Source organism: Sapajus apella, unplaced genomic scaffold, assembly GCF_009761245.1.
Source record: "Sapajus apella isolate SASKATOON/1434 unplaced genomic scaffold, GSC_monkey_1.0 scaffold2, whole genome shotgun sequence".
NCBI lineage: Eukaryota > Metazoa > Chordata > Mammalia > Primates > Cebidae > Sapajus > Sapajus apella.
Genome location: NW_022436942.1, coordinates 9,128,010 through 9,200,098, shown reverse-complemented (window position 1 = coordinate 9,200,098; position 72,089 = coordinate 9,128,010). Strand labels below are relative to the sequence as shown.

General features: G+C 40.8%; 4 long non-coding RNA genes across 4 annotated transcripts; 2 read left to right on the top strand and 2 right to left on the bottom strand.

Annotated features, from left to right (window-relative positions):
• Positions 1 to 40,103: 40,103 nt before the first annotated feature.
• LOC116558271 lies at positions 40,104 to 44,480 on the bottom strand. The gene is made up of 3 exons (XR_004271928.1): positions 44,467 to 44,480; positions 41,624 to 41,629; positions 40,104 to 40,242 (listed from the first exon to the last, which is right to left on the bottom strand). It is a non-coding gene; the product is annotated as an uncharacterized LOC116558271 (long non-coding RNA).
• Positions 44,481 to 45,861: 1,381 nt separating this feature from the next.
• Positions 45,862 to 50,955, bottom strand: LOC116558263. Its single transcript, XR_004271924.1, has 3 exons — positions 50,866 to 50,955; positions 47,925 to 48,077; positions 45,862 to 46,018 (listed from the first exon to the last, which is right to left on the bottom strand). It is a non-coding gene; the product is annotated as an uncharacterized LOC116558263 (long non-coding RNA).
• A 58-nt stretch (positions 50,956 to 51,013) lies between these two features.
• LOC116558267 lies at positions 51,014 to 51,604 on the top strand. The gene is made up of 2 exons (XR_004271926.1): positions 51,014 to 51,104; positions 51,188 to 51,604. It is a non-coding gene; the product is annotated as an uncharacterized LOC116558267 (long non-coding RNA).
• A 5,042-nt stretch (positions 51,605 to 56,646) lies between these two features.
• Positions 56,647 to 58,782, top strand: LOC116558258. Its single transcript, XR_004271922.1, has 2 exons — positions 56,647 to 57,050; positions 57,718 to 58,782. It is a non-coding gene; the product is annotated as an uncharacterized LOC116558258 (long non-coding RNA).
• Positions 58,783 to 72,089: the final 13,307 nt, after the last annotated feature.

The following is a 72,089-nucleotide window of genomic DNA, read 5'->3' as shown; positions in this document are numbered from 1 at the left end:
ATTTTGGAAATTGGGAAAGTGGAGAAAAGAATGTATATTTATTCATAGGACTTACGTAGTTTACCTATAAGAAATTTTCTATATTTCCCTTCCAAACAAGATTATATGCCTGCTATATCCCACCATGATTTATAAGTGGGAGGTTTGAAGCGTAGAGACTCACATGGGATGGGAGCTTTCCTGGGGCTCATGAGGAGGAAGGCATCACACAATCATCAAATCAGATGAAAATTCCTGAAGGCCCTGACCTTTAGTGAATTCTAGTTCTAGTATCCATGGCTGCCTCCTCCTTGAGTTGCAGGAGTCCAGTGGCTGCAATCCTGGGATGCGCAGTGTTCTGTGGTCTCACTGAAGGGCTTCTCTGAAGAAGACAAGTTGAAGTGGCTCCCAAGAATGAACCCCAGCTAATGGGACTCTTGCATTTGAAGCATGACAGACAGATATAGTTTGTCATTCCCTCGAAGACAATTCCTTTGTCTTTCTGAGATCCTAGGCTTTTCCAGCCTCCCTGTGGCTAGTATGATTTTGATCTTGTAACTACATTCTGGCCAAGGAGATGTAAGCAGAAATGTTTCACAGCTTCTAAACACCTTTCCTAAGAGAAAAACCATGTCCTTTTTCTTTCCCCACTTTGTGAACGGGAACATGGACCATTCCAGTGATGGCAAAGAGGGAAGTGGAAGGCTGAGTCTAGACTCTTGAGGACCTTTTAAGAATGTCGTAACAGCTGTTGTCGGCTTCTCACACCTACTGGTTTCATTTAGGTAAGATAGGAATGCATGCCTATCTTGTTTAGACCACTGTTACTTTGAATTTTCTGTTCCTTGCAGCTAAACTAGGTAGACAACAGAATTTCATTTCATTGTTGTTGTGCAGGCCAAGATTTTTAATACACCAGTGACAATACAGAAATATGGACACATGATAGGCAAATGGGAGAGTATGGGGTTTGATCGTAGTCCAATTCCTGGGATCCTAAAGCAGTTTCCCGATCCACGTCAGTGAGTGTCCTGGGGTCACTCGCAAGTCTCCTTTAGGGCCAGGCTGCTCCTGGTAGCAGTAAAAAAAAAAAAATTGTAATAAAGGATAACATGTCAGCAATTCCTTAAATATCCTTTGTTTGAAGCCAATTAAGAGCTGGTAGAATTCGTAATGAGTTCTGCCCTTCGGGATAGTTATTTCTGAAAAGAGAGTTGAGAATTAAACAGATATTCCAAGTAGATATCCTTCAAAGAGGTTAGGGAATGCAGGGAAAAAATCCAAGATACTCTCATGATCAAAGAACTGTTATTCAAAATTGATAAAAAGAGAAGACAGGAAGAGTGTAGACCCTACTATTCAGATAAAACAAACTCAACAGAGATTGTTGCAAATATGGCGAAACCCCAGCTCACTGCAATTTTTGCTTTTTCTTGTGTCCTAGAACTTCTTTTATGCTGATTATAGCAAGAATGGTTCCACATTAGTTCCTCTCCTGAGTTGTTTGCTTGCTATTGGAACTCTCAGTCATAATTCACATCTCATCATTAACTGGGACCCTCCCTTTTTCCTTTGCTTCGGTTAGCACAGGGGGTGACAAACTATGGCTCGCAGGCCTGTCACAGTCTGTGGGATAAGAATGGTATTTATATTTTTAAATGGTTCAAATAGTTTAAAAAAGAATTAACATTTTGTATCACAAAAGTTAAATGAAGCTAACATTTCAGAGGGTATAAATAAAATTTTATTTGAACACAACCTCGCCAGTTCATTTACACATGCCTATGGCTGCCTTCATACTTTCTAGCGGCAAAGTTAAATACTGTAGTTGTAACATAACCTGCTAGGCCTGAAAAGCCCAAAATAGTTATTATTGGCACCTTACAGAGAAAGTTTGCCAACCTCAGATCTAGCAAGATGTGACACCTTAGTTTTGGAATTCAGAAGTTGAATTCTGGAATTTGAGAGCTGAAAGACTATTTAGAATGTCTCTTGACAACATCCCTGACACATACCTGGCCAGAGTCAGCAGGCTTATTTTTATACAGCTGTTCTGTTCTTAGAAATATTTACTTAAAAGGGAATCCTCTCATGTTCATTTATTTGGTCCTAGTTCTACTCTCAGCATGGCCAAGGGCTGGGAAATAATAGGTGCTTTGAACTATTTATTTGTGGAGCATGGTTGCTCACACCTGTAGTCCAGGCACTTTGAGAGCCAGGGTGGGAGAATTGCTTAAGGCCAGGACTTCAAGAGTAGCCTGGCTAATGCATTGAGACCTCATCTCTACAAAAAAATTAAAAAATTAGCTAGGCGTGGTGGTGCTTGCCTGCAGTCCTAGCTACTTGAGAGTCAGGCTGAGGTAGGAGGATCGCTAAAGCGCAGGAGGTCAAGGCTGCAATGAGCTGTGATTGTACCATTGTACTCTAGCCTGGGTGACAGAGCAAGACCCTGTCTCCAAACAAAAAAAAAAAAAAAAAAAAAAAAAAAAAAGAAAAAGAGTTGAATGTTAACTTAGCACTTAGTATATGACAGAATTACTCTAAGAGCTTTCCAAGTAACTCACAGAACATTATGAAGTAGAAGAACATTTTACAGGGAAAGATGCTGAGGCACAGAGAAAATTAAATTTTCCAAGCACACACATCCTGTAAGAGGCACAGCTGTGAGTAAAACTTAGTCTGGCTCTGGATCCGGGTTCTCTGCTGCTCTATTTACCAAAGAATTAATGAATCAACATTTGATTGTTGTATTCTATGTGTCGGTCTTTCAAATATGTGGAGACGGCTACTAAAGTCCTAAGAAAAAGATTTACGGTTCCTTCAAAATCTCAAGCCATATAATGCTGCAATATGAGAAGCAAAGGGAGAGTCTTGCTTCACTTTGTTTTCTCTAATTGTTCTCATTTCTAGGTACCACCAGGATAGTAAATGGTTTGAAAACCGTTTTGTATAAAGAGAAGTAGAAGAATCTAGGGACATTTAGCCTGGAGAAGAGAACTCTTGTTAAGAAAATAGCTGGAGCAAATCTGGGCTTTCCGTGACATTCATGAAATCCAGACCAAAAAAGAACATTTTCCCAGTGTCTGTCTCTTAAGAACAAAGGAGCTTACTTCACCAAAGCTTCCAGGAAAGCTTTGGTGCTAGGGTCTTTCAAGAAGCAAATGTTAAGATGGACTGACATGTGCTGGGATTTTATTGGGGAAAATGAATGTGTGAATGGAAATAAGCAGGGAGCTGGGATGGCTGCAAGAACGTCAGGCACTGATGGAAATGCAAGTGGAGGAAAGGGACAGAAAGGCCCAGTGGAAGTGCCTTATACTGCCCAGTCGAAGCAAATCTTAGGGGAATCCTTTACTCCAAATCAGCTGACAAAGGAGTTGTGTCTCCCAGAAACAAGTCTGTCTTAGTATTCCTTAGGATTCACAAACCTGGGGACAGATTCCAAAGTGCAGCAGCTGGGGCCTTTGGTCAGTTATGCGGCTATAGAAGGAGGTGTTCCAGGTGCGTTCTCATGACTGCTGTTTCCCTCCTCACATATCATTGGTTCACTATTAAATCAGTTCTTGTCTCAGGGGATTAATGACCTCATTGGCTGAGGCCTGGCCAGGGGGCTGGAATCTCCCATAGGCCCATTAAGTCTAGCGTCTGGACCAGTTCCCCTGAAGCATGTGGGTTGTGGGGAGGAGGGGCTGATGTCTAAATAAGAATCTGGATATATTTAGGAAGGGAAAGGGGAAATCACATCTATGATACTGAAATTTGAATCCCTATGTATCTGAGGGCAAACTGTGTGTTTATCTGCAACACAACACCTCTTAAAATCTATGGTGGCTACAGGCTTTAAAAGTTGTGGTTTTGGGGAGCAAGAGGATGGGGATCAAATTCTAAGCCACTGAAAATCACCCTGTTATCTAAGCCATGTGCGTTGCCAAGCCTGGTTTTGAAAGGCTTCATAAATTGTGAGCTGGCATGTTGCAGTAGAAATATAACCATCAGAATAACTAATAATGTTAGAGCACTAATTATGTGCCTGATGCCATATTTTATATCGATTCTCACACTAAATGCCTGTGACACCTAGTGGATAAGCATCCTTTCTAGTTCCAGATTATCTAGGAGGACACTGAAGTCTTAGGGGGTTAAAGAACTTTCCTGAGAATACAGTGAAGATAACTGGCTGATTGTCTGATTGCAAAGTTATAACTTCTCCTGCCCCCCCTCAAAATTCTTCCTCTATTCTTCCTCCAGCTTGTTTCAACCATGCTTGTAAACAGTAAGTGTGCTTTTCAGGAGCTGTCCTCTTCCAGGTGAGAGTGGGAGAGTTTTGTGCTCTCTCGGGCACTGTATTAGTGGCATTCTACCAACATGGGCTTGTGATGGCTATTGAAGGCGCTTGAGACTGGTGCAGTGCCAATGGGAAGGGCAGGCTACCCTCAATGTCCAGGAATTGTAGGTAGCCAAATACAGTGCAGCGCTTTGGAATTACAGCACTTGGTTGGACTTGTAAAGGGAGCTGTTTTCCTTGTCCATTTTGGTCGCTTAGCTATGTGTTAATACACACCAAGATCATGTGGAGCTGATGTGGCACTTTAGGAACCAAAAGAAAGACAGACAAGGACCATAATAACAAGGGCCATGCAGAGAATTCTACTGGTCATCTCAGTGACAACTCATATGATTACAGTAATCTTTACTATGGGTGTGCCCTGCTTTAGGGAATATAAATTCACAACAGATAAGTGAAGGGGTGATTATTCACTTTAAAAAGGCATAATGAATTTACAGAAGGATTCACCGTTTAAGAGTCTTTTAAATATCAATGGAATGCAAGTTAAAAGCAATTTATTATATTTATCATGTAATGTGTTTTCAAGAGTACAACCATTGGGTTAAGGGCTGTTTACATAATTATATTTCAAAGAAATATAATTCAGATAGCTTCCTCAAGATCAAATTTTAACATTTTCATACATCTATACATCAAGATATATTCATTAGGGTTCTGTGAGGTGCAAGGCACTACACTTTAATGTATTGACTCAGTAGTTCTCTGGTGGGGCCCCCAGGTTCTGCATTCCTAATAAGTCCTCAGACCACACTTTGAGTAGCAAGGGCTTCTAGAGAATCAGCTTCCATGGCTACCCATGGTCACTGGGTGTTGCAGTCTCTGCAGCTGGAGTGAATCCCTATCATAGTAAATGTTCCAGTCTCTAAGACCTGAGTGAGAGCACCTGGTTGGCCAAGCCAAGGCCGCACACCTGCACTTTATTTCTTGGAGAGTAGAAGTTTGATGTCTGCTTTCTTCCACTTCTGTAGTGGAAGGCAGGCCCTGCTTCCCAGCATGATGTACCATAGAAAAAATTCCCTAAACCGAGGAAGGAAGTTCAGATGCTGAGAGTCTAAAAAGATGATAAATGTCCACTACATGAACTATGTGAGTTTATATGTAAAATGTCAGTTATTTAGCTCACCTTTGCATGATCCATTGTGCAGATGTGGAAGTCTCAGGAGCCTGGTTAGCCACATGGTTGTAGCCTCAGACTCTTCCCCTCCAACCTCAAATGGAAGCAATGGCTCTCCTTTGTCACTTGCCATGATCACATGCCCCCCCCTTCTTATCTGGCATGTAAAACACTCCACATTCCAATTTTCATTTGCTTTATTATTTTTCATTTAACTGCAATCTTTTCTTGTGTCAGGGAGTTTTTTTCTGGATTTAGTTTGTGAGAGTTGATGAACTCCCCTGGTATTCATCCTATGTTAGGATTTACAGGGATAGTTCTCCAATATTAAAAAAATAAAGGTAAATCCAATGCTACAGTTAAGAAGAATGAGAAATGTCAAAGTTTACACCTGTTTGTTCCCCTTTTAGGATCACTATCTCCATCTAAACTGTAAGTTGACTTTTATTAAAATGTAACATTTACCTTCCCAAAGTGAATTTGTCTTCCTACAATAAGAATAGGAAAATATCACAATTTACTGCAAAAAATAGCAAATACAGAAAAAAGCCAAGTAATTTTTAATAAAAACCATAATTTTAAAATAATGCCTTTCTTAAGTATACAGTGCTGTAATAGAGGCCAAAAAATTGGCATGAGAATTCAAATAAAATCTAATATCCTATGAGAAGAAGATATTGGACAAAGATTCTTGTCAAAGCACTGCAATATAGGTTTTGATTTACACATATGGTCATTACTGGTCACTGGGGGGCAGGAATCATAAACAGACATTTCTTGCCTGGGAAGTGAAGATAGTAGGTTTTGATTTTGTTAAGTTAGACAGAAAGAAGGGTACTCAGGACAGTCAGTTGGTTGAATTTCTCTACTTTTTAATCAGGTGTAGATATAGCCCATCAATAAAGAGTCCAACTGCTGGAGTGGCCACGAATTGTGGGAGGCTAGATACATAGGCCTAGATGAAGCATGACACCACAGGGTAGGCAGAGAAGCCTTTCTGTCTTTTCCCTAGACAAACAGGAAATGTTTAGCTCACCTAATTTAAAACTAACTGTGGGTAATTTCAACATTTGCTTCATAAATACAGCCAGTTGGAAATGCTTTGGACTGGAGGTCCCAGAACCTGATTTTAATTTTGGTTCTGAGCTGGGCGTGGTGGCTCACACCTGTAATCCAGGCACTTTGGGAGGCTCAGGCAGGTGGATCATTTGAGCTCAGGAGTTCAAGACCAGCCTGGGCAACATGGTGAAACCCCGTGTCTACAAAATACACAAAAATTAGCTAGGCATGGTGACACATGTCTGTAGTCCCAGCTACTTGGGAGGCTGAGATGGGAGGGTGGCTTGAGCCAGGGAGGCAGAGATTGTAGTGAGCCATGATCATGCCACTGCACTCCAGCCTGGGCAACAGAGCCAGACCCTGTCTCAAAAAATAAAAATAAAGTAAATTTTGATTCTGAGACTCTTCCTTCATCTGAAAAGGAGAGGGTCAGCGTAAATGATTATAAGAATTTTTCCTCTAAGATTGTGTGAGTGTGAGTCTAATGACTAAAATGATTTATATCTGTAACATGCTCTGTTAAGAGAGACACAGGATTAGGAAAGGACTTTAACTGGAGATGGAAAATGTTAAGATGTCAGAAGTACTTGGAGAAACATGGGAAATATGGAAAGGTAGGTAGGTAATAAAAGGAACCTTAGTCAAAAATAACCTCTTATAGCTTCTCCTGTTCCTTGGGGCTGTGGAGTGAGGGACATATTTTGACACAGTCATTAGCTGATTCAGTGTTGTTTTCTGCCCTAATGCCTGTTTCTCAAGAAGCAGATTTTCTGGTCATCGGTGGAAGTAGCCAAAGCACCATCCTCCACCAGCAAGGGTAAATCAGATCTAATATTGCAGATTCTCAGTCCTTGATTTTGAAGATTGTCCTCTTAAATAAAGGACACACAATCACTGTTCATGAACCTATGAAATGTGATTCAGAACCAGAGAAGCTGTAAGAATCGGGAACTAAACATTAGTCACTGCCATGAAGCATCTAAATGAAGGTGTCTGGTTTTTGTTTTTCTACAAAATATTTTTCAGTGTGCTGAAAAAAGAAAAAGGGGAGTCTGGCTTTCAAGAAAATAATTGTCTTAAAATTCTCTGCTAGGTGAGAGTTACACTGATCTGGATGGATTTACTTACTGCTTTTCGTTTTTCTCTTGTGGCTTGAACCATCCAGTAGAACAAGCAGAAAGGAATTTTATTCTGCTTTGACACTGAAAACAGTAGCTCTGCACGATGGCACAACACTTTCTACAAGCCTACAGTGTGTTCAAGTATTTCATATACGTTATTTAGCACTCACAATAACTGTGAGATTGGTGTAATGGCCCCCATTTTGATGTGAATATATTATAGCAACTCTGAGATGTATGTCAGTGTTCCCTGGGGATCCCACTCAGGTCTCCTCACTTCAAGTCAGATATATTTTGAACTGCTACTCAGCTTCCGGACTCTTCTGGAAGGCAGCTTGGCTGTGAAAAGGGAATGGACTTGGCTCAAGAGCAAGTCAAGACACCAGCCAGGTAAAGACTAAAAACACTGAGGCTAGCCCAGCCCCAAGGCATCAGTGTATATAGGGACCATTAATTGTACAGTGTCTGCTGGGACAATGATGGGCACATCACAGCCTAGGGGGCTGAACTTGCCTCTCTCTCTGGAAGGCAGGCTATATGGAAGTATTGTCCAAAAGAATGAATCTTCCTAAACATAAGAAATTGAAATGCTAATTTTGAATAGGTCTCTTTGCCTTATTTTCTGAAAATGAATTTTGATTTAACTAATCAGATTGATCCGATAACTTAGGTAAATTTCTCAATCTTATTTCAGGGTTAACTTTTGAGGACTGGAATATGATGGTAAATGACCACATGCCCTGATAAATCTTGAGCTTACCAACATAAAAAGGAAATTGCATAAGCTTGTGTAATGTATCAGAATTACCAAAAGAAAACTGGCATGCAAACCAACAATTTTCTATTAGCTTGAATTGTTTGCTACATAGGAAAGTCAGTTCAGCACAAATCTTCATATTCTAAAAAAGATTTTACTTCACATAGGTAGTTTTACATGTTATCAAGAAATGGCAGACTCCCTTTCTAATAGATTAAAGGTGTCAAAGTGTTTATAATTGAACAGATCTAGGACTAGCAGAATTTGCTTTCTCAACTGTAAAATATTTCAGACCATAGATAAGACTCAGGCTTAAGATAAAAGTAGTATCTACAAATAGGTTAAAAAATTTAAAACTTGAAGGAAAAAAAAAACCAACCAACTTTTAATTCTAAATTATTAAAAACAAACCTCAACCATGGCATATCACTGCAGTAGATATATTATTAATTATGATAGATGTTGGTGTCTCTCCATTTTTAGACATGTTACGATGTCATTCCACTTATGCATCATACTCTTATCTAGAACAGGAAGAAGGACACAACGAGAATCACAGATGCAGAGCTACATGTATTTGCATAGAAAAATGTCCAAAAGTATCATTGACTAGAAAAGCCAGGTTCTAGGACATTATATACAGTCACATTTACATGTACGTGTTCATAGAAGTCTCCAAGGCAAAATGTAAATCTTTAAGACAAGACTTTGTCTTCAGCAAAGTATAAATAAGTGGTGGCTATCTTCAGAGAAGGGGATTTGAAATGATTTCTACTGTCGTCTTGTGCTTTTCTGCACTATTTGAATTTTTATATGGAGCATACATCACATTTTACACTTAGAAGAAAGAAATAAAGCTAGACAGCATCAAAAAAGCAGAGTAATAATTATTAGCAGTAGTGGCAGCAGCTGACTTGAAAAAGTAAAAATCTTAACAGAATATAAAAAATTTGTAAAGGCACTTCAATTTGGTGGTCTTGTGTTTTAATTATTTCTACCACTTGAGTGGTGTGTATAAATATAGGCTCTAAATGGAATTCCACCAAAATATTAAGATAAGCAAAGTATAAAGATGAAATTTCAGCCAAACATCTGAAACCTTAGTCTAAATAATACCAAATGTTTATCTGTTTTCTATCATGTACAAAAAGTGCATAAATGATGAAGTTTTCATTCGTCATGCAGACATTGTTAGAATTATCGAGCTACAGCCCAGAGAGAAGGGAAGGAGGCAAGGGCATTTAATTTTACTCCAGCTTTTTAAGAAGTAACAGGGTCAGTGACATCTCAAACACAAAGGACGTTTAAATGCGCAGGACATCATCAGATGTATGTTTCAGACCTAGTAAAAAAATTCAAACAGTGTTTTATTGTTAGAAATAGAAGATTATGCAATGTTCAAATATCAGTTTGATGCTCAAGAGATACAGGGATATAGGAAAAAACCAAACTGTTGTTTCCTGCTCTCTACTCTGGACTCTCGCAGTCACTCAACACTTCTGACACCAGGTGTGTGGGTGTTTTTCTCATATACCAACCAAAGCAATTCTGCAAGGAATTCTGTGGACACCTACTGGGTATGTTCTAATTCAATCTAATTATGAGACTATCTACCTAGAGATAGCATCGGATAGCACAGGTTGATGGCTCAGTCCCACAAGATTACCCCCCTCTTCAGATGCCAGTCACGAGCAAGTTGTGACCTGTGCTTCTGACCCATGGCACCTCCTTGGGTTTGATTAATTTGCTGGAGCAGCTCACAGAACTAAGAAAAATGCTTAACTTATGGTTACTGGTTTATTGATATAGAATATAATATAGGGCACAGATGAACAGCCAGATGGAAGAGATGCGTGGGGTAAGATTTGGGGGAAGAGGTGGGAGCTTCCATGCCTTCCCCATATGCACCACCCTTGGGGAACCTCCATGTGTTCAGCTATTTGGAAGCTCTCTGAGCCCTGTCCTTTGGGATTTTTATGGAGACTTCATATGTAGACATGATAGATTACCATCATTGGCCACTGCAGATCCACTCAACCTTCAGCACCTTTCTCCTCCCCAAAGGTTGGAGAGTGGGTTGAAAGTCCTGACCCTCTCATTCTGCTTTGGTCTTTTCAGTGGGCAGGCTCATCCTGATGCTACCTAGGGGCTGGCTGGCAGCTACTGGTCAACTCATTAGCATACAGGGACACTATTATCATTCTGAAAATCCTACAGATTCTAGGAGTTGTGTGCCAGGAAACCGGGAGGAAGACCAAAGATACATGTCTTACTAGAAAGCACAGTGTTCTCAAGAGGTTTAAGATTTAAATGGTTATCTTTCACTATATTCAGAAATTTGGTTTGCAGGAGTTTAATGTTATAAAGATTAGCAGACAACTAGAGAGAACTAGATTTTGGATTAAGCAGGAACAACTCTGCTCCCTGCCGATTTATTATTCTCTGCCATGAACGAGCATTGGCATTAGAAAGCTAAACCACAGAACACATACAGAATATTAGTATTCAGTAAATAATCATGATTGCAGTCACCAAGTGCAGACAGTCTGCAGTGGGAGTGTTCCCGGTCTCCTTTAAAATACTGCAGCTGTTACATTAATGGGTAAGGATCCAGGGTAATATCAAGGAACAAAGATTGTTGAGTTTGATTAGTTCCAGTGGATGTCATCTTCAAAATGCGACTAATTTGATAATACCAGAGCATTTCTGAGGGAAGAAGGAAAACAAGGATAATGTTATGTAAATACGTACATTATTTTCATCTCTTTGGATGAAACCATTGACAGAAACCGTTCTAGAAACAAAATGAAGCAAGGAAGTGAGAAATGAGTGAAGCAGCCCTTTCTGTCTGTAGATAATTGCATGGTGGGCTGACAGCTCTGGGCCAGAGGCTGGAGAGTTGGCCCTAAGCAGGCTGGCTTCCCCCTAGTAATTGTCATACTAGCTCTCATTTACGGCCTGTTTCATATATTCCAGGGCCTTTCCTAGCTGTTTCACATGGATCATATAATTTAATCTTCACTGCCGTCCTGCAGAGTAAGCACTATTATCACTGCCATTTTACAGATATGATAATTGAAGCTTGGGAAAGTTAGGTAAACTCTCAAGATCACACAGCAAGGAGTGGAGCTGGCATTTTGACTCAGGCCTACAGCCTCCTCAACCACTATGTTCTATTGTTTCTAAAAGCTTGCTAGGTAAGAAGGACCTTATTATTTATAATCCACCGGGGGCCTTATCGTCTAGTTTAAAATCTGATTTCTTTTAGGAAAATTGAGCATCTTTTTTTTTTTTTTTCCTAAGTTGATGCCTTAGAAACAATCACTGTCAAGCCAAGAGCATTTTTATGCTGTTGTGTTTGAAATACCCTCCTTCCAGCTGTCTCGCTTCCCACCTCCTCTAGTTCTTAAAGCCAGTGTACAGAAGAATTAAATGCCTACCTAATTTGAAAACAAGAGGGAAAGGATAGTCCTGGAAATGCTTAGAACTAAAATCTGGGTTTTGAAGCTACTGGCTATATTCTTGTCTTACTCAGTCTAGTGACTTGAAGATGTACAGTGGACTTTAAATGTTCCTGGAGACTTGAATCACTATTAAAGCCTAACTCATCCTTGGTTCAAACACTTTTATAAAATAGGAACAAAGGTTACTCAGGTGGTAAATAAATGGTAATCCATTCCAGCAATTAAGTCAAGCTTGATTATCTCTAGTAACCTAAAGAAAAATTAATAAGAGAGTGTGTATCCAATTTTCCTGTTCCCATTGAGGAAAATAAGGTGATTTCATTTAGACATTTTTATCCTCTTTCTACTTTTTAGTAAAAATTTATTTATTCTCATTTTTTTGGAAGATGAATTCTTTTCGAAAACATTGACTTCTTTTATCGCTTCTGGTTGTCTATTGCTTTTGTCCATTGTCTGTTGTTATAACAGAATATGACACTAGGTAATTGATTTTAAAAAGCAATTTATGTCTTACAGTTCTGGAGGCTGAGAAATCCAAGGTCAGGGGTCTGCCTCTGATTGCTTCTGGTGAGGGCATCGTGCTGTCATAATTAACAGAAAGCATCACAAAGAGGGGCAGTGAGAGCCAAACTGGCTTTTATAACAGACCCACCCTCTGACAACTAACCCAAGCCTGTAATAACCCATTGATCCATTAACCCATTAATCTAGTAATCCATGAATGGATTAGTCTATTTATGAGGGCAGAACCCTCGTGACCCAATCACTTCTTGAAGGCCCCACTTATTAATACTGTTACACTGGGGATTAAGTTTCAGCTTGAGTTTTGGAGGGGAAAAACATTCAAACCATAGTAAGTGATTTAATCAGGACGTTCCATGTTTTTCATTAATGGTAACTATAACATCAGAATGACTGAACTTTATTTGTAGAGAAAATTTCAGATGTTCTTAAGATATCTTCAAAGTGGTCACAGTTCTGTTAATAAATTAATAATCAAAGGGCCAGATCACTGAGATTTTAGTTAAGTTATTCTAAGAGTTCTGCTACTAAATCTAATGTTATCATTTTTCAGAGAGAATACACATTCAATTGTATAGTGTTGAGCAGTGGAACTCATAACATTCGTGTCTGGGTGCTAGGTTAGACCTAGAAGATGCTGAAAAAGCTATAGTTTGAGTGGATAGGCATAATAGTGATTCCTATCATTAAAATAGAAAAAGTGACTAAAACATCTTTTGGCAATTAGAGAGGTCTTATTTTCTTTACTGTGTTCAGCTTCAATGATGAAATTTATATTACTGCTTTAGTTTTTGTATCTTGTCCAGATTTTTACTCAAAATATTAGCCAGTCATGTATTTTCACTGTTTCTATTTAATTAGGCCTAAAATCTAACCATTTTATTAAGTGTAGATGAATTACCAATATGTCTGCATGAAAGACTCCTAGGAGATAATGACCAAGGGGAGATTTCCATTAGGAAAAAGGGAGAATTGGGTTAAGTGAGCTGGATCTATATTACTATTGCTAAGTTTAAAAGCTGCCTGGTTCTTTTTGCTTGTTAAAAGTCAATTAAGCAACAGGTTTTTATTGAGCATAAAATATTCTGGGCAAGGTAATGCACTACATATATTGCAACATAGTGGGAAGGGTAACACCCTAGTCTTAAGGATTTAAATCAGGAGATGAGAAATATATACATAAAAATATTATTAAAAATATAAGGTAATTCAAAGCAGATGGAAAATAAAAAAAGAATGTAAGGTAAATGTGAAATATCAGGATGAGCAGTAAGTGCTGAAATAATTCAGAAAATTTGCTTCTGGGTAAAGTAACCTGGAGAGACTTCATGGAGGAGGCAGGATCCAATATGTACTTGGAAGGGTGGTGTGGTGGTCAAATTAGTTGCCTAACCAGCATCTATTCACTCGTTTTTTCATATTTCAGAAACCCTCCCACATACAGTACACTTGTCTCAGGGAAAGCAAACTCCCTCTTAAGCTCCAAGGGAAAATCCTAATTAGTCTAATGTCAAGCAATGATAGTAATTATATCCTCTCTCCTCTCGCCTCCCTCATGATTCATTCAGGGAACTAGGCTTAAGCCCATCAGTAAATGGTAGTTCCTTAGCAATTGGCGTTGATCCAGTAATAGGCACAGGAGTGCAGCACACCTGTCTCAGGAAAAGCAAACTCCGTCCAAGCTTGGGTCCAAGTAGTCTAAGAGGAAAGACATTTATTTTGTAATTGGGCATCAGATTGTTACTCTCTCCCATGGGACATGAAAAGGACACCATCATTTGCCCCAGTTGCTTCTGGTGACCATGTTAAGAGCTGGCATGAAGGCAAAGCTGATTTCTGCAGGAAGGCTGAGGCTGGAGAACAGGGGAGTTGCAGATCTGGAGCCCGTTCCTGTGGTGCCTGGAGTTTGATCTGCCTCTGGATCGCCCCGTGTGGGAAACAATACATTCTCTCAGTGCTCAGGCCAGTGAGAGAAAGGTTTTCTGTAACTTCCAGCCAAAATCATCCTGTCTTTAATAGTAGCGTGGACATAAGCTGGTTGCCCTCTTGGCATTTCTTTCCCTTTTTTCTTGACAACAGAGATTTTGGAGATTCCTCCCTCCTCCACCATTTTGCCATGTGGTTTGAACGGAAGAGATGTTCTTGCAGCTCCAGGGGGCAGCTTTTCTCTGGAGCAGTGACTGATTCAGACATGGGCACAGGTGAAATGAGGAAAAGTTGCTGAGGCTTCTGAAAGTATATTTTTTTTCCCCCTCTTTCACATGGTTCTCTGTTCTTCTGGATGACATGTGAGCAAGGGGGCCTGTGTTAGTTTCCTAGGGCTGCTGTAAGAAACCACGCAAACTGGGTGTCTGCAAACAACAGACATTTATTCTCTCACAGTTCTGGGGGCTGGAAGTCCAAAATCAAAGAGCTGACAGCGTGATGTGCTTTCTGAAAGCTTTCGGAAAGAACCCTTCCTTCCATCTTCCGAGCCTGTGGTGGTTGATGGCAATCCTTGGTGTTCCCTGGCTTGTGGCTGCGTCAGTCAAATATCTGCCACTGTCCTCATCTGGCCTTCTCCCTGTGTGTCTATATCCACATTTGTCTCTTCCTATAAGGACACCAGTCACTGGACTAGGACCCATCCTGATCCAATATGACCTCATCTTAATGCAATTATACTGCCAAGACCCTATTTCCAAATAAGGTCACATTCACAGGTCCTGGGTGGAGAGGAATCTGAGGGGAACACTGTTCAACTGAGCACAAGGTCTAGAACTGTTGCAGCCATTTCTGCTTTTCTGAAGGAAGCCAGCCTGAGAATGAAATCAACACATGGAGCCAAGATAATCTCAAAGTAAACTACATCATGAACCTCTGAATCAAACTGTGCCTGAAGTGTGTTTTACTTTGGACTTTTAGTTTACTTGAGCCAAGACATTTCTTTTTGTTTAACCTACTCTGTGGTGGGTTTTCTTTTGCTAGTTACACAAATATTTTAATGAACATAAGTGAACATAAATTTGGTGAGAGAAGGAAAAGCTCTTGCTGAATAATAGAAAATGGCATGAGAAAAAGATAGAATAAAAGGAGTGTTGGAGAAAAGGTTTGGCTAGAGGAGAGCGTTCAGCAGCAGAGCAGGGGACACGAAGGTGGATAGGTTAGCTAGTGTAAGGTTTTTGGAGGGCTGTAAATGTCACATTAAATAATTTGAACTTTTTCTATAAAGCAGATGGTGTCTATAAGACAATTTTTGAACAAGGAAGTTGAGTCAATTAATGTGTCACTGAAGTGCAGGCTATTTTGGAAGGGAACAGATTAGGAGAAGAAGTATTAATTGCAAGAGGCTAGAATCAGATCAAAATGTGTCGCTCTGATGTTTCCCAGTTCAATAAAGCGTCCGGCCATAGCTCCTCATTCGTGAACTGGGATTTGGTCCTTGCCTATTCCTCTGAACTCACTCCATCCCACTTTCCCACCCTGACCTTCTTCCTGTCCCCAGAATAGGCCACAGTCATTCTGCATTTGGGCCTTTGCACTGGTTGTGGCCCCTGCCTGAAATGCTTTTTCTTCTTGATCTTTGTATGTCTGGCTCCTTCTTGTCATTCAATTCTCAGGTCAGCTGTTAACCTCATCAGAGAGGACTTTCCTGACCGGTCAATCTAGGGTAGCCACCTGTCCCTCTCTATCATACTGCCCCACTTTGATTCTCTGCAGCGTTAGCACCATCTGCTATTTTATGGTTTATTTATAAGTTCTTCCTCTCCTGCAACTACAAAGTAACCTTCAGAAGAGTAAGGAGCCTGGTGGCCTTTTCATTGCTGTATCCTCAGAACCTAGTAGGAGCTCAATAATTATATCTCGTGTAAATGATTAAGAAATACATTTAGCTATGAAGCTTTAAAACTGCTGAAATATTGAATAAATAAATTTTAGAAGAATAGAAAAATGATTTTGCCAACTGAAAATGAAAATATTTTATAAATAAATTTTACTCAAAAAGCAGGCATGCATGGAAGAGCTAAAGTATGCAAGTATTGTTTTTAATGTTCCAAAGAGACGAGGGTAATTTTCAAAACAATACTCCTGTCTCTTAAGGCTATTTCCACCAGAAATGCCTTGGACGTAAAGAAAAGCCCTAAATGTGGCACATATGCACCATGGCATACTACACAGCCATAAAAAAGGATGAGTTCATGGCCTTTGCAGGGACATGGATGAATCTGGAAACGATCATTCCCAGCAAACTGACACAAGAACAGAAAACCAAACACTGCAGATTCTCATTCATAAGTGGGTGTTGAACAATGAGAACATGTGGCCACAGGGAGGGGACATCACACACTGGAGTCTGTTGGGGGTTGGGGAGCTAGGGGAAGGATAGCAGCGGGCGGGGAGATTGGGGAGGGATAACATTAGGAGAAATACCTAATGTACGTGACGGGGGATGGAGGCAGCAAACCACCATGGCATGTGTATACCTATGTAACAATCCTGCAAGACCTGCACATGTACCCCAGAACTTGAAGTAAAATTAAAAGCCCTGGGGAGCTTTGAGGAAACATATTTAAGCCTTTCTCTTTCTAATTTTCCCCAGTCAGTTTCATTTCAAGACCAGTGTTCTATAAGTAGCTCCAGATTTCTAGAGCAATCTACATCTTTGAAATGATTTGGAATGAGACACGTTCTCTATTTTATTGTATCTACAATTGAACCCCCTCCTCCTTCCAATTTCTTCCCTAGTAAGTAAAATCTTGTGTGTTATTTGCCTCCACAAAAGGGGTTTTGACCTTAGCATGAAGCTATCCTACTATTAATGATTATCTTCTTTTCCTTGAAATATGTGAAATACGCCATGGGGCATTTACCAGTCCATTATGAAAAAATCTTTGTCACATAGAATGAAGCCCAAACAAGCCTTAGCAAAGTAATAAAGGGGAGCATTCTGTGATGCAGAGAACTTTCTAAGGCTGCCTTTCTTTATTAGTCTCCCGGGCTGCAATTATTTATAATATACCAGTGTGACTTTTTCTGAGATTATAATGAATGAGCTTGTGTATATCACTGATTTGTCTCTTTGGACTGCATTGGCTGGTAAATTATTTGAAGTTGCTTATCCAGACCATGTGAAAAAATATCAGTGTAGAGGTGAAGGGATGGGCCATCCCGGGTGAAATGGCTACTAAATTCAAATGATAAATACAATAACAGCTCAAAAGAGATATGAATCATACACATCTGAATTCACTGCCAATCAAGTTTAGGATTGAAACTCTAAAGGTTTCATGATTTTGGTTTGCGAAAATTTCTGTAGTGAATACTATTTGATTTGTAGTGAATACAATTACTGGTATGTTGTCTGGAATTTAGAAATCTTTAAGTTACGCAGAAGTTTTTGCTTCTCTCCCTCCCTCCCTCCATCCCTTCCTCCTCCTCCTTAATAATTTCATTACTTATGATGGCATTTAATCAGGGATGTCTTTTGAATAAATACCCTTTAAGGAAGACCTACCTCTTTTTAAAGTAAGAACCTCAAGGGAATTAATGGAGTTATATAATAATGAAATACATTTTATAACTATTTTCATAGTTTAAAATGCTTGTCCAAGTACCATGCATTTTCAAATTAAGTAATCTTTTTCCTGGAGAATATATAGTTCTGTCATAACTACTGTAATTTGTAAAAGTTATAATGAACCATTTTAAACTGGCTAAGATGTATATTGGAAAAGTTAATGTACCACAAGCTAAATATGTGTAAGTTTATTATGAGGTGTGCCTGTATTTTAGAAATATTAGCAAAATGTTTGCATTTAGTTCAGCAGTCATATTGTAAAACTACTACTTTATTTCAAATTTTGCCTTTTCCAAAATATTTTTGGGCTGTGTCTTTGTAATTAAGAATTTATAGCATGTCCTTTTGAATATTGTGAATGGCAGATTTTCTTCCATCAAAAACTGATTTGAATGTTGGAAACAGTCAAAATTTATTTGTTTTGAAATCAGTTTTATTAAATTCATGATAAATTTGTGTTATAATCTTTGGACCTATAGACAAAGCAATACAGGAACATGGGATTCTAAAGCTATTTCATTAATTTTCTCGTGTGGTTCAGAGTGCATCTGAAGTCACTTTTCAAATTGTGATAAATATTTGTTTCCTATTTGATTACTGTTTAATTTACTTCTACTCTATAGAGGAAAATGTTTTAGGTTCCTAGTAATCATCTGGTTTAATTACTCCTTTGGAGCTCAGGAACCCCTTACCACTGCAGTACAGAAAAGAGCATCTGCAAGTATTCAGGTGTATTTTAAAAGTGTCTCATCCCCTATCCCTGCCTAACTCAGATTCATGCAACAGCAAGATGAAAAATACAGAATAAAATCGAAACATGCTGTTGTTGAACTCCATGTTCCTGAGATAAAAATCTGTCCTTTAAATATGCATCTCTGAGTGCTCTGCAGTGTATACAGACAAATTTATAGGGGACCAAGACTCATCATTGATGGAAAAAAAAATATATAGTGGGAAATGTATGGGCTGCAGGCACAGAGAAGACTGCACTTGAATGAGGATAGCTTCACCAACCATCTCATTGCTCCTGATTGTACAAGCACCCTTGATTCATCTATTCAACGAACATCCCTTGAGCATCTGCTAGGTGCCAGGCACTGTTCTTAAGGGCTGAGGTTCTGTCATGGAGCATACTTTTCCCTGTCCTCATGGAGCTAACATTATAGTGACAAGGACAGACAAAACTAATTAATTATATATTTTAGATATAGTATAGTTGTGTGTATATGTGTGTGTGCGCGCGTGTGTGTGTGTATGTAGAGAGAATAATTTTAAGTAGTTATAAAAGGTATGAGGAAAAGTTCAGTAGAGAAGGAAATAGAAAGTGATGTGGGCATTATTTTAAAGGGGGATCTTGGAGACAGCCTCTCTGGGTGAGGTTGGGAGATATTTGAGGTGACGCCTGTATGACATTACAGAGCCAGCCTTGCTAATACTGGGAGACAAGCATTCCAGGTAGAAGCAACAAACGGGAATTGGCCCTGAGGTGGGAGGGGCAGTTTGGGTGATTGAGAACAAGCAAGGAGACCAGGGTGAATGGAGTGGGAGGAGCAGATGGGGGCTGGTGGGACACAAGGTCTGAGATCACCAAGGGCTCAGACCCTAGGGGTTTTGGAGGCCATATGAGGACTTGGAAATTTTTTGGAGTACAAAAGGAGACCATTGGAGAGATTTTAGCCAGAGCAGTGATATAATCCAACTTCATGTTTTTAAAGACTCTCCTGTTAAATGTTGCATTTTAAAAGATGTTCCCTGTGTAATAATGATGCTAAAATTTATTGTTTGCCATGTGCCAGGCACTGTGCCGGGCACTTCATGTGGGTGCTTAGAATAAAATCCAACTCCTTTCCCTATCCTATTGTTGTTGAATTTGGGTCTCTCTACAAAGATCTGTTGAAGTCCCAACCTCCTCTACCTCTGAACGTTGATCTTATCTGGAAATAGGGTCTTTATAGAGATAATCAATTCAAACGAGGTTAAAAGTTGGGTAGACCCCATCCCATATGATTGGTGTCCTTATAACAAGGGGAAATGTGAACATCGACAGACATGCACAGAGGGAAGCCTGTGAAAGGATAAATCCACAATTCAAGGAACGACAAAGATGACAGGCAAACCACCAAGATCTAGGGGAGAGGCCGGGAATAGAGTCTCCCTCACAGCCCTCAGCAGGAACCAACCCTGCCCACACCTTGGTTTCAGACTTCTGGCCTCTGAAATCTGTGAGAAGAAACTGCTATTGTTTCAAACAACCCAGTTTGTGGTACTTTCTTATGACAAAACCCTAGGGCAGTACTACAGCCTTTTTCTCCCTAGTCTGTTAGGGTCACTCACACTGCCCTCTTCTACCTGCCTGCAGGCCCTCTGCTTGGAGCAAAGGTCCCAGGGTTCACCCATGGCCAGCTCCTTCCTGCCCTTCAGGTCCCAGGTCAAACAGCACCTGGTCTGCTGTTTTGATGACTGTAGCCTTGTAGTATAGTTTGAAGTCAGGTTGCATGATGCCTCCAGCTTTGCTGTTTTTGCTTAGGATTGCCTTGGCTATGCGGGTTCTTTTTTGGTTCCATATGAAGTTTAAGGTATTTTTTTTCCAATTCTGTGAAGAAAGTCAGTGGTAGCTTGATGTGGATAGCGTTGAATCTATAAATTACTTTGGGCAGTATGGCCATTTTCACGATATTGATTCTTCCCCACTATGTGCATGGAATGTTTCTCCATTTATTTGTGTCCTCTCTTATTTCCTTGAGCAATGGTTTGTAGTTCTCCTTGAAGAGGTCCCTCACATCCCTTGTTAGTTGTATTCCCAGGTATTTTATTCTCTTTTTAGCAATTTTGAATGGAAGTTCACTCATGATTTGGCTTTCTGTTTCTCTGTTAATGGTGTATAGGAATGCTTGTGATTTTTGCACACTGATTTTGTATCCTGAGACTGCTGAAATTGCTTATCAGCTTAAGGAGGTTTTGGGCTGAGACAGTGGGATCTTCTAAATATACAATCATGCCATCGGCAAATAGAGACAATTTGACTTCCTTTTTTCCTAACTGAATACCCTTTATTTCTCCTGATTGCCCTGGCCAGAATTTCCAATACTATGTTGAATAGGAGTGGTGAGAGAGGGCATCCTTGTCTTGTGCCAGTTTTCAAAGGGAATGCTTCCAGGTTTTGCCCATTCAGTATATTGGCTGTGGGTTTGTCATAAATAGCTCTTACTATTTTGAGATACGTTCCCTCAATACCTAGTTTATCGAGGGTTTACGGCATGAAGGGCTGTTGAAGTTTGTTGAAGGCCTCTGCATCAATTGAGATAATCATGTGGTTTTTGTCTTTGGTTCCCTTTATGTGCTGGATTACGTACATTGATTTGCATATGTTGAACCAGTCCTGCACCCCAGGGATGAAGCCGACTTGATGGTGATGGATAAGCTTTTTGATGTGCTGTTGGATTTGGTTTGCCAGTATTTTATTGAGGATTTTCACAACGATGTTCATCAGGGATATTGGCCTGAAATTTTCTTTTTTGTTGTATCTCTGCCATGTTTTGATATCGGGATGATGTTGACATCCTTAAATAAGTTAGGGAGGACTCTCTCTTTTTCTGCTGCTTGGAATAGTTTCAGAAGGAATGGTATAAACTCCTCTTTGTACCTCTGGTAGAATTCTGCTGTGAACCCATTTGGTCCTAGACTTCTTTTAGTTGGTAGGCTATTAATTGCTGCCTCAATTTCAGACCTTGCTATTGGTCTATTCAGGGATTCAACTTCTTCCTGGTTTAGTCTTGGGTGGTGTAAGTGTCCAGGAATTTATCCATTTATTTTAGATTTTCTGGTTTATCTAAAACCAGATAGAGGTTTTTATAGTATTCTCTGATGGTGTTTGTATTTCTGTGGGATTGGTGGTGATATCTCCTTTATCATTTTTTATTGCATCTATTTGATTCTTCTCTCTTTTCTTCTTTATTCATCTGGCTAGCAGTCTATTTTGTTGATCTTTTCAAAAAACCAGTTCCTGGATACAGTGATTTTTTTTTTTTTGAAGGGTTTTTCGTGTCTGTCTTCATTTCTGCTCTGATATTAGTTATTTCTTGGCTTCTGCTAGCTTTTGAATTTATTTTTGCTCCTCTAGTTCTTTTAATTGTGACTTTAGGGTGTAAATTTTAGATCTTTTCCCCGGTCTCTAGTGGGCATTTAGTGCTATAAATTTCCCTCTATACAGTGTGTATTTCAAAGAACATCTTTATTTTTGCCTTCATTTCATTATTCATCCAGTAGTCATTCAGGAGCACTTTGTTCAGTTTCCATGTAGTTGTGCTGTTTTGAGTGAGTTTCTTAATCCTGAGTTCTAATTTGATTGCACTGTGATCCAAGAGACTGTTTATGATTTCTATTTTTTGCATATACTGAGGAGTGTTTTACTTCCAATTATGTGGTGAATTTTAGAATAAGTGTGATGTAGTGCTGAGAAGAATATATGTTCTGTTGATTTGGGGTGGAGAGTTCTGTAAATGTCTATTAGGCCCACTTGGTTCAGATCTGAGTCAGGTCCTGGATATCCTTGTTAATTTTCTGTCTCGTTGATCTGTCTAATATTGACAGTGGGTGTTAAAGTCTCCCACTATTATTGTGTGTGAGCCTAATTCTCTTTGTAGGTCTCTAAGAACTTGCTTTATGAATCTGGGTGCTCCTGTAATGGGTGCATATATATTTAGGGTTGCTAGCTCTTCTTGTTGCATTGATCCCTTTAACATTATGTAATGCCCTTCTTTGTCTCTGTTGATATTTGTTGGTTTAAAGTCTTTTTTTAATCTGAGACTAGGATTGCAACCCCTGCTTTATTTTGCTTTTCATTTGCTTGGTAAACGTTCCTCTAGTCCTTTATTTTGAGCCCATGTGTGTCTGCACGTAAGATGGATCTTGACTGTTTATCTGATTTGCCAGTCTGTCTTTTAATTGGGACATTTAGGCTAATATTGTTATATGTGAATTTGATCCTGCCATTATGATGTTAGCTGGTTGTTTTGCCCGTTAGTTGATGCATTTTCTTCATAGCGTCGATGCTCTTTACCATTTGGTGTGTGTTTGCAGTGCCTGGTACTGGTTGTTTCTTTCCATGATTAGTGCTTCCTTCAGGAGCTCTTGTAAGGCAGATCTGGTGGTGACAAAATCTCTCAGCAGTTGCTTATCCATAAAGGATTTTATTTCTCCTTATGAAGCTTAATTTGGCTGTATATGAAATTCTGGGTTGAAAATTCTTTAAGGATGTTGAATATTGGGCCCCACTCTCTTCTGGCTTGTAGGGTTTCTGCCGAGAGATCCACTGTGAGTCTGGTGGGCTTCCCTTTGTGGGTAGCCTGACCTTTCTCTCTGGCTGCCCTTAGCATTTTTTCCTTCATTTCAACCCTGGTGAATCTGACAATTATATGTCTTGGGGTTGCTCTTCTCAAGGAGTATCTTTGTGGTGTTCTCTGTATTTTCTGAATTTGAATGTTGGCCTGCCTTTCTAGGTTGGGAAGTTCTGAGTAGTATTCTGAAGAGTGTTCTCCAACTTGGTTTCATTCTCCCATCACTTTCAGGTACACCGATCAAATGTAGATTAGGTCTTTTCACATAATCCCATATTTCTTGGAGGTTTTGTTCATTTTTCACTTTAATCTTGACTTCTCACTTTATTTCATTGAGTTGATCTTCAATCTCTGATATCCTTTCTTCCATTTGATTGATTTGGCTATTGAAACTTGTGTGTGCTTCACAAACTTCTGATGCTGTGTTTTTCAGCTCCATAGAATGTTTATGTTCTTCTCTAAACTGGTTATTCTAGTCAGCATTTCTTCTAACCTTTTTTCAAGGTTCTTAGCTTCCTCGTATTGGCTTAGAATATGCTCCTCTAGCTCAGAGAATTTTGTTAATACCCACCTTCTGAAGCCTGCTTCTGTTAATTCATTAAACTTATTCTTCATCCAGTTTTGTTCCCTTGCTGGTGAGGTGCTGTGATCCCTTGGTAAAGAGGCATTCTGGTTTTTGGAATTTTCAGTCATTTTGTGCTGGTTTCTTCCCATCTTCATGGATTTATCTACCTTGGTCTTTGATGTTGGTGACCTTTGGATGGGGTCTCTAAGTGGAGGTCCTTTCTGTTGGTATTGAAACTGTTTCTTTCTATTTTTTAGTTTACCTTCTAACAATCAGGCCCCTCTTCTGCAGGTCTGCTGGAGTTTGCCAGAGGTCCACTCTAGACCCTGCTTGCCTGGAAATCACCAGTGGGGGCTGCAGATCAGCAAAGATTGCTGCCTGTTCCTTCCTCTGGTAGCTTCATCCCAGAGGGTACTTGCTATATGCCAGCTAGAGCTCTTTTATATGAGATATCTGTCAGCCCCTACTAGGAGGTGTCTCTGAGTCAGGATATATGGGGGTCAGGGAGCCACTTGAGGTGGCAATCTGTCTGTTACCAGAGCTTGAATGCTGTGTTGGGAAATCTGTTGCTCTCTTCAGAGCTGTCCAGCAGGGCCATTTAAGTCTGCTGAAGCCTCTTTTCCCAGGTGCTCTGTCCCAGGAAGGTGGGTGCTTTATTTGTAAGTTCCTGACAGGTTGCTGGTTTTTGTTTTGTTTTGTTTTGTTTTGTTTTGTTTTCAGAGATGCCCTGCCCAGCAACGTTATTCTGAGATTTAATTGAAATTGGTGGAAGCCCCTCTCCTACATCTTGAGGAAATACCCAGGGTCCTCCTTAGATCACTATGACTTTATAGGGATTTGCATTCCATGGGACCCTTCTGCCTGAATCTCTGTTTCACCCATACCTTGTCTCCATGGCTGGTGCCTTCTCTGTACTCTGTACCCACCCAGATGGGAACATGTGGCCCCTTTCCTTGACTTCCCTCTCAAGCCACTCTCTGCATGTATTTGTATGTGTGTGCACCAGACTTTTCTGAAGCTGTGGAGTAATGGAGGGAGTGTACATCACAGAGAAACAAAAAACCTAACATTAGACAGTAGACATTGATATTCTTTTGTAAAATTCTTTGGCCTCCTCACCCTTGAGAATATCTTCTCTGGGTACCTTTATCCTGAGGTTCCCAAGCCATGCAGCTTTCTTCTCTACTCGCTTTCCTCTCCCCTCTTCACTGTTTCCCTTATGCATGGTGCAGAGAAGTTGATTATTTTCGTTATTTTCTTGCATTATTCCAGCCCTTGGCCCCAACCCTATCCCAAGCCCCTTGGGAAATATTATTTTTCTGCACTAGATAGTTTTGCTGGTAGTATGACTCTGGTGCCAGCCGGGAGAATTGTTTTTCATTTTGCCACACTTCAAACAATTGTCTCATTTTATTGCCCCAATAACAACCCAATGGAATATATCCTACTGTTATCTCCATTATATATAAAGAGAATGAGAATGGTTAGGAATTTTAAGTAATTTGATAAACATCAAATGACAGTTTTAAGACTTGAACCAAAATCTTGAGCCTATAACATGAATACATATATAAAAATATAAACCTTATGTATTTATTACATATATACACATATGATATATATTTTAATCAACTGTCTAAATGTGTATACATTTCACCTCAAAATATAATTCAGTTTACCTCAATTGTTTCTTCTTTTGTCCTTATAGAGTCTTATGTTAAAACCTCCTCGTTTTTGTTTGTTTTTTTGAGATGGAGTCTCACTCTGTTTCCCAGGCTGGAGTGCAGTGGTGTGATCTTGGCTCACTGCACCCTCTGCCTCCTTGGTTCAAGCAATTCTCCTATCTTATCCTCTGAGTAGCTGGAATCACAGGCATGTGCCACCATGCCTCGCTAATTTTTGTATCTTTAGTAGAGAGGAGGGTTTGCCATGTTGTCCAGGCTGGTCTCAAACCCTGATGTCAAGTGATCTGCCCACCTTGGCCTCCCAAAGGGCTGGGATTACAGGCGCATACCTGGCAGTCTTCAGGTATTTTTAAGGGACATGGGAGAATTTAATGACAGTATCCTGGTGCCAAGATTGATGAGACCAGAAAGGCTTGAAGAATATGGGCTCTGGAATTAGACACACCTGGGCTTGATTACACATCTGGCCCTGGCACTACATAGCTATATAAACTTGGGCAAGCCTCTTAACCCTGAGCGAGCCACAGTTTCTGCATCTATAAAATGGGGATAATAGTGTCTATATCATAGTGTTATTTACAAGATTTAAAAAGACAATGTAAGGTGCTGGAAGGTGTGCAGTAATATTTGTGAAATGGGATCCTGTGCATATAACATACACAACCTTAGCAACTCTGAAAAGTGAAAAACCTCATTTAGTGTTGACAATAATATGCCTTTAAGAGAAGCAAATCAAGATCAAATTCAGAAAAGTTTGCTTTGCAGATTTGTATATATATAAAATACCTAGACTCTTCCTAAGTTATCAGTTCCTCTTATGAGCTACAGCTTTACGATGCTACTTAAGAACCGCATCCCATTTCATGACCCTCAGTCACAGGCAGAGCCATCACAAGTGACACTTGGGAATAGAAATTCCATTTGAAAGGGAGTAGGCTTTCATATTTAGGGATCGAGGTCACCAAGATACTGAAAACCATCTTTTATTTATGTTAATTTTACTTATATTTTCATAGGCAAACTGCAATAATAGTATACAGAATTCAGTTTTATGAAAACATGGGTTAGAAATTCTTAGTTAATCCTTCTTGCATTAAAAACTTTTAAAATATGTGAATCATGGAATTATTACACATTTTACTTTTTAATATCATATCCTATACTAGAAATAACAATATAAACAATATATAATGATGTAAATCCTATACTAAAAATAATATAACAATATAAACATATAAAATATATTTTTTACATGTGAAACGTAAAAAATACTTGGGAAGTGATTGGTTAGGAGGTAAATGACATCTGGGAACTGGAAAATTATTTGACAAATTCAGACTTTTTCAAGATTTAATTGGGTTTAAGTCTGATTACCAAAAAACTTGAAGTAATCCCTAGATTATCAACAAATCTGAAATTATTACTTAAAACCAGGATTTAGCAAGAATGACTGATCAAGGTCTCCCCTTATTTTTTCTGTTCCCACTGTGGAGAAAGTGCCAAGAAACAATAAAGGGAAGGAAAATGGACGAGCCTGGAGACCCAGCCCTGAGCACCACAGGGTGGTCGCGTGGTTCATTCAGTACATGGGAAAGCAAGCATGTGGTAGAAAGTGCTTCATAAATACGAAGGAATTTGTTGTTTTTTGTTACTATTATTTGTATTACATTACCATGAATGAGTCTTTATTTCTCAGAGCAGATTTTTTAAAAAGCAGGCTTAAACTCCAGTGAGTGTAAGCTAGGAAAAAAAAGCAGGGATTTTTTTTTTTTTTTTTTTAAACATGATGGTTGTTTAAACAATATGCGAGTTAATGGTAACCTCAGAAACATAATCTTGGAAAGTCTTCAAAATGCATCTTTCTGAGATGTCCGAACTCCGTGCCTTGCTGAAGGAGAGAGGCCAACTTTGCATGGTGTGAGGACCTTGTTTTGCTTAATATCATGCAACTCACTCAGAATCAAGCTATTTGCCTAGAATGCTAAAATACTAGAAGAAAATGAAGTATCCTTTTACATGTTTTACAGAAGAATTGCCTATTTTGAAAGATGTGTTCAAAACCTGAATCATTGACTAACAATGCTCAGGAGACCCTCTGTGTCAGTCAGCTGTACTTTCTACACCAAGTGAGATGATGAAAACATGCAGATGTTGGAAAGCCCTGGCTCCTCATCTGCAATGAAGAAGATATACTGTACACATACACCCATATACCGCTGGAAACTGATAAGATGTGTCATCCCTCAGGACTGTGCGTTTTCTTTAAAATTTCATTAATTCAACAAATACAAATTCATCAATGACTGTAAGACTGAGTTAGGATCTGTAGGAAACACAGGGGAATCAGTTATGAATTCCTTTCTTCAATAGCTTAGAGCGGGGTCCCCAATACCCGGGTCCTGGACCAATGCGGGTCTGTGGCCTGTTAAGAACGTGGCCTCACAGCAGGAGGTGAGCAGTGGGTGAGAGAGAAATGCTTCCTCTCTATCTGTTTACAGCTGCTCCCCATTGCTCGCATTACTGCCTGAGCTCTGCCTCCTGTCAGATCAGTGGTGGCATTGATTTTCATCAGAGCACGAACCCTATTGTGAACTGTGCATGCAGGAGTTCTAGGTTGCGTGCTTCCTATGAGAATCTAGTGCCTGATAATCTGTCATAGTCTCCCATATACCTTTAAGAGAAGCACACCCCCAGATGGGACCGTCTATTTGAAGAGAAACAAGCTCAGGGGTCCCACTGATTCTACACTGTGGTGAATTGTATAATTATTTCATTATATATTACAATGAATAATAGAAATAAAGTTCACAGTAAATGAAATGCGCTTGAATCGTCCCAAACCATCCCCAACTTCCTGGTCTGTGGAAAGAATGTGTTTGATGAAACAGGTCCCTGGTGCCAAAATGTTGGGAACTACTGACCTAGAGTCTGGTCCAGGGTTCCTCAACCTCACACTGTTGACATTTCTTTGTTGTGGGGGGTTCTGTGCATTGTAGAATCTTTAGCAGCAATCCTTGCCTCTACCTACCAGATGCCAGTACTCCCCTTGCCCTGAGTTGTAGCAACCAAAACCATCTTCAGACCTCACCACATATTCCAGGGGGGACAAAATTGTCTCTGTTTGATAGCCACTGGTCTTTTATAAATGATAAAACTTGCACGCATAACACAAAGAAAGCAGATGATGACTGACAAGAAGGAAATACAGATAAACAAATGCTCTAGACATTGACAGGAGGTCATACCCACTTTCAGCTGAAGGCTTCCTGGACAAGGTAATATTTACATTAGGCCTTGAGGAATTCCCAGGATTTAGAAACGCAATGAAGAGAAGGGCATTCCAGGTGCAGTAAACGGCAGATACCAAGGAAAAGAGGTACAGATGGGGCAGTTAAAAGTTTTGTTGGAAATCACATCAGATAGGCTATTGGGGCAGATCCTGGAGGATCAGATCCTCTAATTAAGGAGGGTATATTCTACAGTGAGGGGGACACACAGCACAGTGCCTTAGTTCTGACAGGGACAATCCCCTATGGGTAAACTGTGGGTAAGATGTACTGGAGGTGAGAGTGGGATACTGAGAGCTGGATGACAGAGTTGCCATGGAAAGTGGATTACTGAGAGAGTCTAAGGAGACAGTGTGAGTGTCAAGCCTAGGAGAATATGGACCTTAGAAACATTTCAAAGTAAACTCAAGAAGGCTAGGGGTAAAAATGAAAGAGGAATCAAATACGACCTAGCTGTTTGAAGCTTGGCAGTATTATTAATAGAAATGGAAAGTGTTGGAGAAAAGCAAAGACTAGAGGGAGATAAATTCACTTGGGCCATGCTTAATTTGAGATGACAGCAGGCTACAGCAGTGAATATATCGAGTGCGTCGGAAAACCCATTTCTGAGGTCTGGGAGGAGATCAGAGCAAGGGAAGTGTTTGGGCTCTCATGGCGTTTTCCCTCCTCTCACTGTTCTTATTTTTCTAGCTCTTCTTTCTTTTCCTTCTGAATCTGCTGTTACTTGTTACTTCTCTTTCTTTCTATATTCTTGGAATCATAATGATAATAGTAGGAATAATAGTAACAGCTGTCATTTTGTAAGCAACTATTACATTTCAGGCAAGGAACGATTGCTTCCCGACATCTTTTTCTTTCCTCCCACCAATGTGTTCCTTCAGCTCACCTCCAGCCAGCTCATCAGCCTCTTTTATTCCTAGAAAATATCTTACTTGTATTGCTGGTCTCATTTAACCTTTATATAACTATCAGGTAAGGTCAAACTTACTATTTCCATTTTCAGATCAGAAGATAAAGGCCCAATGATATTAGACTAGTTCCCATGGACCTGACTGGTAGGTGACACAAACAGTGTTCACACACTGATCACACACTGAGACTATTCTCTTTCCAACAGAACAGGTGTGGGTAAATTACTGCCGTGGGCCAAATCAGACCCCCTCACCTATTTTTCTATAGCCTATGAGCTAATAATGGTTTTTACAGAAAAGAATCAAAGAAGAATAAATATTTTGTGACATGGGAAAATTATATGAAATTCAAATTTTTGTCCATTAAAGAAGCTTTACTGGGACACAGTCACACTCATTTGGCTGTGGCTGCTCCTGCCCTGCAATGGCAGGACGGACCAGATGCGACAGAAATTCTATGGCTCACACAACCAAACATATTCACTCTCTGGTCCTTTGCAGAACAAGTTTGCCATTCCCTGCTGTGTACTCTTTCTGGGCATGTCATTGAATCTACAGATTCAACGATCACTTCTGTGCACAAACTCTCATGCTGCAATGAAACAGATGAAAGAGGGGAAATGGCACCCTCCGCTACTCCGAGTTACAATAGTCTCACCGATAAAATCCCAACAACCCAGGGAAGGAACACATTACACCTGTCAAAAAAGTGGCAGAATCTGAAGCATGGTTGTCAACAGAGCCGGCCATAGTAATTGTGACACACCATTTACCAGTGTGTCTTTTCCTTTTCTTGAGGTAGTAAAAACATATTTTTCAAGATGCCAAATGAAAACCTGTAAAATCTCTGATGACTGAGAAGAGAAAATAAATTTTATTTCAATAAAGCTGGCGGGATTAATAGATGACTTGAGTGCCCCCACACTCAAAACACAGTGTGTGGTACAAACTCAATAAATATTTGCTGAAAAATGAATGTCTGAAAGCAGAAAGGAGGGGCTAACCCAATACAAAAATCAGCATAAGGGCACAGAATATTTAGGAGGTAAAACCCTGTATTAGGCCATTCTGGCATTGATATAAAGAAATACCTGAGACTGGTAACTTACAAAAAAAAGAAAAAAAAAAAAGAGTTTTAATTGGCTCGGGTTGGGGGTGTGTGTAGGGGGGTAGGTGCCACACCCTTTAAGTGACCAGATCTCATGAGAACTCACTATTGTGAAGACAGCACCACACCATGAGGGATCCACCCCAGTGATCTAAACATCTACCAAGTTCCACCTCCCATATTGGGAATTACATTTTAACATGAGATTTGGGGGTTGTGACAAATACCCAAACTGTATCAAACTCTATGCCTGGTACCTTCCTTTTCTAAAGATAAAGAAGGTCAGTGAACTGGAGATAAACCAAAGGGGCATGTTGGTGGAGAGCAGGGATTAGGACAGGAAGGCAGGAGGCAAGGACAAGCTCCAATACTCCAAGAACACTCACGTTTCAGAGTTCCTGAAGCCTGCCTCCCAGGCACTGAGCTTGCCTCTGAGTGCAGCTTCTAATTTTCCATTTGTTTTTCCTTCCCTCATCTTCCCTCACAGGAGACAGTTTGTTCAAATACTTTTTGCAAATGAGATGACAGAATGCAATACATATTCCAATGGCACACTTGAAGCGTTTTAAATCCTCTGGTTTTAGAATCATGTGTAAGCTGTTTTAGGGTCTATACAGACTTACTTCAGAAATACATCATAAACATTGATATTTTTTCTATTTCATTATGGCTTTTGGAGAATTTGCAGTCCACTTTAATAACTGAAATTTTCTAATATAATTAGTTGTGGTTAATCTTCCTAAACAAAATTTTAATCTTTTGGCAGAATTCACTTTAAAAAAATATAATCAATGCATTGCCATGTTCTTAAAGATTCGGTGCCCAGCCAGCCTGTGTGAGACAGAGCAGACTGGAGTCTTTTCCACCTGTACATCTTGAAAAAGTTTTCCTTGAGTATATCTTCTTTCCTCCTTTTAAATCGATTCTTTCTTTTCCTATGCCCCTTCTCTGTTTCCCTTTACTCTGTTTATGTCCTTAATGCAGGGACAATGCTATTCATCTCTACCTCCCTCACACAGTAGTTGATCAATAAGTGCCTGATATAGTGATGGATGCTTTTGCTCTTCCTTTTTGCCTTCTTTCATCCCTCTCCTTCCTCACACTCCTCCTGTTTTGCTCAGAGGGAATACTATACATTTTCTAAGTCATAACCTTAGTCCCTTATATGATTCTTCTTTGCAGAAGAACTTTGTGCCCATCTGGCACCCATCTGGTTAGTGTCATCTTTTGGGCATACCAATCTTCAGCCTGCTGATAATCAATTTCCTTAGCTTCTAGCCCTAATCCAACACTTCCCAAGGTATGTTCTGTGGACACATTAATGAGATATTAATTTGTCTAATGTAAAAATTTGTGATCAAATTAGAGAAATACCTTGTAAAATATTTGGAGTGAGATTTTTCAAAGCTTTCAATATGCAAATGAGCAATGAGAATCTTTAAGAGCAGGTATAGAATGCAGTGCTTTTGAAGTGTTTGACCAAAGAAATTTCTCCCTCTTCCCCCAACCCAGAACTTCTCAACGGATACAATTTGCATAATGGAAAATGTTTGTGTTCTTCATTTAAGACACAGACATCTGCTGGACTAAGTTTATCCCCTGCCAGGAAAAGGGACTTAGATTAACAATGAAATTCAATAGCGAATTAATATTTATTGAGACTCTCTTCCATTGCAGATACTATGCTAGGAACTTTGATAATAATAAGAACAATTGTAACAACAAAAATATACATGGACATATTTTATCTCATTTAGTACATATCCTTCTATTAATACCATGAGGCTAATATTGTTCTCATTTTAGAGATGGTGAAACAGGAGCTCAGATGGTTAAGCTAGCCACGGCCAATTAGCTATAGGTGGCAGACCCAGCATTCCAGTCCATGTTTGTTTGAAACTAAAGCCAGAACATTGTCCTTTCCGCTTGGCCGCTTGAGCAACCGTGGTGACCAACAGCCAACCTATCTCATATGTAACAGTAAAAATAGGCACAAACGCAATTTTTTAAAATTTAAAATGTATTTATTTTAGAGATAGAGTCTCACTTTGCTGCCCAGACTCGAGTGCAGTGGCTCAATTATAGTTCACTCTAACCTTGAACTCCTGTGCCCAAGTGATCGTCTCACGTCAGCCTTCTAACTGGGACTACAGGTGTGTGTCACCATGCCCAGCTAATCTCTGAAAGTTTTCGTAGAGATGGGAGTGGGAAGGCAGAGGGTGGATCTTGCTATGTTACCTAGGCTTGTCCTGAACTCTGGCCTCAAGTGATCCTTCCATCTTCATCTCCCAAAGCACTGAGATTACACGCGTGAGCCACAACATCTGGCAAAACATATTTAAAATGTTTTAGACCAATATTGCATAAGGAGTTAAGAGAACCAGACTACTGGGTATGGTTGTGCAGATTGTACACTGCACCATTCGAGGGGAAGCCACGTGACTGGCACCCCCTAAAATAAAGTGCCGTCTTCAGCGTCAGCAGCCATATGTTCAGCTCTAGAACAGGAACAGATTGGGAAAGGTAGTCAGGTGCCATAGTACTTTGAGTTTTCAGATGCAAATATAAATTTTGAGCAAGAAATTAGGACAAAATGGTAACCAGTTTTAGGAAAATAATATATGTAAAAACTCACCTTGAAACAGGTAATCAAAACTTGCACATAGAACAGCATTGGTAAGAGAGGTCTGATCCATGCTGATAAACCAACAGTTTCGAGTCACTTTTTATTACATTCATAATGATTATGTTCCTAATATCTGTGGATTCACTCCCCTCCATTTTTATTTATGTTTTAATTTTTCTTTTAACCATCTTCTGTCTTTTCTAGATGTTTCATGTGAGCTGCTATGCTCCCCATTGGTGGCTGAGCCAGTCCTGACTCAGGCAGGAAGGGTGATCAGTAGCTTCACACACAGCAGCTGGTAGAGCCTGAAAGTCACACTTTGGCCTTCCACCCGGTGTCCAGTGTGCTGGGGTTTAGCCTTTGAACCACAGCCTTTCCCTTCTCCTGCCATATTGGCCCAGTCAGACAAGAGGCTTGCTCTGCCCAGCACACAAGTTCCTTGCTGTGACTGGCGTCCTGCTGTGAAAACCAGATTACTTGGGAGACTATCCCCAGTGAATCTTTGCCTAACTTCTGCATGGGACTGGGATGTGATCTGCGTATCTTTCATTACTGGCCAAGATTTTCATTGTGCATATTGGAAAGCATACGGACTTTGGTGTCAGACACTCATACAAACAAATTCCAGCCTTATCAATGACTAGCTGTGTCACCTAAGATAAATTACTCAACTTTGCTGGACTTTACCCTTCTCGTCTATGAAAGGGCATATTAAGGAATGGCTCACATGAAGGAAATCATCTATACAGGATTTTATTACTCCTCCCTTGTTTTTCTGAAGAGGTCCCATAGAGTGGATACTGGTTAGAATATTTCAGTTGCAGGGAATGATGACTCAAAGTAATTTAAACAGTGAAGTTATTTCCTGGCTCATACAAAACAAGATCCAGAGATAGGACAGCCACACATTCTGTTAATCCACCTGTTTAATTATGTTCTCAATAAACCAGGGTCCCTCTGTCTCTCCACACAACAATCCACAGAGAAGACTTCATCCTAAGGTAAATTCTCTAGTTGGTAGTAGGGTGGCTTTGAGTAACAATTGGTATCATGTGCTTCTCTATTCACTTCTGGAGAGAAAAAGAACATGTCTCTCTGATCTTTGGAACTCAAGTTGTTCTTGTTCATTTCCTTGGACCGATCTAAGTCATATGCTCTTCTTGAATCAATAATTTTGGTAGGGAACTGTTAGATGCTGGCTGGTCTAAGTTTCTGAACCACCACTGGTAATGAATCACCATGATTGACTAAAACCAGGAAAAACCATTCCTAACTCTAATGCAGGTATCTAATGTGAAAGGGATGGGGTGAAAGTTGAAGAATCAGACTGTACAGGGTGAAACGCTTGAGCTTTGCCTTATATCCCTACTTGGCAAGTACCGGTGGAGTTACAATTTCTGAACTTCAATTTATCCACCTAGAAATGGGGAATAAAAGTAGAACCTCTCACTGGCTAGCTTCACAAAATTTGTGATACCCTTAGCCCAGAGCCTAGCAAATTGTCTACAAATTCTAGGTGTTACTGTTTCTTTATATGCCTAGAAAGGTGGTGCCACTTCTTGTATTTGGTTGTTACTCGATTCTTGGATTCCTACTGTGGACTCCTGCACCAGGGTTGCTGAATTCCTTCTGAACACTTCATGCCTTCTCTACACTGTACCTCTGACGGTTCAGCTGCTCATGAAGGGTTGACTGGATTAGTCCTGTCTCTCTTCCAGTGCTGCCCCATCAAATCTAGACTTATAACTCCTAACTCCTCCCCAGTGACACAGGGTATTGAGGTCCCAGCTTGCTTTGTGCCAGAGTGTGATGGGTGGTTTTGGGTATCAACTTGACCAGATTAAGGGACACCCAGATAGCTGGCAAAGCATTATTATTCTCACTACTTCAGTGGGCCCTAAACTTGTTCCTCTTATGGAACAAAGCTGCTTTGCTTTGATAGCAATGCCAGGTGACTTGGAGTTTGATTAGAATGATTGGGCTACCCCAGGTATGAGGATCTTTGTAGAGGAGATTGGCATGTAAGTCACTGTACTGAGTGGAGAATATCCACCTTCAGTGTGGGTGGGCACTCTCCAGTTGGCTGAGGGTTTAGATGGAACTAAACGGGACAAGGAAGGGTGACTTCTTGCTCTCTCTTCCAGAGCCAGGATGCCCATCTTCTCCTGCCCATGGATGTTAGACTCCAGGTTCTCCCATTGTCAGACCCCACCTCTCACACCAGCGGACCACTGGGCTTCTGGACCTTTGGCCCTGAACTGAGATTTACACCTTTGTCTTTTTTGGTTCTAAGGCTTTCAGACTTGGACTGAGCATGCCGCTGGCTTCCCTCGTTCTCCAGTTCACTGACAGGCTACTATAAGGCTACTCAGCCTCCATAATCAAGTGACCTAATTCCCCTAATAAATTCATTTTCCTCTCTCTCCCTATATATGTCCTACGGTTCTGTCTCTATGGCAAACCCTGAGTAACTCACAAAGCAAATCCGTGTTTTGATAATTTTCTTAGTAAGCAAGAAATGATAAGGAGTATGAATAACGAAATGTCTCCTATTGTTCCCGTTACTAAGATGCCTACTACTCAGAAGTGAATATTTTGCATTTGACACCTGCTTTTAGGCTAGACCTACTTTATTAACATCCAAAACAATATCATTATTGCATTGCTTAGAGTCTTGTTTCTTCTTGGAGACAGTGTTATCAAATATCTCACATCATGTGTTATTGTTTTCTTAATATACTTTAATTTCTGGGGTACATGTGCAGAATGTGCACGTTTGTTAAATAGGTATACGTGTGCCATGGTGGTTTGCTGCATCCATCATCCTGCCATCTACATTAGGTATTTCTCCTAATGCTATCACTCCCCTAGCCCCCCACCACCTGACAGGCCCCGGTATGTGATGCTCCCCTCCCTGTGTCTATGTGTTCTAATTGTTCAACTCCCATTTATGAGTGAGAACATGTGTTTGGTCCTCTGTTCTTGTGTCAGTTTACTGAGAATGATGGTTTCCAGATTCATCCATGTCCCTGCAAATGACATGAACTCATCCTCTTTTAATGGCTGCATAGTATTCCATGGTGTATATGTGCCACATTTTCTTTATCCAGTCTATCATTGATGGGTTTTGGGTTGCTTCCAAGTCTTTGCTATTGTGAAGATTGCCACAATAAACATACATGTCCATGTGTCTTGAGAGTTGAATGCTTTATAATCCTCTGTGTATATACCCAGTAATGAGATTGCTGGGTCAAATGGTATTTCTAGTTCTAGATCCTTGAGGAATCACCACACTGTCTTCCACAATGGCTGAACTAATTTACACTCCCACCAACAGTGTTAAAGCGTTCCTATTTCTCCACATCCTCTCCAGCATCTGTTGTCTCCTGATTCTTTAATAATCGCCATGCCATTCTAACTGCCATGAGATGGTATCTCAATGTGGTTTTGATTTGCATTTCTCTAATGACCAGTGATGATGAGCTTTTTTTCATGTTTGTTGGCTGCATAAATGTCATCTTTTGAGAAGTGTCTGTTCATATCCTTCACCCACTTTTTGATGGGGTTGTCTTTTTCTTGTAAATTTGTTTAAGTTCTTTGTAGATTCTGGCTATTAGCGCTTTGTCAGATGGGTAGATTGCAAAATTTTTTTCCCATTCTCTTGCTTGCTGATTTGCTCTAATGATAGTTTCTTTACTGTGCAGAAGCTCTTTAATTAGATCCTATTTGTCTATTTTGGCTTTTGTTGCCATTGCTTTTGGTGTTTGTTATGAAGTCCTTGCCCATGTCTATGTCTTGAATGGTATTGCCTACGTTTTCTTCTAGGGATTTTATGGTTTTAGGTCTTACGTTTAAATCTTTAATCCATCTGGAGTTAATTTTTGTATAAGGTGTAAGGAAGAGATCCAGTTTCAGCTTTCCACATTTGGCTAGCCAGTTTTCCCAACACCATTAGTTAAACAGGGAATCCTTTCCCCATTGGTTGTTTTTGTTAGGTTTGTCAAAGATCAGATGGTTGTAGATGTGTGGCATTATTTCTGAGGCCTCTATTCTGTTCCATTGGTCTATATATCTGTTTTGGTACCAGTACCATGCTGTTTTGATTACCGTAAACTTGTAGTATAGTTTGAAGTCAGGTAGCGTGATGACTCCAGCTTTTTTTTTTTCTTTTTTGCTTAGTATTGTCTTGGCTATGGGGTCTCTTTTTTTGGTTTCAAATGAAATGTAAGGTGGCTTCTTCCAATTCTGTGAAGAAAGTCAATGGTAGCTTAATGAAAATAGCATCAAATCTATCAATTACTTTAGGTAGTATGGCCATTTTCATGATATTGATTCTTCCTAACCATGAGCATGGAATGTTTTTCCATCTGTTTGTGTCCTCTCTTATTTTCTTGAGCAGTAGTTTGTAGTTCTTCTTGAAGAGGTCCTTTGTATCCCTTGTTAGTTATATTCCTAGGTATTTAATTCTCTTTGTAGCGATTGTGAATGGAAGTTCACTCATGATTTGGCTCTCTGTTATTGGTGTATAGAAATGCTTGTAATTTTTGCACATTGATTTTTGTATTCTGAGACTTTGCTGAAGTTGCTGATCAGCTTAAGGAGATTTTGGGCTGAGACGATGGGGTCTTCTAAATATACAACCATGTCATCTGCAAATAGAGACAATTTGATTTCCTCTCTTCCTAATTGAATACTTTTATTTCTTTTTATTGCGTGATTGCCCTGGCCAGGACTTCTGCTACTATGTTCAACAGGAGTGGTGAGAGAGGGCATCCTTGTCTTTTGCCAGTTTTCAAAGGGAATGCTTCTAGTTTTTGCCCATTTAGGATGATATTGGCTGTGGGTTTGTCATAAATAGCTCTTATTATTTTGATATATTCCATCAATACCTAGTTTATTGAGAGTTTTTAGCATAAAGCACTGTTGAATTTTGTCAAAGGCCTTCTCTACATCTATTGAGATAATTATTTGGTTTTTGTCTTTGTTTCTGCTTATGTGATGGATTACATTTATCGATTTGCATATATTGAACCAGGCTTGCATCCCAGGGATGAAGCCAACTTGATCATGATGGATAAACTCTTTGATGTGCTGTTGCATTTGATTTGCCAGTATTTTCTTGAACATTGATGCAGAAATCCTCATCAAGGATACTGGCCTGAAATTTTCTTTTTTAGTTGTGTCTCTGCCGGGTTTTGATATCAGGACGATGTTGATCTCATAAAATGAGTTAGGGAAGAGTCTCTCTTTTTCTATTGTTTGGAATAGTTTCAGAAGGAATGGTACCAACTCCTCTTTGTACCTCAACATACCAGAATCTCTGGGACACATTTAAAGTAGTAAGTAGGGGGAAATTTATAGCACTAAATGCCCACAAGAGAAAGGAGGAAAGATCTAAAATTGACACCCTATCATCATGATTAAAAGTACTAGAGGAGCAAGAACAAAGAAATTCAAAAGCTAAGTAGAATTGGCTGTAAACACATCTGGTCCTAGATTTTTATTGGTTGGTAGGCTATTAATTGCTGCCTCAATTTCAGACCCTCTTATTGGTCTTTTCAGGGATTGAACTTCTTCTTGGTTTAGTCTTAGGAGGTTGTAAGTGCCCAGAAATTTATGCAAATAAACCAGAAAATCTGGAAGAAATGAATAGAGGTGTTATTAATATTCTGAGGGTAGTTTGTATTTCTGTGAGATTGGTGGTGATATCTCCTTTATCATTTTTTATTGCATCTATTTGATTCTTCTCTCTTTTCTTATTAGTCTGGCTAGTGGTCTATTTTGTTGATCTTTTCGAAAAACCATCTCCTGAATTCATTGATTTTTTAAAAAATGGTTTTCTGTGTCTATCTCCATCAGTTCTGCTCTGATCTTAGTTATTTCTTGTCTACTGGAGCTTTTGAATTTGTTTGTTCCTACTCCTCTAGTTCTTTAATCATGATGTTAGGATTTTGATTTTTAAATCTTTCCTCCTTTCTCTTGTGGGCATTTAGTGCTATAAATTTCCCTCTACTCACCCCTTTAAATGTGTCCCAGAGATTCTGGTATGTTGTCTTCATTCTCACTGGTTTTTAAGAACATCTTTATTTCTGCCTTCATTTCATTATTATCCAGTAGTCATTCAGGAACAGGTTGTTCAGTTTTCATGTAGTTGTATGGTTTTGAGTTAGTTTCTTAATCCTGAGTTCTAATTTGATTGAACCATGGTCTGAGAGAATCTTATTTCCATTCTTTGGCATTTGCTGAGGAGTGTTTTATTTCCAATTATGTGGTCAATTTTAGAGTAAGTGTGATGTGGTGCTGAGAAAAATGTATATTCTGTGGATTTGGGGTGGAGAGTTCTATAGATGTCTATTAGGTCCCCTTGGTCCAGATCTGAGTTCGAGTCCTGGATATCCTTGTTAATTTTCTGTCTTGTTGATCTAATATTGACAGTAGGGTTTTAAAGTCTCCCACTATTATTGTGTGGGAGTCTAAGTCTCTTTGTAGGTCTTTAAAAACTTGCTTTATGTATCTAGGTGCTCCTGTATTGAGTGTATATATATTTAGAATAGTTAGCTCTTGTTGTTGTATTGATCCCATTACCATTATGTAACGCCCTTCTTTGTGTCTTTTGATCTTTGTTGGTTTAAAGTCTGTTTTATCAGAGATGACGATTGCAACCCCTCCTTTTTTTTCTTGCCTTCCATTTGCTTGGTAAATCTTCCTCCATTCCTTTATTTTGAGGCTATGTGTGTCTTTGCACATGAGATGAGTCTCCTGAATACAGCACACCGATCGGCCTTGACTCTTCATCCAATTGTCTATGTGTCTTTTAATTGGGATATTTAGCCCATTTACATTTAATGTTAATATTGTTATGAGTGAATTTGATCCTGCCATTGTGATGCTAGCTGGTTGTTTTGCCCATTAGTCGATGAAGTTTCTTCATAGTTTCGATGGCCTTTACAATTTCATATGTTTTTGCCGTGGCTGGTACTGGATGTTTCTTTCCATGTTTAGTGCTTCCTTCAGGAGCTCTTATAAGGCAGGCTGGTGGTGACACAATCTCTCAGCAGTAGCTTGTCCATAAAGGATTTTATTTTTCCTTTGCTTATGAAGTTAATTTGGCTGTATGTGAAATTCTGGGTTGAAAATTCTTTAAGAATGGTGAATATTGGCCCCCACTCTCCTCTGGCTTGTAGGGTTTCTGCCAAGAGATCTGCTGTGAGTCTCATGGGCTTCCCTTTGTGGGTAACCCCACCTTTCTGGCTGCCCTGAGCATGTTTTCCTTCATTTCAACACTGGTGAATCTGACAATTATGTGTCTTGGAATTACTATTCTTGAGGAGTATCTTTTTGGTGTTACACTGTATTTCCTGAATGTGAATGTTGGCCTGCCCTGCTAGGTTGGGGAAGTTCTTGATAATGTCCTGAAGAGTGTTTTCCAACTCGGTTTCATTCTCCCCGTCACTTTCAGGTACACCAATCAAATGCATATTTCATCTTTTCACATAATTCCATATTTCTTGGAGGCTTTGTTCATTTCTTTTCACTCCTTTTTCTCTAATCTTGCTTTATTTCATTGAGTTGATCTTCAATGCCTAATATCCTTTCTACCTCTTGATTGGTTCAGCTACTGAAACTTGTGTATGCTTCGTGAAGTTCTTGTGCTGTGTTTTTCGGCTCCATCAGGTTATTTATGTTCTTCTCTATGCTGGTTATTCTAGTTCACATTTGGCCTAACCTCTTTTCAAGGTTCTTAGCTTCCTTGCATTGGGTTAGAACATGCTTCTTTAGCTTGGTGAGGTTTGTTATTACCCACCTTCTGAAGCCTGCTTCTGTCAGTTTGTCAAACTCATTCTCTATCCAGTTTTGTTCCCTTGCTGGTGAGGAGTTGTTATCCCTTGGTGAAGAGGCATTCCGGTTTTTGGAATTTTCAGCCTTTTTGTGCTGGGTTCTTCCCATCTTCATGATTTATCTACCTTTGGTCTTTGATGTTGGTGACCTTTGGATGGGTCTCTGAGTGGATGTCCTCTCTGTTGATGATGAAACTATTTCTTTTTGTTAGTTTTCCTTCTAACAGTCAGACCCCTCTTCTGCAGGTCTGCTGGAGTTTGCCAGAGGTCCACTCCAGACCCTGCTTGCCTGGGACTCACCAGTGGGGGCTGCAGACCAGCAAAAATTGCTGCTTGTTCTTTCCACTGGTAGCTTCATCCCAGAAGGGTACTTGCCAGATGCCAGCCAGAGCTTTCCTATATGAGGTGTCTTTCAGCCCCTGGTGGAAGGTATCTCCCAGACAGGACACAGGGGGGTCAGGGAGTCATTTCAGGAGGCAGTGTGTCCCTTATCAGAGCTTGAACACTGTGCTGGGAAATCCATTGCTCCCTCCAGAGTTGCCAGGCAGGGATGTTTAAGTGTGCTGAAACTGTGCCCACAACTGGCCCTTTTCCAAGGTACTATGTCCCAGGAAGTTGGGGGCTTTATTTATAAGTCCCTGACAGGCTGCTTTTTTTTTTTTTTTTTTTTCTCTCCACGGATGCTCTGCCCAGCGAGGAGGGAGTCTAGGGACATAGTCTGCCTGCAGAGGCCTTGCTGAGCTGCTGTGGGGTCTGCATTGTTTGAACTTCCTGGTGAGTTTGTTTACATAGGTGAGGTTAAAACCACCTACTTGAGCCTCAGCAATGGTGGATGCCCCTCCCTGCACCAAGCTCAAACATCCCAGCTTGAGCTCAGACTGCTGTGATGGCTCTGAGAATTTCAAGCCAGTGAATCTTAGCTTGCTGGTCTTAGGGTTTGGCAGGTCCCACTCCTCACTATCACTTGGCTGTCTCACTTCAGCCCCCATTTTTAGGGGAGTGAACAGTTATGTCTCACTGGCTTTCCAGGTACCACTCAGTTGGAAATTCAGAGATCATCTGCCTTCTGCATTGTTCTTGCTGGGAGCTGTGCACCAGAGCTGTTCCTATTTGGCCATCTTGCCAGCAATGTCCTGTTTTTTTAAATTTGTTTTGGGGTTTTTTTTGAGATAGAGTTTCACTCTTGTTGCCCAGGTTCTACAATGGCATGATTTTGGCCCACTGCAACCTCCACCTCCCAGGTTCAAGTGATTCTCCTGCTTCAGCCTCCTGAGTAGCTGGGATTACAGGCACCCAGCACCACACCTAGCTAATTTTTTATATTTTTAGTAGAGACAGGGTTTCACCATGTTGGCCATGCTGGTCTTGAGAAATCCTGACCTCAGGTGATCTGCCTACCTTGGCCTCCCAAAGTTCTGGGATTATAAGTGTGAGCCACTGTGCCTGGCTTGTTTTTGAATTCCCATGGGTTGTACCACTTCTTTAATAGAGTTCTTCCTCTTTTGCTGTGTTACTGTTTTCTTGAAATACCAAGCAAATTTGATATTAGTTTTTCCATTTACTTTGATAGCACGCAGATTTTTTTTTTTTTTAGTCTACCCAGCTATTTTGCTTTCTAATCCTTTGTTTCTCCTTCTGGGTACTCACCATAGTAGCTTGGAAGTGACATACAACTGCAGCCCTTTAAAAAAGTAGACTGTACTTGTGGTGGTGAACAGCTCATGACAATGCTCTTGCTGTCCAAACCATTCTAAGAGGATATGGTGTCTAGTCTGTTGTGAAAGTCCAGGGAGACCCAAAGCCTACAGTGGCAGTTTCAAGCTGACCTATGGATAGGAATAAAGGTTACAAACAAATGGTAGCTGGAGTTAGAAGCAAATATTTTCAAAACAGCAGACACAGCACCAGGCACCTAATGGCAGTGTATCACATTGCAGTGGGGGAAACGTGAACTCAGAGGCAGGCTTTGGCATCACCCATGAGGAGTGCCAAAGTGTCCACAAAAGCAGCATTTGTGAGGGCAACCCTCTCCTCCCTGGGCCATGATCACAGATGTGCACTGCTGGCGGAGACCCTGCTGCCTAGGATGTAGGGCTGGGAGGGAAGTGGTGTCCTAAAGGCCCAGCCTTAGGACACTTATCCAGCCATAGAGTTGGGCTTTAGCCACAGATTATGTATAGAAATGGCACCAGACAAATGTTGAAAACAGAATGTCTCTCCCCTTGTCCCCAGAATTTTGTCTTAAAGGATAACACATCCTACTTGTACATATGAAGGAGAAATACTGAAATCTAAGTGATACTTACTGCTAAATTATCACAAGACCGGGTGGTATTTTATTCACTTACTTATTGGTGTTACTTTCTCCACTTTCTACTGACTTGTATGCAGCTGCCCCCAAGAATCATGTTGGTCACCTAGAGTCCAGTGTTGTTTAATGAATCACAACTGCATACCTTAATATAGACGAGAGAGAACTGAGTACAGTTAGGGCAGCCGTGTGCATGCAGTGCATGTGCACATGTGGGAGACACACTTCTCAAAAGGAGACAGTGTAGACAACACAGCCCTCTTGGGATGAAGGCAGCATGGCCCTTTGAGGCTATGCTGTAAGGGTGCTTCTCTTTGCAAGCCCATGGGAATCTATAAACTTTCTAGGACCTTTTTCCTTGGCATTTCTGCCTGGGGGTTTTTGCTTAGAGGATTCTGCTGCTTATCTTGCTCACTCCTGATGGCTCACAGTCCCTCATTGGCTTACTTTTGTATCAGGGCTGAGCTGCTATGACTCCTTCTGCCCTCCAGCCACTGTGGAAGTTATAAGCCCTCAGGAGAGAGCAGAAAGATTAAAGGGATGAGCCTCTGAAACTGTACGTATCTGGGGTTTTGGGGAGCCAAGCTTGATTTACATTGGAGCTTTGCTGGAATCATTTCCCACTGAGATATTAAGGAGGTTGTTGGAGGAATTCCACTGCCCTCTTCCTTTTCAAGATAGCTTTTTCAGAAAGTTAATTAAGCTAGAATAGTTTCCTCCTTTGGAGCTTGAGATAGACCTGGAATTTGTCTCTTAAAAATGACCCATATCCTGGAAAATGGGGAAGACAAATTCTCATCTTCATCCTCTTAGTAGGCTCATTTTTTCTTCAACTCACTTGATAATTTAACTCCCCTCTTTTAGATTTATTAATGCACATTTTTATTAATTGCTTCTTTTGTACAAATTGTTATGTTAGGGACTTTGAAGAATATAAAAAAGTAAAAAACTCAGTCTTTGACCTAAAGGATTTTGTGATCTTAATGTGATTATAAAGCTTGAAATGATCATTGACACATTGTAGACTATGTTAAGTCTCAAATGGCTGGAATTGTTGATAAATGCCATGAGAATTTCAGCACGTTTCCTTTTCTCTCATCTTGGTCTTTACAGTTAAATAGTGCCAGTCTGAATCTTGAGTTCACCAACACTCCTATCTGACCTTGGACAAGTCACTTGTCCTTTCTAAACCTCAGTTTTTCACATGAAAAACTGGAATAAATAATGCAAGCTTCTTAGGAGTTAAATGCTTTTTATACATTATTTAATTCAGTTAACACCATGCCTTGCACATAAGAGTGCTCAATAAAAATGGTTATTATTGTTAGTTACCTAGCAATTTTATTCACTCCTCTGTGCTATGAGTAGGCATATGAGAGAAAGCTCAGAGACACTGACTGCATGCTAATACAACATTTGTTTTTGACTTTTCAATGATGTCTGCTGCAATGGAGCTGAGACAATATTTAAACTCTCAGTATCTCTTGCTTTCCACTCTCCTCATGGTTTAATCACTAACATAAATATGGGTGATTAAACAAGTTGACCCAAGTCTTTACCAAATGACGTGACCCAGACTCTGGACAGCTATTGAAAAGGACAGAGTCAGAGGGCAGGGGCGGCATTCCTAATAGAGAAAAGATATTCCATGAAGCCAGCACCACTCCCTGCTTTAATGGTGGATGGTGGAAGAGAAGGAGCATAGAGGAGTTCCTAAGTCTTATTTTAAACTGTCATCATGTTATATTTCTATTTCTTAATTTAGTAGAATTTTTTTTTTTTTTTTTTTTTTTTTTTTTTTTTTTTTTTTTTTTGATGCGGAGTCTTGCTGTGTCGCCTAGGCTGGAGTGGAATGGCGTGATATCTTGGCTCACTGCAACCTCTAGCCTTCTGAGTAGCGGGGACTACTGGTGTGCACCACTATGCCCGGCTTATTTTTGTATTTTTAGTAGAGACGGGGTTTCACCATGTTGGGCAGTCTGGTTTTAAACTCGTGACCTCAGGTGATCTGCCCACCTTGGCCTCCCAAAGTGTTGGGAGTACAGGGGTGAGCCACTGCACCCATCTGAAAATCTTTCTATCATAACTCTTGTAAGTGCTGATGCCCCAGGAATAGGCCTTGTGAGGACAGAGATTGTGGATGCTAATATACATAGAAGTAATACTTCCTTCCTATGCTTTAAAACGTCTCTAAAACTCACCACCACTGTCTTGTTCACTGTGGGCTTGGTGACTAAACAGCTTCATGAGAAGATTTCCTTTTACCTTTTGAAAAGTGCTCTCCCAGTGGCTCTGGGAAATAGTTGATTCCTCTCCCGCAGGCCAGCGGTTCCCTGTTTCCCACAGGAAGCCCACAGCAGAGGTGGGAAGCCAGGGAGCTTTTGAAAGCTGATTCTGTTTGTGCTTTACTTATGGCTCCCTTTGAAGGTACTGTGGAAAAAGAGAGCTCATCGCTGAGGTTCTAACAACTCTGCAGTTAGTTTTAAAAATGTTTCAGCCTATGAAATTGTTTCCAGGCCACAGGGCTTTTCCCAGCTCTTTCCAAACTGTGAGATCAAAGCAAGGACAGCAAAGGACAGAGCTCAGACAATGCTCCCAGTCCATTTCTGGGAAAGTGCTGTCTCCTCTTAGGCAGAACAACAGTTGACTCAGGACCTGTACTCATCTTTAGGGCTGGTTTATTAGCATGCACCTGGCAGCCAGAAGGGCATTTAGTATCATTATGGCATCTCCCATTTAGTTGCATAATGTGATAACCAATGCAATAAAAAAAAATGATAACCAAATGAACTTCTAGCCAGCCAGAAATATGGGGATCCAAGGACAAGACCAAAAGATGTTTCTATATCATTAAACCGGTGACCCCGTAACAAACCACACCATCCAAAGAGGGTGAGTGTATGTGTGTGTGCCCACATATAATTGTGCTATTCACCTGAAATTTATATAATTCTATTACATTGTATTTTGGGGGGCTTCAAGGTATTAAATTGTTTAATGCTGATGTGTAAATCATCTCACAAGTTTTATAACCTTGATTTGGCAATCTTCATATGCACAGACATACACACACATATAGTATGCTTGCAGCCTAGAAACTGAGAGTGACCTAGGACTGCTTTTTGTTTAAGAGGCCTGGTTATGCAGCAAAAAATGCAGCAATCTTAATTATGCTGACTATAAACTAAGAATACAAGGTACCCAATATGGCAAGTACAAGGGTATTTATGGCAACAAGAAGGCAAACTAATCAAAATGGGAACTGTTTTGGAAATCTAGACGGAATGCTGTCATAAACATAGATGTTTGGAAATTGCTTCTGGAAAGTGAAGCTCACTAACACTACGGAGAGTTCTCATCATCCCCCGGTCATTTTAATCTCTTAAAAATTGCGTCATTTTGCATTCATCCATTTCTCATTTCACAGCGCCTACTATGCACCAGACACAGTGAATGTAATAGCAGCTTGTACGTTGTTTCGTTCTATTAAACATTCATGATGATTATTAAGAGTTTAATACAGACTGCATCCAATCACAGCTATGGTATGGAGTTCTGAAAATCTCAGAGACGAGACCTAGTAGTAACTTAAAATCTATGGACTGTCAATATTCCTGTGTGAACCTAACCAAACATAAACAGGGAGAGCTGCATCCCTGAGTTGAGGACTGCAGTGTTTGCTCCTTAAGTGCACAGGGCTCAGTGTTTGGCTCTGAGAGGTGTTTTGGAAATATTTGAATTGGCCTGAATTCTCAGCTATGAGGCAAGACTGTGCACTCTGGATGTGGACTGTTTGCTGTGGTTGTAGTTGCCGACCCTGCTTTTCTCGCTTTAAAAGATATCCTTGGAGAGACTCTTCTCTCCTCCTGTGTGTGCCAAAGGGACACCTTCAGCAGCAAAGAGCTTGAAAGCAAGAGTGTGTGTCTGGGGTGAGGGGAGAATGAGGTGGGGAAGGGACCATACTTGTCTAATTGAGATTCCAGGGAGGAGATAAAATGCCCTCTAAGTAAACAATATATTAACCATTAGTTCTGCAAAGATGCGTTTCACCAAAGGAGGAACTTTTCTTTGTTCAGGGGAAATACTTTTTTTTAAAAAAGGTTCTGATTCCTGGTGTTGCCCAAGTCAGTTCCTAATTATGACCAAGAGTGGCGTGGACCTCTGTGAATCCCCAGACGTGGTGAGTGAACTGAAACCCAATGTGTAAGAAGATCTGAGGTCAGAAGTACAGCTTATTAAGTCAACTTAAGATTATATGTCCTGGAAAAAAAAAAAAGATTACATGTTCCATAAAAGGGCATCTTGAGTCTGTGGATAAGAAATATTAATTACATACCTGAAGAACCAAAAAGAGAAGAAAAGGGGACTGGCTGATTTATCCCATCACAGATGCAGTGCCCATCTTCATTTTTTCATTCCATTTCTTATTTGGTCTGCCCTGCCCTCCATGGGGTTATTCACTGAAGAGTGAACTGTGACCTCATGAAAACTAGAGATAGAAAACCAAATCCTAAATTCTTTTCTTTGAAGAAAACACTCAGAAAGGTATTTTCTTCAAAGGCTTCTCAGGAGATGCAGAGAGCTGTGGTTTTGAGCATCTGTGTTGGAGCCACTCCTTCTCTCCCTTCCGCTCTCCAGCCTCCAAGTTTCTATGGTGATATTTCCTCTTCACAGTGATTAATAATAATAATAATGGCAATATTAACAGAAGCAGCAAACAGTAATGACTCAGGGCTAAAGAAGCTGTCATACTAAATAACTTAAACCTACAAAAACAACTTCGGCTTTGCCTCCTGAGATGCTATCTTGCAGCAGGACATTTTTTTTTTCCTTTTTAAATTTTGCATGGTGTAGAGTTACTAATTATGTAACTTGAGAATTAGACATGTATCCAGTCTCCATTATCATCCTACAGAGAAACAGAACACTGAATTCTAGTGCCAAATATATCATTTAGAATGCAGTATCAGTTCTTCAAAGAACATAATTTCTTGGACTGGGGAAGCAACAGTGAAAATCATGGTTTACATGAACCATTTGATCACTGTCTAAGTTAAAATGGGTCATTCTCTACCCTTGCTGAGTTCACTTAGGAAAAAGGAAAAGAAAATGGGTCTTCTCCTGGTTTTGTTATTGCTGTGATGTTCCTTTCTTTGTCATGCTAATGGCTGTGTGTGTGTTTGTATTCACTCATTTGCACTCTGTAGCATGCTTCTCTAATCTGTGTCTACCTCAGCATCCTTAGGGCCAAGGCTATCACCGGTAGCTCTACAGATAGAACCCTGTGCAACCTCACTGGATAGGGGAATGAATGCTTGAATGAAAATTGGTACCACTGTCAAGTTTAATACAGCCCCTAATATATAATGGAAAAAAAGCCCTCCTCTTTCTCTTGTGCAAGGAAATAAATAGGTTAGGTTAAGCAAGAACAAAGTCCTTAGATAAGATGGAAGGAGTCTATTGAAAAAGTGGCAATACTTTTATGGTTGGTGGTCAGTGGGATTTTAACAAAGAATCAAAGGTAGTGCTGCGTGGCCTTAGGTAGATGAGGTAGTTTTATAGCCCTGAGCGCAGGCCTGGGAGTTTCCAAAGACCTCAAGGCAGCTATGGAGTCCTGGGTCACCCTAGCTCTACTTTTCTCTTTGGTTGGCAACCCTTTGGTTCTGGCAATGCCACCGTCACCTCTCAGAGTGAATGTGACCAGGGGAACCAAAGAAACTCACCTTCTTCATTTACTTTTCATTTTCTGCATTGATGGTTTTCCCAGACTTTTAATATATTGAATCATGCAACCGTACACATTGTGCTAAAACTTTTAGGTAGCATCAGAGGTTCTAATTTGATTCTAGTTTAATTTTCTGTGGGGTTGTGCCCAGGCGTGGGCATTTTTAGAAAGTTCTCCATTGAGCTTACCATTTCTTGAGAGTTGAGAAATGCTAGTGTTGAAATCCAGACTCTGGGGCTGGGGCTCTTCACCATCTACCTGCATATTTTGCATTCTTGCCCATTCTGTATTACTAGTGCACTCCTCCCAGCCCTTTATTCATCCCATTTCTTTGCAAAACTCCATCGGACATCTTTCAGTATGGCCACTCTTGAAGCTGGAGACTCCTCTTGGCAACTAGAAAAATACGTATGGGAAGGGGCAGATTGTTTGACTTGGCTAACATGTCTTTACACGACCTCGTGCTCCTTCTTACGGGACAGAAAAGCCAGTCTGCCCTCTCCCCAGGACCTCCATTGTAGTCGGTGCATCAGGCCAATCCTTGCCTTTGAGAGTATTGTGAGGTCTGTAGCTAGACTGTGGATGATTCAAACATTGTCTGAATGCAATCTGAATGCCTTTATTGAATGCTAGATTCCAACTATGCATCAAAGCTGGCAGAGGAACTGTTGGCAGCTTGTCGCTCAATCTGGACTTACAGGAAAAATTATCAGAGAATGCAGTTTTGCTAGTGAGATGAGCAACAGCAAAAATTGCACTAAGTGAAGCAAGTTGAAGGCTGGGGATTAGTAGGTCTGTGTCTTTTGAATAGACTGCTGTAGTTTAATAACTGAGAAGTGTACATTAGGTTATGTATTGAGATTCATGTATGAGAAATCCTGCTATGGTTTGAATGACCCCTCCAAAACTCATGTTGAAACTTAGTCTCCAATGTGACAGTATTGAGGGATGGGTCCTTTAAGAGTTGTTTGGGTTATAAGGGCTCTGCCCTCATGAATGGATTAATCCACTCATAGATTCTTGGATTAATGAGTTATCACAGGTGTGGAACTGCTGGCTTTGTGAGAGGAAGCGAAACGTGAGCTGGCATGCTGAGCACCCTTGCTATGTGGTTCGCTGTGCTGCCTGGGGATGCTGCAGAGAGGCCTCACCAACAAGTCCCCATCTCACCAGATGTGTCCCTGTGACATTGGACTTCTCAGCCTTCATTACTATAAGCAATAAATTCCTTTTCTTTCAAAACTACCCAGTTTCAGGTATTCTGTTACATACAATGGAACATTGACTAAGACAGATCCCAACAGATTAGAACATGTATGATCAGTGCAGGGAGGCTCCAGAGGCCTTTGCTTTAGCCCAGCGCCTTGAATGGCTGGTTGTAGCCTTTCACTGGCTCTGCTCCATCTGTGTGCTCTGTCAGAGATAATGAAATCAGACAGGCCCACAGCAACTGCTTTTCCCCCCTCACAAATTTTTAATAAAACTCTTTGAACAACAGAGCTGGGCATCTCTGAAGCCTGAAATTAAAGCGATAAGATGGAAGATTACTCACTTGTCAGTCTGCACCAAACTCTGCATCACCAATACAAATTCCAGGGGAATTTCAAAAAATCTGCCGACAATTTGAGGCTCTCCATCTGGAGTCTTCTTTTTTCTTTTCATAGGAAGAAAACACAGCACTAAGGAAGAGAAAAGAGACACTTCATTCTCTGCCACAAACAACATGTGAATCAATCCCTGAAACAGGTTTTCACAAAAAAGTAATTTTTAGAGAGAAATGCCTTTGAATAAGTGAGTGTCCTGGATTCAGACTTCCTGAGACAAAATGTAATCACAGCTGCTTGGTCAACACCACCCATCCATGTGCCTTTCAGGAGAAATCACCACCACAGGTTTCCAGCCTTGCTGGGTTCCCCTGTTCACATGAACCTTGATGCCCACTGTCTACTGGTGCTGGTGAACCAGCACACAGCACACCTGGCCTCATGGAGCTGGTATTCCAGGTGCAAGACCAACAACAAACACGTAAGAACTGTCATGTAATGTTATGTTGTGCCAAGTGCTGGTGAAGACAATGAAGCATATCATGGGGCAGTGGATTATGGGAGGACCAAGAATAGGGGAGGGTGAAATACTTAGAGTTGTTCAGGAAACGCCTGTCAGTTCCAGGTTATAAATTAAGTATGTAGGCTGACCCTTTTTGCATAGCCAAAATCTTGGCATTAATTCTGCAAATAAAATTATTCAGTTTTCTAAAAAAGGAAAATTTACTAGCCTTGGCTGAAATTTAAGAGAGAATTTATAGTTCTCTTTTCTCCACTGCCCCCCTCAACCCTTCCTTCCTCTCTCCTTTTCTCTCTCTTGTCTGTGTTCCAGTCTCTTGCCTTGACTACCTTCTCATAGCTGGGGGAAAGCAAATGCACAATGCCTGTATTCCTTTATAAATGATTCTTTGGAAAATATTTGTCAAGTCCTAAATTCTCTTAGAGAGGAGAAAGAAAGAAACCAGTCAGGCAGGCAGTTAAGGTGGGTCCTTAATAAAAATTTCTTCAAAGAACAGCCAGAAAATGAAACTGTAGGCCCTAGATAAGAGAGAGCCTGCATCCTTGAATGGAAACACCCTGTGAACCCTGATGAACAAATTCTATCCCTTTTTGGACACATTTCTCTCTCCTTGGTATGCCTTAGTCACTTGCTTTTCACCTATTTTACATATGCCTACCTTTCTGTAATTAGCTGTGGGCTAAGTCTTCAGTTACATAGGGTGAGTCATCACTTCAGCCCCTGATGGGTCCCAGGCCAAGGTCCCAGGCCAATCCTTTAGCTCTGCCTCTAATTGGCTCTTTATACTGTGATACCTCTTTGTAAGTGGTGCTTTTTCCAAAATGGCTTGCAGACCAGTCAGCACAGTCCTCCCCTTCCCATTTAGTTATTAAACTTTCATTCCAACCTCACCCTTTGTGTCCACACTCCTTAATTTTCTGGGTCAAGAGGCAAAGAACTCTGGGATACCTCAAACAAGAGACTGCTACATTGTGGTGCATTAGCAAGACTGTAACATTAACACTACTCAGAAAATTTGCTACAAGAAACCTCTGCTGTTTTATCTTTCTGGGCTCCCAGTAACCTAGATTTTATAGTGGATATCTGGAGCTCTGGCCCAGACTTCTATCATGCTTATAGAAAGAACATGGACCCCTGCTGAAAACAAAGAAAGAAAACAACAAACTGCGAATCCGAGTTCTGTACTAATGTGGCAAGATTTCCTACACAGAGACACTACATCTAAATATGGTACCGATGGTGTACTGTAGCCATTTGCCTTAGAATACAATTGCAGTCCTTTTGTGTGTGTGATGAGGTATTTAGCACTATATGAGTCAGTGTTCTGGCAGGAAAAGCAGTTCAACTCCAGAGGTTTGAGTGAAGTGACTGTAAGAGGGGCTATTGTGAAAGGTGTGGGTAGGGTGAGGGGAGATGGGGAGGCAACCAGAGATTAGCAAGAGCAGAAAGCCATTATCACCTGCAGAGCCGAATGGCAGGGGAATGGTGTTTCCAGAGCCCATGAAGAACTAGAGGCCGGGAGGCAGTGGCCTGAGAGGATGCTGCCTTGTCAGAGCTTAGCAGTGAAAGTAGAGGGCAGAGCAGAGGAAAACACCCATATCTGTCTTTCCTCCCACACTCTAGTCTCAGTTCCAACCAGGAGCCTAGACAGTGTGTAGGAGTCAGCCGCCTCCACCGTACAGAACAGGACAGAGAAAGGCATCTGAGGAGAGCAAACGCAAATCCAGACCCCAGCAAGCACAGGGCCCACTCACCTGCTCATTAGGCGCTTTGTCTCCGCGCATATCCATGAGTGCTTCTTCAACCATTGATCCTTCTTTTCCTCATCCTGTTGTAATAGCCAAATATCAAGCAACTTCACACTTGGTAAATGGTCTCCCTGATCAAAGTGCTGAGGTGACCTAATTAAATCAATGGCTTTTAATTTCATCTATTTCAGCAATTGGCTTGTGAAGGCCTCATCTGATCATGTGTCCTGGCTAGGGTCTCTTCCGTCCCCAAAGGCCTCTTTTGTACTTTAAGATAGAAAATAATTAAACTCTTTTGAAATTATCTTTTAAGTAAACTCAAAAGAACTTCCTCTTCTATTCCACTTTTAGGGCCTGTCTATGATTTTCTTATTCCCTCTAGTAGTTTCTTTCATAAAGAAATACAGGTCTTGGAAGCCATCATAAGGTCATTTTCCTGTAGTAGAGACTGTAAAGATGAAAGCACAGCTGTCTGGGGCCCCTCACAGTCTTGTTCTTACTGAGGATTTCCCAATGACTGCATTTTCTGGCTCTGGCTACAATTATTTCATGAGTTACATTACAAGCCATTGCAGTTCCTTTCTTAGCTGAAATAGTTTCCTTGGCCTTTATTAAGAGTTTCTTTTTTTCCCCCCATGAAGAAAGAACAGCTCTTGAGAACTTTGCCAAATGCACACATTCACACAAACCCACCCATTAAATCTGTGTTTAAAACACATAATGGTTCTGCTGTTGTTGTGAAAAATGGTTATTGTCTACATCTTCACCCACTTTTGAAGACACTGATCTCTCTGCTCTTTCCTAGAAGAATTCTTTCCTTTGTTGTGTTCTAAGTGTGAACAGTGAGAAACAGCCTTTAAACTGATATTGATCCCCTGGCTTTACCAACTCAAAGCCGTACAAAGGGCATGTCAGCTGTCTTGGAGCTGAATAGCATTACTAATTAAACTGAAGATTTATGCTTCCGTTCATCAGAGAGTACTTCATAAGCACCTCTACCTATCCCTCTCTGTGGCCTGAGACTAAGGAGGGCATGCATGAAAGAAACCTCATGAATATTAAGTGATGCTTTATTGAGACCCTCAAGGCCTTGCCAATGGCATGGGAAGCATGTCATTCTCCATTTGTAGCTCTTAAAAGTTTAGGTGGTCAATCCTGCAGAGAAAAATCTCTACCCACAAAAATATATCTCAGCCCATTCCAAATTAAATATTGTCAGCCCCCTCTCTTCACCCCCAAGTCACCAGAGTCAAGTTAGACTCAGACAGGAAAGAATTCAGTGTAGATGTTTTCACCTAAGTGCTAACGACCTGTGGTATCAGTAGCTATAAAAACACCATCAAGATATTAGCCAAAATCATAGGGATGAAAGCTCACCCACAGCACCGCTGCTGAAATCATTATATTCTTCATGTACTGTTTTACTGACAGTCGATTCCCAGGCCTGATGTCCGAAATAGGAAGTTTATTTGTCTTTACCAGTTTAGTTTCCTAGGCCTGGAATACAGTACCAAGATCAGGGTAACAGGTCTTCTGCATCAGGGGTTCCTAACCCCAGGGCCGCAGACTTATACCAGTCCCTGGCCTTCCAGGAACCAGGCCACCCAACAGGAGGTGAGCAGCGGGCAAGTGAGCATTACCACCTGAGCTCCACCTCTTGTCAGATCAGCAGGGACATTCAATTCTCAGGAGCACAAACCCTACTGTGAACTGCGCACGCAAGGGATCGAGGGTTGTGTGTTCCTTATGAGAATCTAACACTCGGTATGATCTGAAGTAGAACAGTTCCATCCCTAAACTAAACTATCCCTCCGGCTACCCCTCTTTCACCCCCACTTTCCCCCACCTTCCCAACTATCACCTTCCCAATCCATGGAAAAATTGTCTTCCATGACACCAGTCCCTGGTGCCAGAAAGTTTGGTGACTGCTGTTCTGTACAACCTGAGGGTCAGTTCATCTATCTAGGTTGGCCGCGGGAGCTGTTTATTTTCCTGCATATAATCAGAGAGGAAGACACTCACTAGCTCTTCAGAGGGAGAAGAAAGGAGCATTTCTACCTGGGATTCTGTGAAACAGGTTAACTTCCAAAATGACTCAGTTCCTCATGATGCAGAATCTTCAAACTTTAAGAGGCTAAACTTGGAATAGCCTCTTGAGTGTCCCCCTTGCGGGCTTATGCAACAACCAAGATGAAGAAGAAAACCGTGTGTGTGTTGTGGGGGAGGGTGCGATTGGGGAAGATTCGTAGGCGCACCGCAGGTATCTGGGTATCTTTACTGTCATCGATTTGATGATAAAACTGCAGTTATTAATAATTAGAGCACAATTTAGAGACTGTTGACATTAAACCTGGAATTCAGATCATGTTCCTTCTCTGCTAAGATCTCTTCCATGCCTTCCCACTGAAATTAGAATTAAAATGTCAACTTTTTTGTGGCCTTTTCTGTTCCCTCCCTACTGACCAGCCTTAGCTCTCTCCTCCTTCCCCTCCTTTTGCCAAAGACTCAAGCCATGCACTGATGTTGCTTCTGTTTTTCACCCTAAACTGGTTCTGTCTTAAAGTGGACTATTCTTCAAGGTCTTTCTCTTCAGACTGTACTTTCTAAAATAGTGTCCCTGTTGTAGGTATTATCTTACTCATCATATCACTATTTATTCCCTTCATAGTAATGATAAAAATCAGTATTTATTTTTACTTTTTGTTTCTTCCACTAAGAGCTCCAGTGAGTAGAAACCCTTTAGTCATTAAATTATCTCTATCAGCTAACAATAGAGAATAACATGGAGCAGAACTTATAATTGTTGAATGAAGAAATCTTATTAATGATTTCTAATATAAACCATTTGCAAATATGAACATGCTAAGTTCATGGTCCATATTTTTTTGAGACAGAGTCTTGCTCTGTCACCAGGTGCCAGGCTGGAGTGCAGCTGGTGTGATCTCAGCTCACCGCAACCTCTGCCTCCCGGGTTCAAGCAATTCTCCTGCCTCAGCCTCCTGAGTAGCTGGAACTACAGGCGCACGCCAGCATGCCCAGCTAATTTTTGTATTTTTAGTAGAGATGGGGTTTCACCATGTTGGCCAGGATGGTCTCGATCTCTTGACCCACCCGTCATGGTCCACATTTTTTAAAGGACCCGGGTACTTCTGACATGCGAAGCTCCAAAGCAGTACCAACCTTTTCTATAGCTATCTTCCCTAACCCTGTGTGGGGTGGGGCAGGCTGGCTAAAGTTGGGTTGTAGCTTTGAGGTTATGATTTAGTGATGTTGACTGTAACCACTGAAAGAACTTTAAAAAGAGGTTAAAGGATGCTTCTTTCAAGTTTTCATTTGGGCTACAAACACGGGTATTGAAAGAAGTCCTGACAAAGCTTGTCTATGCATTACTGTAAATAAACAACTAGTCTTTTTTCTTTTTTCTTTTTTTTTTTTTTTTTTTAAGAGATGAGACAGGGTCTCACACGGTCACCAAGGCTGGAGTGCAATCATAGATCGCTGCAAACTTGAACTCCTGGACTCAAGGGATCCTCCTGCCTAGGCATCCCAAAGTGCTAGGACTATATGCATGAGCCACCACACCCAGCCTGAAGCAATGCTTTTAACTTCCTCTTGGTGTTCCTTTTCTGCCAATTTCATGCCATTTACTCCTTTTGTAATAGTGTCTATTAGATAGTACAAGACAATATCTTATCTATTATTTTCTATGTTATTCTTCCTTCATCAAATTTCCTAATACTTTCTGTAGTTGCTAGAGGCTACCGCATTGATACAAGAAGAATCAGGATTGCTGTATCTAAAACCATAAGGGAAACAAACGGTTAATTACAGCTTTCTTTATTTACTTGTAGGGATCATTTGGATTAAAAGTAAAGGCTCTGAGAGGAACCGAGTGTCCCACTTGTGGGTTTATGCAACAACAAAGGTAAAGAAGAAAACCATGTGTGTGTTGGCGGGGAGGGGGCGAGAGGGGGAAGCAGGGTAGATCTTGCCCATCCTACCTCTTGGAACACAGAAAGACTTAGGTGGGAGGTGACCTTGAAGGGTCAGATCTGGGTTACCAGGAGGGGAGAAAAGAATGTAGAGGCGACAGAGCATGGTCAGTGGCCAAGACCCACATGGAAGCCAAGCCAAAGCTGCAGGTGGCCATCTTTCTTTTTTCTTACCCAAGCAAAGAGCCTTTGAGGCAGGTCTCTCCTGTGCCAGGAGGGAGCCTTTCTTCCACGGCTGCCTGGGGTTTAGTCCACAGCAGAAGAACTGCTGTTTGCAACCTGAGACTCTGCTGAACTCCCATCTACCTGTCCTGCTCAAAAACCACCCTGGTTTTTGAGTGGCACAAAAGGTGGGGTCCTTGACCCCCCCGAGAGAGGCAGTAATAAGTGGAACAGGCACAAACCTGGGCTGGATAGCAGAGAAATTCACTGCATGTGCCCAACCATTTTTTATTAGGAGGAGGATGATATCTAGCAGTTTAGGTCATGCTTTTTATCACAAATAAGCCCAACCATTGTCACTTCTAATTTGGAATTACTTCTAATGTGCTTCTTGGAATTCTGGCCTTGATAAAAATGTAAACCATTTTTCTAACATAGGACTTCGGAAGACAAATAATCACAGCTTTGTCGGCCTGCAGTGAGGAGCGAGAGGGGACCCACCTTCAAGAGTGCCCACATTTGAACCCTTGAGTGAATACTTGATGCTGTTTACCAAGGGTCCTTATCCTTTCCATCTCTCATTCATATAACCCCCTTACCAAATTATGGACACCCATGAAATGCTGAGAAGCAGCAGCAAAAATCTGTGCTCTGAGCATCAACATCTTGAAACTTCATTTTATTATACAGCACACTCTCAGAAAGGAACTCACCAGTTCTAACAGCCCTCTTATTGGGAAGTCAGCACAGAGATTTCCCTTTTTTCCAGAGGAAGGAAAAGGATTTTAGTATTTCACAGTAACACTTGAGCAAGTTATGAGGGGCATTCATTGCCTAACTGCTGGCTGGTGCTTCCTTATTTCTTCCAGAACCTTTGGCCTCTGATCAGCACTTAGAAATACAGACTGGTCCTAAAACCGCCTTTGCAAAAATTATAACTGAGACAATGATTACAGTGATGAAGATCTGACCTAACCAAGTCCGTCTGGCTTCTAACCTCCAAGCTGTCCTTGTTCGTTCCTGGGGCGTAGGCTGAACTAACTTTGGGAGCAGCTTAGTTTATAGTTTAGCGTTGAAACAAAGACAATTACCACCCTTTCTCAAAACAAACCCCCTTCCTGCCTGGGGACTAGACTGCCTTTGTAGGACTAACAAATTAGCTACAAGATTAGAAATTATGGTTTAGGAGTCATGCAGCTGGAGGCTACAAGATTCTAAACCTCCCAAATTGCTCCTCAGGATAACATCACGATTGTAAAACCTAACATCAGTGCTTGAGATCTTTTGCAGACCCTGCACTGGATGGATCAGCTGGCACCACCCACATCTATAAACTGGCTCATCTGGGCTTATGGACTCCACCCAGGAACTGACTCAGAGCAAGAGGACAGCTTCAACTCCCTATGATTTCATCTCTGACCTGATCAATCAGCACTCCTCACTTTCTGACACCCTACCTACCAAATTATCCTGATCTGAGGAATAAAAAAGCTAGCTCCCATACGGCTGGCTTTGCATGAATTAAAGCCTTTCTCTATTGCAATTCCCCTATCTTGATAAATCAGCTGTCTAGGCAGTGGGCAAGGATACCCTGCTTGGTGGTTACAGTTCCTGTCTTTGGGATGGTGGGATCTCATAAATACTGGGAAACATATTCAGTGGCCCACGGAACCCATTCTGTGCTTTCTACTGGGTCTGCTGTCAAGTTTGCAGGGACACCTGTTTTCCTCTTTGTCCCGGGGAGCAGCTGCTCCCTCAGAACAGACACACAGTCTTTAGGGAAGGGGTGGCACACACTGGCCAGACCCCTTGTTTCTACTGCCTTTACCACCCTCCTGAGAATGTTTTCTTTCCTGCCTTTGTTTTTCTTCATCTGTTTCATGTCAAGGACCCATGGGGTTTAGGCAGTTCCTTTTGCCCTGCTTCCTCCGTCTAATACTATCCATAAGCATTTGTATTTGGAAAGCAGGCTGCATCCTGGTTTTCAGATCATGTCGATTTTAGGCATTGTTTTTAACCAGAGAATCTGCAGCTCCCAGTGGTCAATCTCTTCCATCCTGTCTTCCACGAAAGGGTTAACCTTAGGAAGCCTGTAAAGGCAGCACTGCTTCCCTTCTGTGCTCTAGGGCTGATAGGCTGCAGGGCTGACCATATTAGGAGTGTGTGAAGATTCAGCTCTGGGTATACACAGTGGGAGCTCTCCTGTCAGTCTGAAAGGCAGGAGCTATATTTAGTAACAGGCACTTGGGAATAGCAGCTTAAACGTGGGAGTGGGTTGCTGGAATGCAGATGTGTAGTGAATTTCTACTCCAATCCCCATGGAAGCTTTAAGCTGAAGCCTTAGAAGAGATCTAGGCTCTTCTTCCCCCTACCTTCTCCAAATTGTCTGGATGGCATGCTTTGCAAGCCTAGAAAGCACAATGCAGTTCCTCTTGGCTCTGCTCCCTTTTAAACGTGGAGGAAGAGAATTGTGATCCTTGAACGAAACATCACTCAAAATGTTGCGAACAGTGATTTTTCTCCCCTAATCCTTTACCTCCTTTCCCGTGTCTGGTTAACTAACCACTAATATGATGAATGGAATAATTTTATCATCCTGTGATTTCTCCCCTTAGCAAATAAAAACAATCATCTCTCTTTTGTTTTGCAAGAAATGCATTTTTGGTAACAGAAGTATTTTAAGTTATAGAGGGTCTTAGATCTATGTATGTCTTCTTCATAGAATATGATTATATAATCAGAACATAATTATTATGTATGAAGTTATTTCTTACAAGTCCATGCAAATGTATACAAAATTCTATGAGAGTAAAAAGAAAAAATAGTCTTATAAAGTTGTTAATGCATTCGATGGTGTGGAAGAAAACGCCTGTTTAATTCACTCATGGCAGCTCTATCTTAAGGGTAATTTGTTTATCTAGAAATGATCAGTTCCAGGGCAGCTTTTGAGCTTTCTTTTATTTTTTTCTTTCCCTCCCTTCCCTTTCTCTCTGTCTGTCTCTTTCTCTCCCTCTCTCTCTGTCTTGGCAAAATTTGCCATTTCAATGGACTGAGACTTTAGTTTGAATGAATTAAATGAATAGGCTAAGGTCATTTCTAACTTTGAGGCTTGGGAAACATGTAAACATTTAGAATATGGAGTTCTCCTTGTTTCCACATATTTACATCTGCTGTTAATCTACTTAAGTTCCTCAGATTATTTGGTAGTGGGATGGAGAGTTCTAGTCAAAATATCACATAGGCCTAAAGCTCTGGCTGGGAAGACCATTTGACTAAAAAGCCAAAGCCCTTGTTTTTTTCACCACCATCTACTACAGCCAGAACGCTGACAGTTTTGAGCTCCAGCTAGGAAGATGTGAATGGATTATTTAGATGGCTCTGGTTAAAAGCAACAAAGTGTAGTCTGATCTAATACATGTGATTGTCTGGGGATCCTTGTTGGAAAAGAATCTTAAGAAATTTAGCTGAGTCAGCATACTCTCTTGGGGGCAGTGATAGGATTCAGCAAAAGTGCTCACAGCAAATATAAGATGTACACTGTGGCCACAGATGGGAAATAGGTTTAACCTTGGCACTCCGTACAGACCCAGAGGGAGATGGAAGAGCTGGGGGTGGGGCAGATATTGGAGATGGAGTAGATTCAACGGGGGAGGGAAGGAAAGACAACTGGGAAGGCTAAGGAATACAGATAGCCAGGGAGAGGAAGCCCAGGCAAAGCTGGAGTCAGGAGGACACCCCACCAGAGATGATGGTGTCTGCAGAGGCCGAAAGGTAGAATATGGCATTAGGGAACTTTGGAAAGTGGTGTTGAGAGATCCAGGCTGGCAGTGAAGATGGTGAGGTTGGCTAGTTTGCTAGTTTGCTGCCATCATCTTGGGGTGGTAGTTTGAATGCCGGAGGGTGGGGAGAGGGAAAAAGGGAATGCAAGGCAGAGATGCATTCATTGAGGAACAAAAATACTGAAGACTTCAAGACAAAGATTGAGATATAAATCAGTAAGAATCTAGCTTCCAGAGAAGTACAATTCACAATAAGTGATCATGATAACTAGTGTTAATTGCCCATTATGTACTGAGCACTGCAAGCACTGAGAGGGCACGTTGCATGTGCTGTCTCCACTAATTTGTCCAGCAAGCTTATGAAATCCTTTGTTATGTTCATTATTAAACATGAGGAAACTGAAGCGCAAAGTGGTACCTGACTCATTAGTGGTAGAGCTGGGATTTAAGCTCACGTCTCCAACTAGAACCCCAAAACTTAATTGCTTCACTATACTAACTGCCAAACTGCTACAGATCTTAAAATCAGTTTGGGGTTTTATTTTAGGAAAAAGGTAGAAGCTCTTTTTCTAGAGTTGTTGTTTTTCTCACAGCAAATTGGATCGGATGCTGTTACTTATCAAACGTAAGTGCTCATTATATGCAAGGCATTGTGCTAAGTGCTGGGCCTGCAGAGATAAATTTGACATAGTCGCTGAAGAAACATTGTGTAGACAAATACATGAATCACATCACGATGTGATAAGTGCTTGCAGAGCCAGATACTAAGTGCTGATGGGAAAACTGAGGAACAGAATCAGAGAAAGCTTGAAGAGAGAACATTTGAGGAGCCTGGAGGGAACAATAACCGCTCCCCAGTGGACAAGGCCGCGAAGGATGTCATAGGTGGAGAGGGGGACTGTTGAAGATAGAAGTCATCAGGGATCTACACACAGCTTGGTGTAACTGGAGTGGTGGGAAATGAATCTGGGAAAGTAGGTTGAAGCCACGTCATATAAAAGGCTTGCATGTCAGAGTAAGGAGATGAGAATCCACTGAGTTCTGAACAAGAGCTCCTAAAATCTTCTTGTCCTAAGGTCTGGACTGACCTCAGAGCTAATGGGAAGATTCTTCAGGCCAGTCCAAGAAATGATAGTTTGTGGGAAGAAAAGATCCCAAGATAAGCAACTAATAGACCCTAATAATATCCAGGTAAACAGGGTCCAGGCCAAAGAATTTGTCCTGCAGTGTCATAACTGTCTTCTGGAATAAATAGATAAGTCATCCTCCTTTACCCTGTAACACTCTTAGCTCATTAGTCTGAGCTTCTGCTGAAAACTTGTCTTAGTACTAAGATTTTCAATTTCCCTCTTAACATGTAAGAGGCTGATTAAATTAAGCACTATTGACATCCAGGCTCTTAAAATAGAAACTCAAAGGGATCGGCAATCTGAATAACACATAGTGTCACTCTCTGGTTCTCCTTTCTGCCCCCACCCTCCCTGGGTTCTAAAGATAGGATATTTTTAATGGATGAAGCCCTGAAGGCTTGTAGGTTTCCCTGGTGAACTCAACTCTCCACCTGCTCAGTTGCTACTTGTTGAAGAAAATCACAGAACCAGACTGATTAATTTTAAATTGATGCTTTAACCTTAAATTCTGGATAATAAACCTCAAACGAACACTTGGCAATGGCCATGAATTCTACTGTGCGTCCATAGTGAGAATACTTATCTGACTCCACACCATCTGTTCTCTCTTCCAACTTCCCACATCCTCCCTCTTCTTCTCAATGAATTACATTGTCTTATTATTAAGAAAGTAGGGTCCAGAAATCCCAGTCTGGGTACATATCCAAAGAAAATGAACTCAGTATGTCAAAGATGTATCTGCACTTCCATGTCTACTGCAGCATTATCCACATAGCCAAGATATGGAACCCACCTAAATGTCCACCAATAGATGACTGGTTAAGGAAAATGTGATACATATACATAATGTGATATGATTCAGCCTTTAAAAAGAAGGAAATTTGGTCATTTGGGAAAACATGGCTAAACCTGGAGGACATTATGTTAAGTGAAATAAGGCAAGCACAGACAGACACATACTGCTTGATCTCACTTAACTCATAGAAGCAGAGAGTAGAATGGTGATTACTGGGTGGTGGGGCACGGGGGATTGCTGAGGGAAATATCGGTCAAAGGGCAGAAAAATTTAGGATAAATAATTTCAAGAGATCTGTTGTACAACATGGTGACTACAGTTAATAAGTGTGAATTCTTGAAAATTGCTAACTGAACAGATTTCAAGTGTTCTCATAAATATGTGAGGTAGTGCACATATTAGCTTGACTTAGACATTTCATGATGTAAACATATTTCAAAACAACATGTGCACAATAAATACATGTAATTTTTTGTCAGTGAAAAACAAATTTTAAGAAAGAAAATAAAATCTCTCAGTCAGGTATGGTGGCTCATGCCTGTAATCCCAGCACTTTGGGAGGCCAAGGTGGGCATATCACTTGAGGTCAGAAGTTTGAGACCAGCCTGGCCAACATGGCAAAATCTCATCTCTACTAAAAACAAAAAAAAATAAGCCGGGCAAGGTGGTACGCACCTACTTGGGAGGCTGAGGCAGAAGAATCACTTGCACCGGGGTGGCAGAGGCTGCAGTGAGCCAAGATGGCACCACTGAATTCCAGCCTGGGCAACAAGAACAAAATTCTGTCTCAAAAAAGAAAAACAGCAACAAAAATCTCTCAGAGCAGATAGACTGATTTTCCTGTCAATCTTCCCTGTAAGTCTACCCTACCTATGCACATCAGAGGCCAGTCCCTGTATGTGTGCTCTGTGTTCTACACCGTCTCCTTCTGAGGGACTTTATCCCTTCCATGAGTCTCTCTCGCTTCTGTGTTATCAATTTCTTCTTTTTTACTGTATCAGTCTCTCAGCGTACAAACAGGCTCCAGTGTCTTCTACCTTTAAGAAAAATACCTTACATTCCCCAGTCCCACATTTCCTTCCAAATGTGTCATTTCTTAGCTGTGATTTATACTGACTTATGGAACCAGTTGTCTAAATCTGGGCTGTCTACTTCCTCACCTATTTCCCCTTCAAGTCTTCCCAATTTGACTTCTTTCACTGCTGCTCTACTGAAAACTGGTCTCAGACCTATTTGGCACCTGCATAGGTACAGCTGAAGAGGTTTGGAGAAAAACACACATGTTGATGGACTTCACTTTAAATTTGTGATCACCAACTGCTAGCAGGTCCTTAATGCTGCCCAGGATTTAGACTCCATTTCCCTCATTTATTTGCCCTCTAAGTCTCCTGACTATTTCATGGTTTCTCTTTTCCCCTTGGAACTTCAGCACCTTCCCATTCTTACTCTTGCTGATGACTTTGCTTCCTTTTTACTTTCTTGTTTTACAGAAGACTGAAATAATCTAGGAGACATCCACAGGTGCATACAGCTGAATAGACTCATTAACTTGAGTCTGTCCAATGTTCTGTTAACTCAGGTGTCCATGGGCCTGGCTAAGGTCAGCTGTTTTATTTGTGTACTAGATCCCATCTTCTCTTGCCTAGTCGTTCACACGGCCCTGGCAATTCTGCCTTTTCATCTCTTCTCATCAAGGTTTCCCCCTCTGTGTGATTGTTCCCAGCAGCCTTCAACCATGCATCACTTCTTCCATTAAAGATGACAGCAACAAAAACTTCTCTTGAATTGCTTGAACCAGGGAGGCAGAGGTTGCAGTGAGCTGAGATTGTGCCCCTGCACTCCAGCCTGGGTCACAGAGCAAGACTCTGTCTCAAAATAACAACAACACACACACACACACAAAGAAAACCCACAAAAACTTATCTTGGCCTCATTCCTCCTCCAGTTGCCACTCCATTTCTCTTCTTCCTTTACACCAAGCTGCTTTGAAAGAGTAGGCTACACTCCATGTCTCCAGTTTTGCTCTTCTCGTTGTCTCTTCAATTTATTCCAATCAGGCTTTCTTCCCACTACTCCAAAACTGGTTTTTATGAGGTCGATGACTGGCCTCTAAGTTGTTCCATCCAAATTGTGTTCTTACTTGACATCACCTGAATATCTATTTTATCATGCTCTTCTCCCTGAAACACTTGCTTCACCTGCCAAGCAAAACCTCATGCTTGCCTAGCTTTCCATCTGCCTCTCTGGGAGCTCCTGTGGGACTCCCTTTCTGGTTCTTCTTTATTGCCCTGACCTTAGATACTGAGGAAGTCCTGGGGTGAGCACAGGAGCCTTGTCCCTTTGCATTTCACACTTGCTGTCTTGGTGGCCTCATCCAGCCTCATGGCTTTAAATTTCATATTATGTGCTCTGATTACTTCCAATTTCATATCATATTCTGGACCTCTTCCCTGAACTCCAGATGCATTTATGTGTCCAAATGCCTATTTAACTTCTCCACAGGGACATTTAATAAGCATTTCAAACTTAGTAAGCCCAAAATGGATCTCTTTATTTTCTCCCCTAAAACCTGCTTCTCCTGCAATCTTCCTTGTCTCAAGAAATGACCCCATTTTTTGAGTTTCTCAGACAAAAACTCTTGAAGTCATTCTTTTTCTCTCTCATGCCCTCCACCCAATTCATTGGCAAGTGCTGTTGGCTTTACCTTCAAAGTATTTCCAGAGTTCAACCACTTTTTTTTTTTTTTTTTTGAGATGGAGTCTTGTTCTGTTGCCCAGGCTGGAGTGTAATGGCATGATCTCAGCTTACTGAAACCTCCCCCTCCTGGGTTCAAGCAATTCTCCTGCCTCTGCCTCCCTCGCAAGTAGCTGGGATTATAGGTGCCCACCACAGGACCAAGATAATTTTTTATTTTTAGTAGAGATGGGGTTTTTCCATGTTGACCAGGCTGGTCTCAAACTCCTGACCGCAAGTGATCTGACCACCTCGGCCTCGCAAAGTGCTGGAATTACAGATGTGAACCACTGCGCCTGGCTGAGTTCAACCACTCTTATCAATTCACTGTTATTATCCTGGTGAAACCATCATCATGTTTTGCCTAGATTATGAGGAAGAGCTTCCTAACTGGTCTCTCTGCTTCTGTTCTTGCTTCCTGTATAGTCTATTGTTAACACAGTAACCAGAGTGACCCACTTAAAACCTGTCAGATCATGTAAATCTTCTGTTCGCAACTTCCCAATGTCTTTTCCATCATTCAGAATAAGAGTCATAAAATTCACATGGTGCCTGTGAAACCCCAGCCATGCTGAACCTGTTCTCTGTCTTTGTTCCAGATACTCCCTCCTCGCTTCCTCCTCCTCTAGCACTGTGGCCTCCATGCTATTCTTTCATGTGCCAAACACATTATTGCCTCAGGGCCTTTTCAACTATTTTTCCTTCTGTCTGGAATGCTTTTCCCCATATATCTGCATGGCTCATCCCTCACTTGAAGGTTTTACTGAAATGTCAAGTTTCTGCTTTTCAAGCCTGTGGAAAATGACCCCCCATCCCGCAGACACACTTCCTTTCCCCTTTGTCAGCTCTACCTTTCACCATAGCACTTACCACTATTTTGCATACTATATCTTTTATTTATTTCTCTTACGATCTTTCTCTCCCATTGGAAGGCAAGCTCCATAGAATGGGAATTTTTAAATATTTCATTCACCACAATATCATCAGTGTCCAGAACAGTGCTTGGTGCCAAATAGATATTTGCTTGATGCATAAGTGTCCTCTGCTAAATGCTATTAAGAGCTGAGTAAGATAAGGACATAGAAGGTCTAAAAATTTTAGCTGCATAGGTGTAGGTACTGAATAAGCAGATAGTCAGATTTAATCACGGTTTGTTTTAGCCTAGCAACCACTTCATTTTCCCAGTTCCTCACTTATTACAGGTAAGACTTTGGAGAAGTTAACACCCTTGTGTCTCAATTTCCAACCATAAACAGAGAATCATAAAGTATCTATCCTCCATTAAATAGGAGGGTAGATGTTAATACATGTGAAGTATTTAGAACAACATCTGGGACAATTAACAGTGCTCAATACATGCCATCGATCATCAGCCTTGTTGTACTAGGGATTATTGTTAAAGCACTCTTCCCTCTGCTTCCACACACCGCGTTTCTGATTTTCTCCTACCTGACTGGTTACTCCTCCCCTCTTCTATGCTGGTTCTTCCTCCCTTATCAGATCACTGAATATTAGAGTGGGCCCTAGGGCTCAGCGCTGGATGCTTTTCTTTCCTTTAAAGCTCTCTCTCCCTAGATGATTGTGATGGTTAATACTGAGTGTCAACTTGATTGGATTGAAAGATGAAAAGTATTGATCCTGGGTTTGTCTGTGAGGTGTTGCCAAAGGAGATTAACATTTGAGTCAGTGGGCTTAGTAAGGCAGACCCATCCTTATTCTGGGTGGGTACCATCTAATCAGCTTCCAGTGAATATAAAGTAGGCAGAAAAATGTGAAAGGGCTAGACTGGCCTAGCCTCCCAGCCTACATCTTCCTCCTGTGCTGGATGCTTCCTGCCCTCAAACATCAAACTCGAAGTTCTTCAGTTTGGGACTCGGATGGGCTCTCCTTGCTCCTTAGCTTGCAGATGGCCTATTGTGGGACCTTGTAATCATGTGAGTTAATAAAGTCATATATATATATACACACACACACACACACACACACACACACACACACACACTCTCCTATTAGCTCCTTCCCTCTAGAGAACACTGACTAATACAATGATTTCATCTAGTCTCTCAATCTCTGACACCATTTATGCTGGTGACTTTCAAATTTGTGTCTCCATTCCAGGCCTCTTTCCCTTCACTTTAGTATTTCCTAACACTTTATTGGTTTTACCATGAGGGTGTTTCACAAGCATGTGTTTAAATCAATATGTTTGTGGTGGTTTTTAAAAATGGCCACACATTCTCTGGTATTTTTCTTTTCCTCCCTTTGAGTGTGGGCAGGACCTAGTCACTTGCTTCTAAAGAACAGACTATGTGTGACTTCCAAGGCTAGGTGGAAAAAGCATTTTGGTTTCCTCTGTCTTTTAGGTTCTTCACTCTGAGGGACCAATTGCTCTGCCCTAAAGACACTCAGGCAGCCCTATAGAGAAGTCCATGTGTAACTCTCTTGCTTATAGCCAGTGAGGAATTGAGGCCATGAGAGTGCAAGTGACCCCCTCACCCCAGTCAAGCCTTCAGATGACAGCAGTTGTAGCTGATGCCTTGATGGCAACCTACTGACAGCCCTTGGGCCTGAACTACTGAGCTAAAATGCTTCAGAGTATCTGCCTTACAGAAACTGTGATCAAATGCATGCATTTTTAAGTGCTTAAGTTTAGTGGTACTTTGCTATGTGCCAAAATCTCCAACTATGATTATGGATTTGCCTATTTCTCCTTTTAATTCTGTTGATGATGTTGCTTTATGTGTTTTGAAGTCTTCATTTTCTTTCTTTCCTCCCCACAATATCTAAAGCATGCCATGGTGTGTCCTGTCTCAGGGCCTTTGCACTGGCCAGTCCCAGACCAGAATGCTTTACATCTGGCTTTTCCTGTGGCTGGCGTTTTGTTCTCCATCAGGGTCAGTTCATTTGTTATCTTACCAGCAATGTCTTCCTGACTATTATTCCTAAAATAAACATCTGCCACTCCCCAACCCCTCTCTATCCCATTACTCTGCCTATGTTCTTCATGGCAATGATTACGATCTGTAACTATATTGTTAATTCATTTACTTGCTTCCTTCATTGTCCGAGTCCATCACTAAGATGTAAACTCCGTAAGAGAAGGGGACCTGATTATTCTTACTCCCATTTCTAAGGCCTGGAAAAGTCCCTGCCACAAAAAAGAAGCTTAATAAATCTTTGTTGGGTGAGAGAATGAAACAGAACAAAGTGAGTGAGATAAAATTCTCTCTTCTTGGACCAAGTCACCACTGGATTCCCATAAGCCATTAGACAGTGGAGTGCAGCAACGAACAGTTGAGTCCTAGCAGCTGGTAGGCCTTCACCTGGATGACTTAGCACTGCAATCTTTCCTTTCTGACATGCTTTCTATAGTGTTAAAGGAATTCTGCAGAAATCTTCCAAGTTTAGTGTGGATATGGGTATTTTCATAAAGTAGATAATGAAATTCCACCTAATGATAGAATAAGCCCAGCAAAGGCAATGCATAACTATAACTTCTACTCAAAAAGATACACAGAGAGATGAATGTCCACTTAAGAGAAAATCAACTCATTTTGTATAACCAGCTTTTATGAGCAATCTCTAAACCTCTTAAGTAACCAGATTTTAAACATGTGATCTTATTTCCTAGTTCCCCATCCACATACATAGAGACTTCCTGGAAAGAAAGGTACAAGTAGAGAATGCCAGACACACTACAGATTGCCAGAATTACTTATTTGATTTTCCAACGGCATCAATGTGACAGCTTGATCCAAGATCCCAGGACTTACTCAACAGAAAAAACAGAGACTAGCCTTTGGTAATTCATTGGCTTAGATATAAATCAATGATGCCAGGGGAATGGAGCCTTTTTTTCCCCCTAAAATATTGATCAATTGTCCTTCACTAAGATAAATTGACCTAATAAAAGAGACATAGAAATTGATCCTGAACCCAACTTTGTTGTGCATGAGTCTCTTGACAGCCATGAAAAAAATAAATCAATTTATGTATGGTTAAAAAGAAATAAAAAATTAACATAAATGAAAATTGAAAAATAGAATCCTACCTACCCAGTTGCATTTTGGGATATTTCTTCCCATACATGTCTGCCTTAACAAAGTTTTAAAGCTTCTCTGCCTAGAGGTAAAATAAGTTTTCAACTTCCTGTCTGTGTTACACAAAAGGATGTCTTAGATCCTCTGATCTTCCCAAGGAGATGACCCCGCCTAAATCTCCAGGGAAAGTCCTTTTGTCTTAGATTCCAAGCCTCCCCTTTTGCAATTTCCCTCTGACCTTACCTTGAGACATCTTCTTCCTCTCTCTCAAGCTTCCTGTACTCCTTCACTTCCTTCCTCTCCCTTCCCTGGCCCCCTCCCTTGTCAGACCTGCCCTTGAATAAACACATGTATCCTGAAGTGTTATTGATCGATTATACTAATTGTGTTATTTTGAGGCATTTTACATTTTATCAGTAAATAAATCTCCTTTGTGGTTAAAGTCCTCAAAATATAATTTGACTTGTGAAATTTTATTCACTAGCCCTCTTGAGGAAATTATGGCATGTAGGAATTATATGAGCTTTAGAGCAAGCAGGCTTGGATAGATCATCTGTTCTGCCAATTAACAACTAAGTGTCCCTATGTAGATTATGGAACTTCATTGAACCTCTTTAAAATGGAAATTGTAATGTCTATTCCACAGGGTTTCTGAGAGGATTAGATCAAATAACATATGGAGACATTCTAGCACAAATCCTGACACATAGTTGGCGTTCAGATGAGTCTCCCTCCTCTACGTTTCTTTATATCATCTGACATGGGTTCATGACATTTCTTAAAACCTATGGCAAGCCTTTCCCCATTACTTAGAGCTCATTAAGAAGAAGGTGGGTTGCAACTAGACTGACAACTTCAGTAGGCAAGAAACTGGATAAAATTCTGTAGCAATGGTTGCTGAAGGACTTAATTTGAGAGGCACAGGTGATTCTGGGGCAACTGTCAGCAATTGGGACCTTCCTCTACTCTGTTAATGATAAGAGTTGTAGAAGATCCCATTGGGTGGCTAAGCCACAGTAATGAGTAACCAAATAGAAAGCTCAAGGATTCCATGTATTGAAAAATCTTTGTGTCAAATCTTCACTGGACAAAGATGAATACAACATACCAAGAAGCTACATAGAAGGATAATATGGTGTGGCCATTAAGAAAAAGGCCAACTCTTCAGTGTGATGGCCGTTCCATAGCTGGCTGGTAAAGTGTTAGAACAAGCGTCTAGGGAGTGTGGCTATGTCAAATCAAGAGTGACTTCTCAGGCCTTACTGAGGAGTTGGTACATTGCTTTGTAGATAGCAGTCACTGAAGAATTTTGAGTTTGAGAATATGATAGTAGCACAAAGAAAGGTTATTTAAGAAGGCTGGCCTGGATGAATAAAAACCAGTTAAGATACTATTGAAATAATTAAAGCAAGAAGGGAGAAGGAACTAAGAGAAGGGAGAAGAACTAAGACATTGGCAGTGAGAATTGACAGGGACAGTTTCAATAATTATTAGGAGGTAGACTTAAGAGGTCAAAGTGACTTCTGAACTGTATTCCAGGGAGTAGAAGGACTAAAATGTTTCTGTTTTAGCTGCTAGGGTGGATAGTAATGCTATCTGAAGAAAATGAGGATATCAAAAATGGAACAGTTTTGTGGAAAAGACAAGTTCAGATTGGGATGCTTTCAGTTTGAGACACTTAATGGGCCACCCTGTGGACGATGCTCAATACACGGTTGGATTTGTGAATCAAGAGCTCAAGAAAGAGCTGGCTTGGAAAAACAGTATCAAGAGTCATCAGCCTGCTGGTGGTGGTTGATGTCGTAAGATTCAATTAAATCATCTAGGAAGAATATTTAGAGGAAAAAAGGGAGTAAGTAGATTCTCCTATATCACTAATGTTTTGGCGGCAAACAAAAGTAGAGGTGGTGTGAGAACACACTGAAAAGTCCTTACAGAACCAGGCTGAGAATAGAGATAAATTAATGTCGTAGAAGTAAAAAAAGAAAAAAAAAAGACAAGAAAGGACACCTGGGCAGCAATGTTAATGCTGCACAGAGGTCAAGTACAATAAGGACCAAGAAGCATCCTCTGCAGCTAACAAGGCCACATCCACAGCTGAAAGAGTCTTGTGGATGGATAAATTCAAGAAGGGACCCTAACCTGTGAGTGACCTGTCATAGGTACAACTTACCAAAACAGAGACTCAGGAACAAGAACCAGTAAGATGCTCAGAAACACAAGTTGGTGGCAAAGATGAGGCTGGTCTCAGAGACCAGGAGAAAGCATATTTATCAAACAGATGTTCAAGGTTGGGGGTCAGTGAAGAGCATAGGTGAATCGACACCAAGCC